General features: G+C 36.1%; 3 protein-coding genes across 3 annotated transcripts; 2 read left to right on the forward strand and 1 right to left on the reverse strand.

Annotated features, from left to right (window-relative positions):
• The first annotated feature begins 9,357 nt into the window (after positions 1-9,357).
• Positions 9,358-26,002, forward strand: LOC117340616 (glutamate decarboxylase 1-like). The gene is made up of 13 exons (XM_033902383.1): positions 9,358-9,520; positions 10,216-10,455; positions 10,907-10,997; positions 11,422-11,528; positions 13,149-13,264; positions 13,556-13,635; positions 14,035-14,206; positions 18,055-18,119; positions 19,793-19,871; positions 24,116-24,265; positions 24,533-24,637; positions 24,893-24,976; positions 25,294-26,002. Exons 1-13 carry the CDS (start codon positions 9,358-9,360, stop codon positions 25,465-25,467), a joined length of 1,626 nt encoding a protein of 541 aa, XP_033758274.1. The 3' UTR covers positions 25,468-26,002.
• A 217-nt stretch (positions 26,003-26,219) lies between these two features.
• Positions 26,220-36,540, reverse strand: LOC117314953. Its single transcript, XM_033869062.1, has 10 exons — positions 36,430-36,540; positions 31,725-31,952; positions 30,931-31,076; positions 30,669-30,801; positions 30,140-30,280; positions 29,220-29,435; positions 28,647-28,790; positions 27,919-28,056; positions 27,439-27,517; positions 26,220-27,191 (listed from the first exon to the last, which is right to left on the reverse strand). Exons 1-10 carry the CDS (start codon positions 36,494-36,496, stop codon positions 26,522-26,524), a joined length of 1,962 nt encoding a protein of 653 aa, XP_033724953.1. The 5' UTR covers positions 36,497-36,540; the 3' UTR covers positions 26,220-26,521.
• Positions 36,541-46,011: 9,471 nt separating this feature from the next.
• On the forward strand, positions 46,012-67,355 carry LOC117314960 (protein lifeguard 3-like). Its single transcript, XM_033869076.1, has 11 exons — positions 46,012-46,098; positions 48,659-48,756; positions 50,538-50,761; positions 51,966-52,030; positions 53,623-53,679; positions 56,185-56,275; positions 57,391-57,428; positions 58,601-58,688; positions 59,033-59,137; positions 59,519-59,566; positions 60,447-67,355. The coding sequence occupies exons 2-11, from the start codon at positions 48,672-48,674 to the stop codon at positions 60,591-60,593; spliced, it is 948 nt and encodes a 315-aa protein (XP_033724967.1). The 5' UTR covers positions 46,012-46,098; positions 48,659-48,671; the 3' UTR covers positions 60,594-67,355.
• The last annotated feature ends 4,734 nt before the right edge of the window (positions 67,356-72,089 follow it).

The following is a 72,089-nucleotide window of genomic DNA, read 5'->3' on the forward strand; positions in this document are numbered from 1 at the left end:
TTACACTGATATTTTAGTATAGTAATATTCAATCTTCTAAATTTAATTTTAGATCACCTACTTCATTGTACCATTTTAATTCACACTATATTAGTGTATATTCTGTCAATTTTTACCTTTTGCTATATTAGCATTGTATGTATATTCGACTCCTTGTGCTTTAATAATGTCCTTCAGCAACACTTGTGTGATATACAAGCGTTCATTTATAAATCATATTTAAGCTGTGATGATAATTATATATTTATTACATTGTTATATTATATCGTTATTTTAAATTATGCCATGCTTGTGTAAATATATTTGATGCAGGGCCATGTTGTAAACTAGACATTGTCTAAATATGTTACCCTGGTTAAATAAAAGATATTATTATTATTATTATTATTATTATTATTATAGGTGTAAATCTTTGACTTTCGATATGCATTCACCTGTAGAAACAGGAAGATACATAGGTATTCCTTGGCAAGAGGGACCGTATATTATGTCATTCCCACATTGAATATGTATTTCATTATTCATTTCAATGCGGACGTTTTGGGTGACAGGTAAATATTCATGTCGCCAAAACGAACTGTTAACAGATGCCAGTATACAGTTGATATGAATACTATTTGGTGATAGATAAAATATTCATGACGCTAAGATGATATTACCGTATACTTTTAGGTCTTGAATTGTGTGTTATCTTGTGTTCCTTTCAAACGGGTAAATACAGATGTCTGTTTTCGAGACACCACCTGATGAGCTGCAGATCAGTGTGATTCTAAACAAGTAAATGAGGAATCCAACAAATCCTTGTATTTATGAGAACGAAAACGCGAAATCTACTTGATCTGCTAGATCAACAACGTAATTTTTGCTGAGAATCCCTCTTATGCATCTTTATTTTCCCCTGGAATCCGTTAACGGGGTGGCCAATCAACGAACAAACGAAATTCAAGGGTTCTATTTTACTTATGCTGAGTCGAAGGCAAGAAATCAGAGTCTAGAATAGCAGAATAAACTGTCAGTCAACACCTCAAATAACATATCATTTATCTATAAATTTATTTATTTGTATCACTTTACACTAATTTTAGAATCCCCGATGACCACAATACTGTGCTTTACAGTGATGTAACTGTGTCGCAGCCTTCTTAGGGAATAGTGCTCGAGGTTTTGCGAAAAATAGAGGCATACCGAACTTAAAACGTTTACCGAGAAAGACCGAATCCAATATAAGACAACGAGCAGTAGCTCAGAGTAAAATATATTGTAGCGACGTTTTCAATGGGAGGAGCAAACATTGTATAAATGAATATACTATACGATGTATATGGAATATTTAATCAATCTATTAATCAATGAACAACATCACCCTTATCACAAGCGTTTTTATTTCAAAGTTACTCAATGTGAAGGGGTACCATGGCATCCTGAGATGTATTCCTAACGCCCTCTCCTCCGTGTGAATCTGTGACGTCATGAACAGCTGTTCTAACTTCATTATTCCAATAAGTTTATCGTGTTGACAGAAAACTGGTCGAAAAGAATTAATTCCGCAGCGAAATCAGTTCATTTTGGCTTTCTTTAACAGTTTTCTATGCAGATTTTGTCAGAGTGAATTGATTTATTTACAAGAACACTCGTTAGAGAGTTACCGCTAATAATTTGCTGAGGCTGCGCAGGGAAAGGACAAAAATAAAAGTAACATATTCGATTCAGCATAAAATTGTATACAAGGATTGAGTTACTTTGCTGATACAATAAATAGATAACCTTTTTTCACGAACACTTAAATTCCGCTTAGGCTGCAATTGATGCCAAACCGATGACCATTTGTAGCCACCAACAGTTGAGTTTAAAACGCTATCATTTATTGTAATTTTTCCAAATACATGTGCTTTTATTTACATAACCAAAAATGGTGCAAAGAGAAAGATACCCACTTGAAGTTTGTTTGGTAATATTGTATTAACACATAACTGTGATATAAACAGCAGAAATAAAATAGCAAATGTAACTCTAGCTTTATCTAATCAGCAAATTGCCATGAGTATAAACGAATTAAATATCTAAGTAATTCGTGGTACGATTGTTCAGATACCATTCGCCACTAAAATATATATCGATATCGGTCATTAGCCCCCCTTTGGTGGCCCGTACATGCTGTTCGACACTCCTGCGAAAAGCGAATGTTCTGTTGGGGTACTACAAACAGTTCTCGATTAGCTTTGAAAACCTGTCAAAATGTTGCTTTTTGAGTTATATGATAAAGAAAATATCTTAAATGTGTTTTCATCTCTCAGTCTCGTGTTAAAAATGATATGAAATGAAATTTCATTTACGACCCTATACCAGCGTTCTTGAAACACACACTGCTTACGTTAGAGACTACAGGCTTTCAGTACCGGCTAGTTGTTTTATATATGCAAATCTCACTGACTTCTCCCTAGTTGATGATGTAATGTTGATCTGACGATTGTTTAAAACTGATATTTGGTATGTCTAAATTTATGTCGTTGAAAGTAACAGATATTAGTACTGTGTGTTTGCTGATGCTTTACTTATCCTATATTTTTATTACCATTTGTCATGTAATAGACGACATTCTATCGCTCTTGAAAGTCACCCTGATTTCATTACAGACCACTGACTTTCAGAACAAGTTGGCCTCCTTTATGGATTTTAACTGACTCCTCCTCAATTTATGATGTAATGCTGATCTGACATTTGTTTAAGAACTGAAATTTGGCATGTCTCAATACATCGTTAAAAGATACAGATATGCACCCTATATGCGCTACTCATTCGACCACTATTTCCAGTTCTAGAGCCTCAGTATTGACAAGTGCTCATAATTCAGCGTGGACAAAATTGCTTATAGATTTGTGATTTCCACGTGCTATGCAGAGTTTGTTGTCCAACTGAACATGCGCATTGCCATATTTGTCTACGCTATCATTTCTGACGCACTTGCATTGGGACCAGCCGTGTTGTCGTAAGTAGGCATTTTGCTCTTAGCCACCATATACATTGATTTTATATACAGTGATATAGCTAACTTTGTACAACACTTTGAATACCTGGTGGTATCGCTAACTTTATACAATATTGTGTATATAAGTGATATCACTAACATATTTATACAATATTGTGTATATAAGTGATATCGCTAAAATTATACAATATTGTGTATATAAGTGATATCGCTAATACGATACAATGTTTTGTACATATAGTGATCGCTAACAATATACCATGTTTTGCATATGCAGTAATATTACTAATAGTTTACAACGTTTTGTAAACACAGTGATATCGTTTACTTTATAAAACATTTTATATACAGTGATATCGGTTACTTTATACAATACTTTGTATACACGGTGGTATCGCTAACTTTATACAATATTGTGTATATAAGTGATATCGCTAACTTTATACAATATATTTTGTATACACAGTGATATCGCTAACATTATACAATATTGTGTATATAAGTGATATCGCTAACATTATACAATATTGTGTACATAAGTGATATCGCTAATACGATACAATATTGTGTATATAAGTGATATCGCTAACATTATACAATATTGTGTATATAAGTGATATCGCTAATACGATACAATATTGTGTATATCAGTGGTATCGCTAATATTATACAATATTGTGTATATCAGTGGTATCGCTAACATTATACAATACTGTGTATATAAGTGATATCGCTAACATTATACAATATTGTGTATATAAGTGATATCGCTAACATTATACAATATTGTGTATATAAGTGATATCGCTAACATTATACAATATTGTGTATATAAGTGATATCGCTAACATTATACAATATTGTGTATATCAGTGAGATCGCTAACATCATACAATATTGTGTATATAAGTGATATCGCTAACATTATACAATATTGTGTATATAAGTGATATCGCTAACATTATACAATATTTTATATACAGTGATATCGGTTACTTTATAAAACATTTTATATACAGTGATATCGTTTACTTTATAAAACATTTTATATACAGTGATATCGTTTACTTTATAAGACATTTTATATACAGCGATATCGTTTACTTTATAAAACATTTTATGTACAGCGATATCGTTTACTTTATAAAACATTTTATATACAGCGATATCGCTTATTTTATAAAACATTTTATATACAGTGATATCGTTTATTTATGAAACATTTTATATACAGCGATATCGTTTACTTTATAAAACATTTTATATACAGTGATATCGTTTACTTTATAAAACATTTTATATACAGCGATATCGCTTATTTTATAAAACATTTTATATACAGTGATATCGTTTATTTTATAAAACATTTTATATACAGTGATATCGTTTATTTTGTAAAACATTTTATATACAGTGATATCGTTTACTTTATAAAACATTTTATATACAGTGATATCGTTTACTTTATAAAACATTTTATATACAGCGATATCGTTTACTTTATAAAGCATTTTATATACAGCGATATCGCTTATTTTATAAACATTTTATATACAATGATATCGTTTATTTTATAAAACATTTTATATACAGTGATATCGTTTACTTTAAAAAAACATTTTATATATAGTGATATCGTTTACTTTATAAAACATTTTATATACAGTGATATCGTTTACTTTATAAAACATTTTATATACAGCGATATCGTTTACTTTATAAAACATTTTATATATAGTGATATCGTTTACTTTATAAAACATTTTATATATAGTGATATCGTTTACTTTATAAAGCATTTTATACATTCAGTTTACGTCGCTAACTTGATATAATGTTTAGTTCATACAGTGATATCGCTAACTTAATATAATGTTTAGTACATACAGTGATATCGCTAACTTAATATAATGTTTAGTACATAAAGTGATATCGCTAACTTAATATAATGTTTAGTACATACAGTGATATCGCTAACTTAATATAATGTTTAGTACATACAGTGATATCGCTAACTTAATATAATGTTTAGTACATACAGTGATATCGCTAACTTAATATAATTTTTAGTACATACAGTGATATCGCTAGCATGATCAAATGTTTGTATATACAATTCGTTCGGTATTCAGAGGTGTTCGGTTTTTAGAAGGTTCGGTTTTCGGAAGTTGCACTGTACAATGATATCGCTAACTTAATTCTTAACATATGTATAAAACAACAGTCATTATATAACAAAGACAAATGTATCTAACCTACCCACAGAAAACATATTTGTTATCAACAAATGCCTATGTAACAACTGCATTACTTTACAATTTGTATTTTGCCTTAAACTAAACGCTATTGCAATTTTACGAAACTGTCATGCATACCATTTTCTCCATTTTGTATTATCGTTTTGATAAATAACGCGTTCAATCCGACAGAATATTTGTATGAAAGAATTGACCCCAATTCTGAAGTACTTGACCCTAATTCTCTGTCATGTTGATACAAAACCAAACGTCGTCAGTCCTTTGATGCCTGAAGCAGTCGCATCTTAGGGACATTAATTGATATACCATCTACATATTAATTGATATAACATCTACATATTAATTGATATAACATCTACAGATTAATTGATATAACATCTACAGATTAATTGATATACCATCTACAGATTAATTGATATAACATCTACAGATTAATTGATATAACATCTACAGATTAATTGATATACCATCAACAGATTAATTGATATAACATCTACAGATTAATTGATATAACATCTACAGATTAATTGATATAACATCTACAGATTAATTGATATAACATCTACAGATTAATTGATATACCATCTATAGATTAATTGATATAACATCTACAGATTAATTGATATAACATCTACAGATTAATTGATATAACATCTATAGATTAATTGATATAACATCTACAGATTAATTGATATAACACCTACAGATTAATTGATATAGCATCTAAAGATTATCTCATGCTATTTAACATTTTACATTTTAAATTCTAAATGACATGAAAGACTCAACTACAATGCATGCTGGTAGATACGGCCCTTTAATTTATAATAAAACGAATTTGTCACGTTGGGATCTATTAGTAATAATAGTAACATGTGCGTGATGTGTTCTTGTTATCCTATACTGAAAAGGATGTGTTGTATAATGGTTCCATTGCACCACCCAATTCAGATTATTGCATTTTGTTTCGATCTCCTTTGCTTTGCCTTCGCGACCCCTAATAAGTTACACGAGTCCTAGAAAGATGGAAAGCTGTATGAAGCAGTTTGATTTGTTTGGTCCTTTTTTTAATTTGTATCGAAAGTGGCTGATGTACAGTTTTCTTTCTTTTGCACCATCCTTAAACTATCTATAAGTAATTTCAAGTATATTTCTATACGTTAAATCAGTAGTAAAATAATAGCAATGTTAGTAACAATTGAATCCTTCTAATTAAAAACAAAAAAACAAAAACAAAAAAAACAAAAACAAAAACAAAAGCATGTTTATTAAAACAAACAAACTTGATTCATAATTAATCATTTTAAGAGGTGTAAGGTTCGAAATGAAAAAAAAACATTGGAAAGATCACTTGTTAACTAAGCCGCTTTGTGTAGGATGGAGTGGGGTATTTCTCATTATCTACTAGGGATTGCAATTGACACACGCATCCCTTCATTACCCATGTTATGGATTGGCAGATGAGTAAACTATCTGGCTAATATAATCTGTATATATCCGTCGGTCCGACACTCGTCATCCGTCATTCATCGAATCTATGTTCTTTTTGTTTATATTCGTCGGTCCAATATTGATTTGATCTTTGAAACTCTCGCATACATTTGAGTAGGACGTATTCAAATTAAAAACATCATTTCACTTCGAAATTGAGATGTTAACTTTAGGAAACATCAAAACGTCTGAATTCAAGGTTTTAAATTATAAATCGGAATCTGTCAAACTTCAATCAGGGCCCAGTTGTTCAAAAGATGATAAGGCTAATCACAGTTTAACAACAATACTAATATCCTGATCTAATAATTTCTGGTAAAACAAACTTGATAAAATTTCATGAAACTATAACACTTGTCAGTCTTTTTCTTCCTGCTCATTTTAAAGAATACAAGCACATAGGATTTGAAATAAAGGAGAAATGAGATTTTCACTAATCCTGTGATTAAGCTAATCACCTTTTGAACAACTGGGCTCTGATGATTTCGAATATAATTATAAGATTTTGAATACAACTAACATTTTATTATATATGCGTCACAAAATTGAGTAGACATCTTACACCACTTTACACCATTCAATAAATAGACAAAGTCATAACACAGTATAGATTTGAGTTTCTCTGGAGTGAAATATCAGTTAACACATTGCTAGTTTTCGCCAATCAGCGGTTAGCATGTATAATATTCCAAATACCGCGCTGGAAGCCAGTCCTTGTCTGTCGAACATTTTTGTTATTCTTCTGATGTGCAATCTTAAATAATGTTGGCAAAGAAAGGTATATTCGTCTCCACTTTCGTGTACAGTAATATAAGTGGCGCTGTCCTACCACCCAGGATACATCACCACAGGTCTGAACTGTAACGATGCCAGCTCAATGGTTCAGTACATATTGTATAGCGTCAATCTTTAAACTCATATCAAATTGTACTGTTCACGTAAGTATCGTTTTTTGAATCAATTGAGAGCGCTATGTCTACGCGGTCTATTGTTATCCTGCGTACCACGTGATCATGTTAGTATTCCTCCTCTTTCCATACTGTGTCATATGCTTAGCTCCATTTAAATCCTATTCCCTTCTAGATTTCTTTACGATTTCTTTAGCACGATTTGCCTCTAGCATCACTGACGAGTCATAAAAATATGTTTTCCATCATGAAGATTTACTTCGTTTGGTGTTCGTTTGTTAGGAAATTGTGTTATTATCGAGATTCGGATTGTGGTCTTATTCTCCGTGTCTGTAGAGTTTCTGCATGTGTTAAACAAGAGTTAGTGTGTGGTCATATTCTCCGTGTTTGGGGAGTTTCTGTGTTAAACAAGGGTTAGTGTGTGGTCATATTCTCCGTGTCTGTAGAGTTTCTGTGTTAAACAAGGGTTAGTGTGTGGTCATATTTTCCGTGTCTGTAGAGTTTCTGTGTTAAACAAGGGTTAGTGTGTGGTTATATTCTCCGTGTCTGTAGAGTTTCTGTGTTAAACAAGAATTGGTTCATTTTTGTTCTCCTTTATTAAGCTGAACATAGAGTTTCAACCCACGTCGGTGTTTGCGTGCTTTATAATAATAACAAACGTTGAATTCGTTTGAGAAATACAATATATAGTTGTTTTATAGAATATAAATTAGCCATGCACGTAACTCGTACAAAAAAGAGATACTTATGTTACTGAATATGACATCGCATTGCATATTAGCATGAACATGATACTGATCATACTTTTAAAATTTGATTTCAATTTGGTACGACAGATGTTACCCGATTTTGTTTTAAATCTATTACATACATGTAAAGCCAGATAAATCCTAACCGAACATTTGCATAAGTAAATTAAAATGTCACTTTAGAAATATAATACTACACTAAAAGTATTCATACTAAATAAAACATTGACATCAGATACAATTAACCCTTTTGCATTCACATCCTTTATTTTCGACACAATATCTCAATGCAAATGTCATCTTCAGGAATCAAATAACTGTTGCTGAATGTTAAGAGCAGGATGTGCATATATAATCATTTCAACAGCTACTATACTGACAGGAAAAAGAAACACAATCAGAGATCTCACGGTTTACTTCAGGAAATAAAAAGGTGTTATTAAGTATGTAATGATGTTGTAATCGGAAGACATCTTTGTCCGGTATTGATGGGTGAAGAGCACTCTTCATTTTAAGAGGGTCCCCTGGGATCAACCTGAAATCTGATGATAGTACAGAAGGCGTACAGTTGATGAATTTTCTCAAACGACAGATTGGTGCCCTTTCTGCCAATAACACCTTTATTGTATTCCATGATTATTTCTTATTTTTCGTAAACTGGGAAATTTCTAATAGCGTTCTTATTTCTTGTCAGAATATTTTTAGACTCTCCGTAATCAAGGACATTTCTATTAACGTCCCATTTTCCTGTCAGTATACACGTATATCATTTCCCGTCAACCGGGCATTTATGATAACGCTCTTTTCCCCTGTCAGTACACTTTTTATATTTCCCGTAATCCGGGCTATTTCTAATAACGTTGCTTTTTCTTGTCAGTATACTTTTTTATTTCACATAATCCGGGCAATGACAATGTCAATTTGATATCGGCAGGTTTTACCTTCTACTATAAATAGCACCAAGCATGGCTTTCGAGCTGTTCCAGAAGATTCGCGATAGGTGTCGCTCTGACAGCCTGGAAAGGATTCTTTCTCTTGACCACCAGCGAAATAGTACCGTATCACAACATCTGAAAGGCGATAATCCACAAACACAAATTACGGACGACAACCCGCAGCAACAGGGAGGTAACTCAGCTTTGAAAGACGGAGGAACAATATTAACTCCCTAGTGCTATTACGCCAGACTGGACGGAGTTCGAAGGATGTTTTGCTCTTGGTAAGTAGAAAGGGCTTCCACATACCAACATACCAAACAGCTGGATACAGTAGAATATTAACCATATTCTGTAAAACGAAACGTTTAAGTGAGTAGAGTAGCAACCATATTCTGTAGAAATATCTATACAAGTATCTGTTTTGGTGGAATATCAGCTATGTCTTGTATAAACATTTGAAGAGTAGAATATACAGAACAAATGTATATATATCTTATCCTAACATGAAAGAACCATGTGTTTAAACATAACTTCGTTACCTTACTACAATAATTACATACAAACCGCTCCACTACTAAACACTGACAATATCTTGGCTGCCAATCACTTCTAAACACTAACAATATCTTGGCTGCCAAACACTACTAAACACTGACAATATCTTGGCTGCCAAACACTTCTATCCTGTCACAGTAGTTTGGCATTTCCTTTCAATACGAAACTCAGTAATATTACAATTCACTTCTAAATTACACATCACAACTAAATCAAGCTATTGTCTTAATGTACCTAACTACAATAGTCGAACACGAGTATGTCTCTATCGTACAGATACAGGTAAGTCATTATATTGGAATTAGCTGTTGCTTTCCTCACCGTTTCCAGATATGATGACAGTAGACGGTAAGGCGAGGTTGAAGAGACGCTTTTTTATCGAACTATTGGATATCTTGCTCCAACACGTATCTTTGTCGGAAAGTCGCGTCAACAAGGTTCTGGATTTCCACCACCCGCACCAGCTTCACGAGATGATGAGTCATTGCATCGAGCTAGACGGGAATGGGCGAGATTTGGAACAAATTTTGAGTGATTGCAAGGAAACACTGAAATACTGCATCAGGACAGGTATCGAGTACATAAGGAACTGTCGAATTTGTATTGACATTATCGAGTATAGGGAATACAGCTTCCATTTATATCATTAAGATTAATGATTATCATTTTGTATTGTACCCTATCATTGGCAACAATGACCCAGTGACAATCAGCTAAACCCAATTTTGGGAATTCTTTTATTCAGCGTTTAGAATACACGAAAAATTTTAATTGGCATGTGACAGCAATTGCGAATGTTTCTGTTGAAATATATATCTTTTGAACGTTTTGGAAGTTACATCTTTAATTATCATTCTCTAAAATACTCTTGCGTTACGTCTTGGATTTAATGATATACTATTCTTCATGTTTTATCTGACACTGACATGCGATGCGTTATTGCATTCACTAAGATGTGACGGCAACACTTTTACAAAGACAAATACGTATTTCATTACACTGCTATGATTACTGTATAAAGGTCATCCGAGATTTCTGAACCAGCTCTCTACTGGTATGGATATGATTGGCATAGCGGGCGAGTGGCTCACTGCAGTGGCCAACACAAATATGTGAGTATTACACGAGATTAAATGTCCTGTAGAAACACCATGCCCTTTAGTTTCCTCAAGTAGTCCTAACAGGACGAACAACTGATTGGCGAAGTTTTCGTTGGAATATACTTTTATCACTTCGTGTTATCGTACGTTTTCCACTTGTTTTCTAAGTTCTTTCTTGCTGCGTCACTAACGATCCCTGAATGTTCATGATACAACAAATTTTAAAGTTTTATTTATCTTTCTATTACCTTATATATTTATCATACTTATCCTGTATACAACGTTATTCACCTTTGTATTACTTTATATATACTTGCCATACTTATCCTGTATATAACGTTATTCACCTTTTTATTACCTTATATACTGGCCATACTTATCCTGTATATAATGTTATTTGATGGTATCCTATTTACGATTCTGTTATCGCCATCAGGTTCACCTACGAAGTTGCGCCTGTATTTACACTGATGGAAGAAGTCCTCCTGCACAAAATGCTGGGTTTCGTTGGATGGAAAGATGGCGACGGAATCTTTGCACCAGGTACAGTATATGTGTATATGGAATCAATCATAATGCAACCTAAAAAGACACGACAGGTCGAAAAGATAGAACGATCATGCGAAATCCAAGCCAGTACTACTGGTATATTTTGGATATTTGGAAGCTTTTCATTATTAGAAACAACATGAGAAAGAAGGAAATTGTAACAATTACAAAGCTGGAAAATGGTACATCTATAATGAGAGAAGTTCAGACCTGAGGATATATTGTTCAGACACGAGGACAAGTTGTTCAGACACGGAGACCTGTTGTTCAGACACGAGGACAAGTTGTTCAGACACGGAGACCTGTTGTTCAGACACGAAGACAAGTTGTTCAGACACAGATACAAGTTTTCAGACACGAGTCCAAGATGTTAGACACGGGGACAGGTTGTTCAGACACGGAAACATGTTGTTCAGACACGAGCAAAAGTTGTTCAGACACGGATACATGTTCAGACACGAGGACAAGTTGTTCAGACACGAGGAAACATGGTTTAATCTTTATCCAACAAACACACAAACTATAACGTTGCCATTAATGGAAACATAAACAACTCCTTTGAATGAGATACCTCCGATGAAATGTGTGGAAGAAACTTATGCAGAACGACATACGTTATGACGTGTAAAGAAAATATATCTTACTGAATACATATAAGAGACGTTATTAGTAACATTACATTGATCCTTGTAACTATATTTATACCGGATACATATAGGAGACGTTATAAGTAACATTCTATTGATCCCTATGACTATAAAATAACACGTTTCAGTAGCATTAACGTAATGTATATAAAAGATGTTACGTTTTGTTCATGTTATACCCAGCCCACTGTTGGGTCCCTCTTGCGTTAATGAGAGACTGTGATTAGCCGATACTGGAAGGTAACAGTACAAGTGGTCTTTACCTAAAGGACATGAGCATGGTTATTTTCCCTTCGGTTATAGGTATCAGAGGTAACACTCAAAGTTGTTTTATATAATCGTTAATATGCATTATAATATTGTTAATTGTATTTGTATGGTTGAGGTATAGCAATCGTAAACCACCGCCCTTTAATAACCGACCAGCATTGTTGTTGTATAACTGGTTCTGCGTCTTTTTACAAAAGCCTATTAGTATGAATTGCATAAAATAAAGTTAATTGATACACGTTTTAACGCGAAAAAGCATAGTATTTCGGAAATATAGCCGCTTATTTACGTTATAACGCAGAAAAATGCGTAATAATGCGAAAATGCACGAAGTAACGCGAAATACAAATGTATTATCAATACTAGCTCATTCAGAAAGAGTTGCTATTGGCATTTCCAGAAGAATAAATGTAGATGTTACGTGTTTCGATTTACGTTATATACGTTTTTTCGCGTTATTACGTTATATGATTTGCGTGATTTTTTTTTGTTTTTTTTTTCGTTTTATAGTGTGTTAGTTCGCGTTAGTACGCCTTTTTCTGTGTTAAAACGCAAATAAACTGCTAAATTTCCGTAATAACGTGGTCTTTCGCATTATGACGTGTATCAATTAACTATATTTTATCTTATTGACAATAATAGGCTTTCGTATCTTTTGACTATTCAATACATATAAATAATATTATGCATTTACTAGGAGGGGCGATATCTAACCTTTACGGTATGTTGGTGGCTCGACATTCCAAGTTTCCTGATATTAAAACAAAAGGTCTTGTCGGCAAACCACAGATGATCGTATTTACGTCTACTCATGTAAGTAGTCACCAATTATCCCAGCACTTTTTCGCGTGGAAAACATTGCTAAGATGTTCTCGCTCTGATTACAAAGTTGTATATTCTTTTTGTCTAATGTTGGGTGCGTTAAATCATTATTGTCAAGTTTGTAACGCACTAAAGAGATTAGAGCGTTCCAAATGATTATATTCATAGTGCGCACACTTTTAATTGAAACCATCACAGTTGTTAAACAAAACTAATGCCTAGCTCGCTCGATTCCTTGTTAAAATCTACTTCACCATATAAAATGTTATCTTTCACCAACAGAGTCACTTCTCGATGAAGAAATCTGCCAGTTTACTTGGCCTAGGAACGGAGGCGGTCGTGTATGTTGACTGTGACAGCAAGTAAGATGTTTATTCTGGTCAGCTGCATGATGACTAAACATTTAGCTTAAAACAAGTGCTGAACTGTTAGCAAATTCATCCGTAGTTATTTTCCTTACATGCTATTGACACCTGACCAAATTTATTGTGCTTGTAAATAATTATTTTAATCCATATATCAGCGATGGTAAGAACTGATAAAAGATTGCACGTGAATGCCATTTCAATATATATAATTCAACTTTTTCAGGGAGTTTGAAGAATATTGGTGTGAGTAAAAAAAACCCATACTATCAAACATACGGGTTCTTCGTTGTCATAGCAACCAGTCCTTCCTATGTCTAACTTGACACGAAAGCATCAAATGTTATTCAGATACGATTATTAACCAACTTAAAATAGAGTATTTGTGTGTTTAAGTGGACGTATGCTACCCGAGGACCTGGAGAAGAGAATAGACATTTCTCTGACTAGAGGTGAAGTGCCCATCATGGTTAACGCTACGTGTGGTACCACTGTGTTTGGTGCGTACGATCCTATTGATGACATCGCCGCCATATGTGAGAAACGCAGTATCTGGCTTCATGTTGATGTAAGTATTTGTGGTTTGATTTTTATGAAAATTTTGTATTTCAATCTAAAAACCGTGAACTCATAGATAAAAATGCTTAAAGTGTCGGGACACCTTAATCACTCGGCCACCGCGGCCCCCTATACCGGAAACACGTGTTAAGGTAGTCACGTCGGTGGGTATCCTTACTGACAGCCTACTGATACCCGCATCCTTCTGAAGTGAGAAGATATTTCCACCAACATAGTTTCATTAGTTTGTTGTGACTGCTATGCTTGGTGGTAAGGTGGCTGCGGAGGGTGTGATTTAGATTTGTTTGTAGGGGGGGGGGGGGGGGGGGGGGGGCGCTGGGAAGTGTCAGTCTAACTGCCGTGTTTGTTTGTAGGGGGCCTGGGTCGGTCTGACTGCCTTGTTTGTTTGTAGGGGGCCTGGGTCGGTCTGACTGCCTTGTTTGTTTGTAGGCGGCCTGCGGAAGGTATGCTCGTCATGTTTGGTTGTAGGGTGCCTGAAAAGGGTATAACTGCCTTGTTTGTTTGTAGTGTGCCTTGAGAGAGTATGACTGTCATGTTGCGTTGTAGGGTGCCTGGGGAGGTTATGATTTGCCATACATGTCTGGTTGTAGGGTACCTGGAAAGAGTGGGACTGCCATGTTAAAGTGTAGGGTGCCTGGGGAGGTTATGATTTGCCATGTGTGGTTGTAGGGTGCCTGGAAAACGTGTGACTGCAATGTGTGGTTGTAGGGTGCATAAAGAGATGGTGACTGCCGTGTTTGCTTGTAGGGTGCCCGGAGAGGGTCTGACTGACATCTTAGTAAGTAGGGTGCCTAGGAATGGTGTGACTGCCATGTTTGGTTATAAGGTACCTGGAGAGAGTATGACTGCCTTATTTGGTTGTAGGGTGTCCGGATAGGGTCTGACTGACATGTTTGTTTATAGGGTGCTTAATGAGATGGTGATGGTGACTACCATGTTTGGTTTTAGGGTGTCTGGGGGAGATGGGACTGCCATGGTTGGTTGTAAGGTACCTGGAGAGAGTATGACTGCCTTGTTTGGTTGCAGGGTGCCCGGAGAGGGTATAACCGATAGGTTTGGTTGTAGGGTGTCCGGATATGGTGTAATTGCCATGTTTGTTTGAAGGGTGCCTGGAGAAGGTGTGACTGCCTTGTTTGGTTGTAGGGTGTCCGGAGAGGGTATAACCGATAGGTTTGGTTGTAGGGTGTCCGGATATGGTGTAATTGCCATGTTTGTTTGAAGGGTGCCTGGAGAAGTTGTGACTGCCTTGTTTGGTTGTAAGGTACTTGGAGAGAGTATGACAGACAGGTTTGGTTGTAGGGTGTCCGGATCGGGTATAACCGATAGGTTTGGTTGTAGGGTGCCCGGATATGGTGTAATTGCCATGTTTGTTTGAAGGGTGCCTGGAGAAGGTGTGACTGCCATGTTTAGTTGTAGGGTGCCTGGAGAAGGTGTGACTACCATGTTTGGCTGTAAGGTACCTGGAGAGGGTGTGACTGCCTTGTTTGGTTGTAGGGTGCGCGGAGAGAGTATGACTGCCTTATTTGGTTGTAGGGTGCCCGGATAGAGTCTGACTGACATGTTTGTTTATAGGGTGCTTAATGAGATGGTGATGGTGACTACCATGTTTGGCTGTAAGGTACCTGGAGAGGGTGTGACTGCCTTGTTTGGTTGTAGGGTGCCCGGAGAGAGTATGACTGCCTTGTTTGGTTGTAGGGTGTCCGGATAGGGTGTAATTGCCATGTTTGTTTGAAGGGTGCCTGGAGAAGTTGTGACTACCATGTTTGGTTGTAAGGTACCTGGAGAGAGTATGACAGACAGGTTTGGTTGTAGGGTGTCCGGATCGGTTGTGATTGTCTGGAGAAGGCGGGACTGCCATGTTAAGTTGTAGGGTGCCTGGGGAGGTTATGATCGCCATGTTTGGTTGTAGGGGGCCTGGGGAGGTTATGATCGCCATGTTTGGTTGTAGGGGGCCTGGGGAGGTTATGATCGCCATGTTTGGTTGTAGGGGGCCTGGGGAGGTTATGGTCGCCATGTTTGGTTGTAGGGGGCCTGGAGAGGGTGTGGCTGTCATGTTTGCTTGTAGGATGCCTGGTGAGACAATAACTTACTTGTTTGGTTTGGAATGCCTTAGGAAGGTCCAGCTTCCATATTTGTTTGTAGGGTGTCTGGAGAGAATCTTACCGCCATGTTGGCTGTAGGATGTCTAGGGAGGGTTTGATCGCCATGTTTGTTCGTTGGGTGTCTGGGGAGGGTCGTTCTTACAGCAATGTTTGTTTGTTGGGTACCTGGGAATGGTCAGACTTACTGAAATGTTTTGTTTGTAGGGTACCTGTGGAGGGTCAGACTTACTGAAATGTTTGTTTGTTGGGTACCTGGGAATGGTCAGACTTACTGAAATGTTTGTTTGTAGGGTACCTGGGAAGGGTCAGACTTACTGAAATGTTTGTTTGTAGGGTACCTGGGAAGGGTCAGACTTACTGAAATGTTTTGTTTGTAGGGTACCTGGGAAGGGTCAGACTTACTGAAATGTTTGTTTGTAGGGTAGCTGGGAAGGGTCAGACTTACTGAAATGTTTGTTTGTTGGGTACCTGGGAATGGTCAGACTTACTGAAATGTTTTGTTTGTAGGGTACCTGTGGAGGGTCAGACTTACTGAAATGTTTGTTTGTTGGGTACCTGGGAATGGTCAGACTTACTGAAATGTTTGTTTGTAGGGTACCTGGGAAGGGTCAGACTTACTGAAATGTTTGTTTGTAGGGTACCTGGGAAGTGAAGCCAATTTTTTTTAATAATTGAAAATGTGCATAAAATTAAGCTAAAATCATATTAAAAGAGGCCCGGATACTATTACTTATATAGTGTGTAACATTTGCCAGCGGATCGTTTAAGCTAGGGTCATTTAAGGACGTGCCAGGTTCTGGAGGTGGAGGAAAACCGGAGTACCCGGAGAAAAAACCACCGGCCTACGGTCAGTACCTGGCAACTGCCCCACGTAAGTTTCGAACTCGCAACCCAGAGGTGGAGGGCTAGTGTTAAAGTGTCGGGACACCTTAACCACTCGGCCACCGCGGCCCCCTATACCAGAAACACGTGTAAAGGTAGTCACGTCGGTGGCCATGTTTGCTTGTAGGGTGCCCGGAGAGGGTCTGACTGACATCTTAGTAAGTAGGGTGCCTAGGAATGGTGTGACTGCCATGTTTGGTTGTAGGGTGCCCGGATAGAGTGTAATTGCCATGTTTGTTTGAAGGGTGCCTGGAGAAGGTGTGACTGCCTTGTTTGGTTGTAGGGTGCCCGGAGAGGGTCTGACTGACATGTTTGTTTATAGGGTGCCTAAAGAGATGGTGATGGTGACTGCCATGTTTGATTTTAGGGTGTCTGGAGGAGATGGGACTGCCATGTTTGGTTGTAGGGTGTCCGGATTGGGTGTGATTGTCTGGAGAATGTGGGATTGCAATGTTAAGTTGTAGGGTGCCTGGGGAGGTTATGATCGCCATGTTTGGTTGTAGGGGGCCTGGAAAGGGTGTGACTGTCATGTTTGTTTGTAGGATCTCTGGTGAGAGTATAACTGACATGTTTGTAAAATGCCTTAGGAGGGTCCAGCTATCATATTTGTTTGTAGAGTGTCTGGGGAGGATCTGACTGCCATGTTTGGCTGTAGGGTGCCTAAGAGGGTTTGATCGCCATGTTTGTTTGTAGGCTGCCCGGATAGGGTGTGACTGACATGTTTGTTTATAGAGTGCCTAAAGAGATGGTTATTGCCATGTTTGGTTGTAGGGTACCCAGGGAGAGTCGTTCTTACTGCAATGTTTGTTCGTTGGGTGCCTGTGGAGAGTGTGACTGTCATATTTATTTGTAGGGTGCCTGGGGAGGGTCTGTATTGCTGTCCGAGAGACATCGACATTTGTTAGCAGGCATCTCGAGGTAAGAGTTACATTATAGAAATAAAACTAATATGTCGTTTGTTATCTTTAATACCCAAATACCCGATTGTTAGGGAAATGTAGCCCGATATTATCAATTCAAAATAATTTAGAAAACAAAAACTTAATCAATTGAATTAAAATCGTGATTATATATATCTATATAGCACTACTGAATACACTCAACGGTTCATCCGAAATCAGTTGCACACTGATATATACTAGCGGAAAAAAGAAACCCAAGTTTATTATCGATAGTTATTATTCTACGTGATTCTTTGATGATGTCTTTCATGGTGTGGGGTTCATTCATTACTGAATACATTTTGATGATCTTTGTTGTCCTATCAAAAACAGTATTTGAATACCCTACGCCATTTCCTTTATCCAAATCAGTAGCATGTGTGACCAGCTCTGGCATCAGTCGCTGCAAGATTACCGTCGATAACCGCGAGAGTGGTTTTCACGCCATGATATACCCCTGCCCATATGATAACAGACCCTCCAACGAATCTGTCTCATAGCCATGTCGTCGTCCGCCCGACATGTAAAGCATAAAGCGAGGCTCATCAGTAAACAACAAGCGTCTCAAATTGGCCAAGCGAAACCGATTAGGTGTATATGCAAGCAGTCACTTTACTCGACGGTGGCGTCGCCTCTGCGAAAGTGGCGGACCAACGTAGGGACGTCGTGACCTTAAATGAAACGTCCGCAACTGATTTCTAACCGTTCTTGGACGCAATGGCCGACCATGAGTGCCGACAACTTGATGCGCGTCTCTGTCGCCTTCTGAAATCGGTAACGGAGGTGTGAGAGACGTATGGCTCTATCTTGACGTCGGAACGTAATGTGCGGGCGTCCGCTCCTTGGACGGTCACCCAATGTCCCTGTGACTCCGAGACGCCCAACTAAACGGGATATTTTGTCTTATGTACACCATATTGCTTGGCTACATGCCGTTGCGAATGGCCTTGCATTATCAGAACAATTGCCCTCACACCTTTACTTAAACGCGGCATTTCGCTGTGCAACCGCTTCGAAAAGAAACGTTGTATAACTGTTCTACACTGTTCCAATATTCAATCTGCAATGATTTACATGTACCAGCACATATGACGCAAATGTACCCTGGATGCACGCTTTCTTGAAATATCTCCTGAATGCATGCAGCGACGAGCGGGGTCATGGTCGACTGAATTTTAAATGAAGAACATTTTCACAGTGCACGGAGTTAACTCAGTGTGAAATGTAATCAAATATAGACCACGTGTCTAAAAGTTATTTGAGAAAAGACCGAACTTGCGTTTCTTTTTTCCGGTAGTATGATATCATATTACATATTACTGATACAAGCTGTATATATCGAGTTCATAGTTGCACAGCTGTTAATATGAGTGTATAATAACACATTTTGTAATACATTCTTACCCTTTCTAAATGCTATCACAGTTTTGTGTGCAGTTCGTCAATGATTAGGTTTTGACGGCCAGATAATTGAATAGATTACCAGATACTTAGTAACCTGATTTATAGGATTATAGATCGTAACTGATTTATGTACGTAAACTATATAATAATTTACCTATAAAATATGATATTTAATAGTTTCCCTGTGATATATGATATGTAATGATTTCCCTGTCGTATATGATATCATATTGTATGATTTACCAGAGCTAACTCAATGACATGGAACCCTCACAAGATGATGGGAGTACCCCTTCAGTGTTCAGCCATTCTTCTGCGTCAGAAGGTATACATCGTGTCTAAACGCCTTATCATTTACACTGTAGATAAATACCCATCAGAGCGTAAATATATACACTTACCAATCACAGCATATATAGACACACTTACTCACCAAAGCGTAAATATATACACTTACCCATCACAGCGTAAATATATACACTTAACCATTATAACGTAGGTACAGTAACCCATCACAGCGTAGATACATTAACCCATCACAGCGTAGATACATTAACCCATCACAGCGTAGATATATCGCTTACTAACAACAGCGTAAATTCACTTACCAATCATAGCGTAAATATATACATGTATACATCACAGCGTAGATTCACTTACCCATCACAGCGTAGATTCACTTACCCATCACAGCGTAAATATATACATGTACACATCACAGCGTAGATTCACTTACCCATCACAGCGTAGATTCACTTACCCATCACAGCGTAAATATATACATGTACACATCACAGCGTAGATTCACTTACCCATCACAGCGTAGATGTATACACTTACCAATCACAGCGTAGATATATACACTTACCCATCACAGCGTAGATATATACACTTTCCAATCACAGCGTAGATATATATACACTTAACTATCACAGCGTATATATATACACTTAACTATCACAGCGTATATACATTTACCCATCACAGCGTAGATGTATACACTTACCAATCACAGCGTAGATACATTTACCAATCACAGCGTATATACACTTACCAATCACAGCGTAGATACACTTAACTATCACAGCGTAGATTCACTTACCCATAACAGCGTAGATTGATATAATATTTCCTTGCATTCATGAACCCGAAGGGGAATTCATGAACGTCCAACCCGAGGCTTGCCGATGGTTGAACATTCAGGAATTCCCCCGAGGGTTGAGATTTCTTTGTCACACTTCCTAGGTAGGGAATTATTATTTTTCTCTCACACCACTTTAAATAATTGAATATCCCATCGGCGGTTAAGTTCTATTTGTAAACAAATACACGTAGTCGGCCAGATATCCTCATTGTAAGAAGTTACAAAAAAAATTGGTTTCAAAAAATTTACAATACAGTTAAAATTGCCTTAACGACCGCCTGAATTCAACGGCCTTCTAACTTAAACGACCGTCATCCCCCCCCCCCCCCCCCCCCCCCCCCAAAGTAAATATCTATATAATCCTCTTTTATTTAGCCACTGTCTGTCGTACGAGACAAGCGACCATACTCTGGTCACTTTAGGCTATTGATCTTTCTATATTAAATGACCTTATTCAAAACCAGAAGTCGATCTATTTATTCCAACAGACACTTAAATAAGATATCAGTGATTCTATTCTGATGTTAACAACAGTACATCTTATCATTTCATAAAACTTTATGTCTCTTACGCATATTCAACAATCATTGACAGCACGGGAACTATGATGACGTCACTCAAAAAGTAGTTCTGTCAGTTATTCTGGTTCAGAAGGTTAGCGCGTGCAATCTATCATACCTATGGGGTTGACATAGAAAACTCTCATCTCTAAAACTGGAAATAAATCGGTGAACTGTGGTAGACACATTTACCCATCACATCGTAGATACATTCACCAATCAAATCGTAGATACGAGGGCTGATTGATATGTTGTGAGCCTCATATTTAATGATTTGAATTTAGCCGGACATATTGTATCATTTTTCAACATAATCCACTTCAATATCTATACAATTTTACCAGCGGTGTTTAAGGGCATCGATGCCACATTAATAGAACTACTTTTCTTGGCTGTTCAGAAAGTCTTCCACCGCATGTATGACGTCATCATCGGACTGAAAGGGGGTGCCTGAAATAGCTTTTTTCGGTTTTGGAAATAGATGAAAGTCTGATTGAGCGAAATCAGGTGAATAAGGCGGGTGATCAATCAATTTAAAGCCACAATTATAAATGGAAGCCATACCAATGACAGACTTGTGAACATGATCATTGTCCTGATAGAATTACTCACATTTAGTTAGCTTTTTGCGGCGGTTAATTTTAATATTTTAATCCAATTTTCTGGTAGAAATGCTGGCTTAAGAGATATAGAAAGCATATTACAATATACTAAATATAAATAACATACAAATTGGTTTGGGTGAACTTCAGACCATGATTTATTTGCATAATACATAATTATAACAGAGTAAAATAACAATAAGCAATATCATTATTTTTTGTAGTTAAAACTTAAACTATGGTCCTCCTACTACACTAATCACTATACACTACAAGTTAACAAATACTAAAACTACACATAAATAGATTTAATGGTGAATGATGATTTGAGGGTGGGCGGGTGGGAAATCTCAGGTTAGAGAAATCCTGCTGCTGAAGCTTTGCTAGAAAATTCTGAAGTGACCAGCATGTAGGAGGGGAACAGTCTGCTGACTGTTTCCCCTATGGGGGTTCACTCTAGCAGGGAAGTGTCCATCCCATTGGTCAAACAGATTACATATAACCAAATTTAGTCATCTGCTATTTGATCAGGGTGAGGCCTGCTTTATGTAATGTATGTGGCCCTGTTCACAGTTGGTGTCCCAGATGCCAGCTGACCCTTTATTTACACAACTGTAGCAGTTAATGTAAAGCAAGCTGGACCCCTACTAGTGAGGGATCTGGTTACTGGTGTAATGAGATCTAGACTCCCTTGTAATTTTATGCAGATAAAATTGCCCACCACTCAAAGTATTAATAACATATTAAACTAAATTAATATTCTCATTCCCGTAACTGCCTCAGAAGTGAAGCATAGTATGCGTCATTGATTGTAGCGGCAATAACCTTCCAAGCTTATGGAACAGTCTTTGCCTTCTTTGGCGGGAAGAACCAGGGTGCTTCCATTGTTTCGATGGTTGTTTGGCCTCATGGGTAAAATGATAGACCCATGTGTCATCCATATTGATAGATCTCATGTGTCATCCATATTGACAGATCTCTGAAGAAAGTTGGCAGGATCTTCCTCAGAAAGGTTAAGATTAGCACGCGATAATGTACGCCTTGTGTGCTTCTGATCAACTGTCAGAAATCTTGGTACCATCGACTTTCTCATTTCAATATCTTCGGTCAGAATGAATGTACTCTTTCCTATGAAATGCCAACCCTACTTGGTATATATCTTTATGTGACTTGTCAGTCACTCATAACAATATCATGACTTTAATTGACCATTTCTGGGGTTGCAACAGTGACAGGCCTTCCAGGACAGGGGTAATCCTCACGGTTCTGGCGGTCGCGCTTAAATTCCGCCACCCACTTTTCACTGTGCTACCTCGTCGATATAAGCTAAACAAATAAGACCAGTACTTGGGCGCACTGCCCTATATAGTCATAGAATAGCATGACTTAAAACGGAAATTCTTAAGTACCTCCTTAAATACGAGGCTCACAACATATCAATCATCCCTTGTACATTTACCAATCTAATCGTTAATGTGAAGCGGTTAATGATGAGAGCACACTATTTTTTATGTTATAACGCCATAACATAAAAAATATATTCAAGTCAATCCTTATAATTCAATATATACCCTGCTAAAATTCACTGTTTTGACGGACTTTCTTCTCTTACAAGTCATTATGCTGATCCATCCGCCAACCAAAAGCGACGTTATAAACGGCGACGTCATATTTTATGTTATGGACTAATAACACAAATTTTTCTAAGCCAATAAAAATGCTTGTTACAAACAAGATTATGATGAGAGTACACTCCAGATTTTTATATTATAAATTCATTTCATACAAATATTTTGAAGCTAATCCTTATAATCTAATCTATACCCTGAAAAAATTCACTTTATTGATGGACTCTTTTCTCTTACAAATTATTTAGCTACTCCATCCGCCAATCAAAAGCGACGTTATAAATGATGACGTCATGTTTTATGTTATGGATGTATAACATAAATGTCTAAGCCAATGAAAATGCTTGTAACAAACAAGATTAAATTATTTATCCATATATTCACTATCACAGCGTAGATTTATTTATCTATTTTGCTAGAAATACATTGTAACACCACGTAAGGTAACTTAAAAAGATCAGTAGTAGCAGAGAAGGTGTCTTAAAATGTAACGGCCTCTTATTGATGTACTTAATTTTCGTTTTCATATTCATTACACGAATGCGTAGCTTTAGAACAAAAAATACCGCTATGATGTATCACTGAGATTAGTTAAACATTACGCCTAATTAATCCTATATATTTGTTCATTTTAGGGTATCCTGCAAGGAGTAAACGCACTGGGTGCATCTTACCTCTACCAGAGTGACAAACATTATGACGTCACCTATGATACCGGTGATAAAACAATACAGTGTGGACGTCATAACGATGTGTTTAAGTTATGGCTTATGTGGAGAGCTAAGGTAACACTTATCCCGATACACTAACTTTTCCAAATGGTCTGTGTTCTACTAGAAATGATAATGATATGTGGAGAACTAAGATACACATTTTATTAGAAATACATTGTTTTAGTTAGTTTATTATAGTCAAATATCTTTTCCAAATTGATTAGTTTTTATCAATTTTGTTTTACCATAATGAATCTTTGATGTTCGAGCAATACGCAGACCTACCCAGCAACATCTACAAAACCCACAATATTCACACAAATGTTCAATGCATTTCAGGGAGACAATGGTTTTGAGAGTCAGATCAACAAAAACTTCAGGCTTTCCAGGTACCTCATGAACAAAATCCGCGAGAGACCAAACTTCAAGCTCGTCAATAACGAGGCAAGTAAAACAAATTTTACCCTGAACACAATATCATATATGTTTCTGCTTAATCCTGAAGTATGTTAGTGCTCTACTTCCGTCGCCTTACCTGCAATAGGTATACTCTTACACTACTTTTAGTATTTGCGCTTACTGAACTACTCTCTATATAAACCTTTATAATTTATCCGTATTGGATTTCATTTGAAACACATCGGAATAGAGATATATTTCGTATACTTAAGATGTATTTAACTGTGTATATTCTCACAGGTACAAGGGCCAAATGTGTGTTTCTGGTATATACCTGAGAGTATAGCCGAAGATCCCGACAGATACCAGGACGAGTTAGGGAAGGTAACTATAACAAAATCATGTACCTACATATACACCTCGATACATACGTAAGCTGCTATATCTTACAAGGTTAAAAAAAGATATAACAAATTATATTATGTGATGGGTAGCACGCACGCATTCATAAGTAATATTAACAAATTATCAAATTAAGACAGTAAAGAATTTCTGAAAAGCACGTTTAATATGTAATTGTGTAGTATCCGACAATAAGTTATTACAAGGTATATACACTAACTACTTATCTGAAAACATGGTTTAACACTAGCCAATTATATATAGTAAGGGATAAATAATCAAAATAACCAATACTACAGGTGGCTCCCCGACTGAAGGCTGCAATGATGGAGAAGGGCTCGATGATGCTAGCCTACCAACCATTACTTGACCTGCCAAACTTTTTCCGTGTGGCTATCTCGAATCCAGCACTGCAAGAATCTGACCTGGACTTCGTTATAGATGAACTTGAACTTTTGGCGAAAGGCATATGACCGCTGCGTCCTGTTCCATGTCCGTGAATCAAACTTACTGAGGAACACAATAATAGTGAGAGAACATGTGACGAATGTGAATATCTACACCTAGTTTGCAGTATCATTTTAAGCATTTATTAAATAATTTGTCGAAAAGACATAAGACTTACAATTGATGACACGTCTGAACAAAGAGCATGTATCTCATCTAAACTATACGATAATGTTGCACTGGGACTGAATAGTTATGTAAATATATGAAGGCTGGGTAGTTAACAGATACAAATATGTCTGGAGATATACAATACTGTTACATTCGTCCACGAATGTCCGTGTATCATATACTCTATTACAAATATGTTTGTGATAGAGAAAACGTATCATATAGTTATACAACAAGGTAAATATTTGAAACAATAGCATAATGTAGTGATCTCCCTTTTTAACGTAGCCACTATTAGATATTTACAGGTATATGCATTGTAAAAGCTCATTTCACACCGTAATAACAATGGAATATATGCACAATAGCATGCTTCCTTTTAGATTAGTATGCTTATTAAATACCACATTGTTTCTGTGCGCTGAAAATGTATTTTATGTTTGCTTTACAAAAGGCCAGCGTAAGAGCAATATGCTTATCTTGCTGCAGTTATAACATCATGTCTTAAACTCTCATTCACTACTTTACAAAATTGAGTTACATTTACAAAGCCGCAAATGATTCTTAGATCAGTGCATGTAAGGTACTTTATGTGTAGTCAAGGGAGATAACCTTAGCTATCTGTGTACGCTAGGTGGCGTGCTACACGCCACCTTATAATCAGTTCTTGCTTAGCGATTTTCTTTTATTAATAATTATTCATGCTTATAATTGCATGTACATGTACTTATATTGTATGTTTGGTGGATGTGTACTAAGTTGTGAACATAGGCAATGTGAATTTCAATAAATATTTGTATTTTTGAAATTATGCGTTGGGTTATCTCCCATTGACGTAGGTTTACAAAAACCGTCATCTGTACCAAATGACGCCGATTGGATCCAGCTAAATGTAACACCAACATCAGATTATTTAGGTATTCTGTTAAACCTATCATCTTCGAGGTTTGACATGACTTTATGTACACAAGCATACAGATCACTGGTGTCCATGGGTAAAATATTGTCGCTTGGCCTCCTATTTCGACCAGGTTGACTATATGTGTCGGCCAATCTGATGGCATCGTCGTTTTCCAGGTCGGAGAACCTGCGAGTGCGCTGTCTGGCTGTGGTTTCGATGTCTACGTACTCGCTGCGTGGTGCCTGGTGGTCGTCGTGACATTGGGCCTGTACCTGGTGGGTCATGTAGCTGGCGTCCATGAAGGTCCTCTCGGTTTCTGGTCCGGTGTATACCGATCGTATCTCGGGCCGATTGAACTGACGTTCCCGGTCTTTGTTGTCCTTTTCCTTTTTAGAGCCACTGGGGACTCGTTTCCATGACAAACTGCGGTACCCATCTGATCCCCGCCGGGAGTGTGTATATGGCGTTTCCCTTAACGACTCTTGGCGGAGGACTCGCTGTGTTCGCCGAAAAGGCGATTCAGACGGTTGGGAGTCACATGGAATGTCGTAAAGAAGTTCAGTTTCCTGTGTGTGAGGTACTGATTTGGTTGATTCACTTACAGACCCACCGCCATTATTGTTGACCCGCCGATGTCGAAATCCTCCCCTCGCTTTCCATTTTGACCGCTGTCTGCATCTGAAATGCAATAGAAAAATGATTTGACTGTGAACGTCATATGTTTTCAACATCAGTGTTTTGGTGCTATATTCCTGCTATATTTCGCAGAATCATGATATCTAGGTTTTATTTACGCGACCCATTTTGTTGATTTAAAAGAACATTTTTACAACAGTGTTCGCAGTATTATCCCTTTAATCATCACAAATATCTAACAAACTCAAACGAGATAGGGCATTTGAGTTGATAAAACCCCAAGGCTTACCGTCTAGCGACATAGGCTATAACACATATGGAGAAGACGAAAGCCATCCCCGACGCTACCCCGATCGCCATGTACATCACTGAAACACACAGAGTCGTATTATCATGTACATGCATCACTATTGTTTTCAGTTAATTATATAAAGTACGACTTTTGTTGAAGTTGGCTTGTAACGTTTTTTGTAAAGAAAGGGCTACTGATTGAAACCTTTATCCGTTTGAAATGATAATCAGAAATGCTTAACACACTACTTTTACAAGTAAAACCAACAAAATTCTTGTCAAAACATTTTCACAAAAAAGAATCCACCTAATACCTAGACTCAAGTTACATAAAACACCGGACAAGTTACATAAAACACCGGACAAGTTACATAAAACACCGGACAAGTTACATAAAACACCGGACAAGTTACATAAAACAACACAGGTACAAGTGTATTAACGTAATGATGGTAAGATAAAACCAAGTTATTGTTACCAGATTTGTACATCTCCTCCCTGGATTCACCGTCGGGGTACCCAGTCGAGTTATTGTTTTCCTGACTTTTAACTATGATTGAAGGGTCGTCCTTCTGGTCAAAAGGTGGATCTTTGACCGGTGAATGGTGTTCCAAATCTAGGAAAAGTACATTTGTGATCGATTGTTTAGATTTCTAATTTATTATATATTATATACATCTAGTAATTTTACCGAACCATTTACATGTTAAGATTGAAAAGACCTCCCCTTTTTCTAACATCAATGCCGTTATTAGCTATCAACGCTGTTATTAGCTATCAACGCTATTTTAATACATGCGTAACCTCTCTAGTAGGAGAGATTTGTACTCGTAGAAGTATGAATATTAAAAAATAAACATCGTTCATAAGCTATATAACGTTTGAGTATTGTATAAAGAGTTAGATCGACAGTGATCCAATGATGTTATGGGTATACTTTCTGCTTATACAGTTCATACAGAAACTCGGAGCCAAACATAATCAGATACGAGGGAAGCCATAGAGAATAATGCTGTGTAACTGACACCGTTGATCTCACCACCCTTACTCTCATTTTGAGGGTGTGACTTATTCTCCTCAGACAAAGCCTATGTAGACATTATACTTGCTATTCGTTATCATGTAGGTAATCTCTCCATTAACTGTATAGATAATCACTATAGAGACCTTCATGTAACCAAACGTTAAGAAGTGAAGGACACTCACAGAATTGACATATAAACGGCCTCCTGTTGTCACACAAGTCACCTGCAAGCTTGAGGTCGCCTTTCTTTTGTAGTAGCACACATGTGTCGCTGGTGCATTTGTCATAGCGGTCGCCATGGAAATACGTAGCCGGAATAGTTACCCCTTAGTTAAATACAATATCAAACGGTGCTGATTTAACATAGGACACATTTTAAAGTCTGAACCTCAACAAAGCTCAGTTATATACACGAATTAGATAAGTTAAATAACAGAACAGTAGGTCTATTCGTCTCCATTAAATATACGAAAAATTACCATTTGATCAGTTATCTCTATCTTGTGTTTGTAGTGATATCCAATTGCAATGTAAATAATTTTAAATTGCGATTTTATCGTAGATAGGTTATCATTTCTAGATAATACAGATATTAATCATTTTACTCTTCAAACTGGGAATCATTATTGTGATACTACGCTGAACCGAACATAACGCCTTAGATTGAAAAATGCAGAACAGCATATTTAGTAAAAGCAAACCGGCATTTTCCCTAGCCAGATGCACATTAGTTTTGATCATATCAAGGTACTTACCGTTGGTCCATTTCCAGCTTTCTTGTTTACTTAGTCCGACCCAGAACTGTCCGGGTGGAATGGTAATGATGTCGTCAATCTCGTGCATATGTGTAACGTCAACTGTTGCTATCGTGCCGTTGTTACGGAGACATTGGTTTACTGCGTCCTCCCACGTGGCAGGTTTTGTGGAGGGCCGAACACAAGATGGGTATACACCGCAGATGTGGTGGTCGTCTGGACAAACAAGACATGCTTAAAGTGATCAACTTGATAACATAATACAACAAGCATGATTCTCCTAGACACAAAAAAAACCCACATAATAACGAAGGTTAAAAATCCCAGACAATACCAAAGTGCCCTGGTTACAAACGATAAAGCTGGGTATGCTTGATGCCAAAGGTAGTGAATCTATATATCTATTGTTAAATTGAAAACCAAGATGTCACAGAAAAATTTTTAACAATAAAACAAAATTCAAGCATTTTATATTAAATTTTATATTTATGATATTTGTGTATATTTTTAAATCCCATCTAATTGAAGAAAACCTTCTCTCAAATATGATACGAGAAGTTTTGAAAAACGCAATATACTTAGTTCATCTACATGTAAATGTCTTATCGTAAATAAATTCTTATGTTTGCTTAACAAACAAGCTGAGTGGCCAAGGTTGAAAGCATTTCAGGTCATTTCCAAAAACAGTTACGGAACTTGTCGCAGGAAAGGGAGGTTTTAGTTTCCTCTGGTGAAGGCACAGGAATCAGTGATTTACCTGTTTCATTAGATAGATAGCTATCTTGATTGAAAGGCAGACCACCTGAAAATATATACCTTATTAATACCAATTAAAGTTAAACTCGAAATATAACAAACCTGTCAAATTGTTTTTCTATGTTCAAAGACTAGATAAGGTATCGTTTACGACCATTCCTTACTGTATCTGCAGAGGAAGCGCCTAATCATATGACAGTGTGAGGCGTGCCAGCTCCAGGGCTTATCCTCGTATGGTCTGTTTACGTACACACATCCACGAGCTGATAAGGGTTCGCCCTCTCCCCAAAGTACTGCACGTGAGTCTGAAATTTCATAAGTAAAATACGGGGTTATACTAGTATTTATTTAGGAAACGTGATAAAAGTATATAATGTACGTTTCAACTTTATCATTAAAAACACTATAAAATATATTTCAATGATATCACAGGTATTGATATAATAATGTTGTCTACGAACCCTACAATATTATAATAAATGTCATATGTTCCTTGTAACACGCTGGCTCCTCAGATTTACGAATAGCTCACATTTTCTAGATGCTGTCATCGGGGTCGCTGAATATGAAAATGACATGTTTCTTTGGTACGTGAATACGCTTCTACAACCGTCAGATTGTACCTCAATGTGCCCCCCACCCCCATTAAATATTTAAACATACCCATCAGAAAAATAGCCACATAAAACTTACTCATTTGGTAAAGAGAAACTCCGTAGATGCCCCCACATCTTTCGCCCTCTCGTCCGGGACACATGATATCACAGAAGTCGGCGTCGGTCACCGTGATGTTTCGGAGCTGCCACTCACAGATACAATACCAGCTCTGGGGACGATATTATACAGTCTGAATACAATATATATTACGTACACTTGTTGTTTTCCACTCTTACGTATAATTGTATGTCGATATAACAAATATTATACTTTGTAAGCTTTTTGATTAATTACTTACCTTTAAGGCAATAACTCCTTTCCACTCACATGTATTAAAACAATCTTCTGCGTTATTGGTGTGCATGGGCGCTCCACCCATAATGAATTCTGGTTTAACGCAGCCTCTATATGATATCAACTTTGACACTGGAGTGATTGATCCAGCTGGAAAAAAAGTCAATAATTACAGTATCAATGATGCCTCTGTTAGATCCGCTCATTGATTCGTAATTCACATCATTTTATGTCATTTTGGTGTTTCTTCACAACAACTAAGAGTGTCAACATCTCGACATTTTCTGGTGTGTTAATGGTAAGATGTCATCTTTTAACTTTGCATATAATACGGCACATGATAGTTAAAATGACATGAATTCTCCCTATTTGACTTTCAACATAACGTGTTGAATGATTTGGGACTCGTTCAACCAAAAATGTACTGACCACATGATTAAGTATCCATGAGAATAAACTTTGACCCATTTAGATTAGTCAATAATATAGCAGAGTCCAGATTTCCATTAACGATGAACTAACAACGACCAACATTATCATAGATTCTGTTATTCTGTTAAAGTAGGAGCGAAATACACACATGTATGTTTTAAGAGAAGCAGCAGATCTTTCCGTTTGAATTTTTTTTTTTTTCAATTTACAGTATATTTCATCGGAAATTAACTCTCAGATATTAACCTATTCTGCTCGTTGGCATATCAAATCCCAGAATGAATGAAATATACTTAATATTGCAGCATGTATGTGACTTCCATTGCATATCATATCGTTTCTACTCTTAGCTTCATTAAGTCTCACCTTGCTTTCTTTGCTTATCGTACCAATCCCAATCTTCATCGTGTCCTTTCCCGGCAACCCACGCCTTTAGGTCAGGAGTAGACTCGAGAGCATGCGCGAGGTAACGCCCTGGACTAGAGTAAAAGTCGGTGACAACTCCCAGATCTCCCCCCTGTGCTTCGCAGAATTTCTGTGCCTCCGACCACGTCCGAGCCTCGTTTACTAGCTTGTAAACCTTTCTATTAGAACCTGGAATCAATTGAATTTGTTTGAAATGTTTAATGGACAGTGTCAAGCACATAGGGGTGATGATGGCAAACGATGTATCCACCTATTGTATAGCCAAATCTCGCTACAAATTCCCAGAAGATTAACAAGAAATAGTTACATTTGCACTGCATTGTCACTATATAACCTTACCAAACACAATAAAAACGTATTAGACCTAAATTGTTATTCTTGCAATGTTTATGACGTCGTTTTGGCTGACCTCTCTATTTAAAAAGCGGATTAAAAACACCATTGATCAATATAACTTGCAGCAATTTATGTCATTCTGTTGAATAAAAGGTAAATATCCTCAACGTGGAATATATTGGTTAAAATGTTGTAATTAGATTGATGATTTTCCATGAAATACATGTTTTGCTGGGAACGGTCTCCAGCAATCAAGACGTCACAAGAACATGTTCCATTGACAACGCGACATGTGGAATGAAAGAACATTGTTACGGTTTGAATTTAAAGTTAATATAAATAGTAAATCCAGTAACATCAGTGATAATTAACATGCCTGTAAATCACAACCATGGTCCAAATGAGCAGAAGTGACAAGCCAAGAGCCTTTCCGTTGACAAATACTTTGCTAAGTCGTTTGTAATTTCCGGCAAAACAAACAAAAAGATAACATAATTAGCTCACGCGGATCACATGTATTGCATAAAAATAACCAAGCGGTTATGCTCGCAAGTGTGACCTTGAAATACAAATGGTGGTTGTGAATCATATACAAGTATACAATAAAGGGAGGCATTAAACAAATAAAAATTCTCTTATTGAACACTATAAAGAACTCTGAACATGGCAAGAAGACTTCTTTTAGGATTTTATTTTTCAACTGCCGAGTTTGAGGTAAAAGATGCATACATGTATTTCTAAAATAAAAAGTCCCTTTCAGAGTTAGATTATTGGTCTTGAAAGCATCCTTCTTACTATGATCTGATGTGTTAATAGTATTCAATAGGAGGTTTTTTTTTATCATTATTGATTGAATGCCTCCCTTTATGATGTATTTGTTGTGTTATATAATCCACAGCCTCCCTTCGCATTTCAATGTCAAAACAAAATTAAAGTTTATACGACGTTTATAAAGTCAAATCCGGTCAAACAAATGTTCCTATTAATGGCATATGAGCTGGATTATTTTTCATTTTCATTATTTGTGTGACTTATATTTGTTCGCTGCTATATCTTACATAAAGTAACTCTGCAGAAGAAAATTTTGGTGTCTACAGCACATTACCGATAAAGGGTAGTACTAAATTCCGAAACGTCACAGGCGTTCAATTGTTCGCTCGTGACCGTTCAATAGTCATTTTAGCCGTGCAATACTAAAGTAGTTCAAAATATAGCTTATAAATACATGCGTATAGTTAAGAAAAATCAAATGCATTATGTAAAAAATACTATTAATGTAGGGGTTTTTCACTTAATAGAAATTCTTTCCTGTTGTTCGTCCCCTATCAACACTGGTATTTACACTCCAAACCACGAGGATTCGCTGCTGTTGTTCTGGGTAAATATTGTTCAATTCTTTTTAACATGTCAGTTTCCAGTAGATCGAAAACCATTTCGTTCCATAGTAAAATCATTAGACATAAGTATTGTTCCATTGTTCCTTGGACGTGAAATCTTACAAGAGACAACATTATTGAGCACATCACAGTGTTCTCCGACGCATGGTTTGGCAAGCTAGCGACTGTCATACTTGACGGTAAATATATCTCTATTTTTTAGTTCTGATCACAAGCTCCAGAGAATCACCTACTGTGGCTCCGACTCAATTGATTCCATAAAGGATTATTATTGCCAGCGTCCAACAGGACAGAGAGCCATGGAAGTATGTGCCCACGTAGCCAGTATCATGCATGTATATTATTTAGGATACTACATGCACAAGTCAAAAGGTTTAAGATAAGCTTCAAATAGTGTATATTTCGCTACCAACCGTCATCTTCCAGATATCAAGAATGGTCGACTTCGACAATTAAAACTACGATGTAAACTAACATTGACATGGCAAATCACATTTTAGGACGAGGAAGCCGTATTGGATTTCAGATTATGTGATGTTATGTGTTAACCAACATAAATCTATCATGTAGCATTCTTGTTAGAAAATTGATGCAACAGTTGTAAGAACATTGAATATTTGTGGTTATCAGGCTATATGGTGGCCATTTTGAAAGTAGGAATTTCATTTTAGTTGTTTATTGTGTAAGTAGCAGTCCCTGTGTGCTGTTGAAACCAAGAATAAACATTTTATTTCAGTTCATTTTACAATATTTCAATGTAAAACATTTTTCCTCGTGTCGTTTTTCTTTTCAAACATTGCATAACAATATTTTCAATCAAATTCAATTACTTTAATTACACAAAATTCCTTATTTGTATTTTTAGGCGATTTATTTTTACTGTTTGGTGATGTTTTTTTAGCACATAATTACATTTATACGAATGACTGCAATAGGAAGTTATATTTTTGACCTATGAAAAATTTCGCTTAATATAAAACGAGCATGTTTTTACTCAAAATCCATCACATTTTACCTCCTGTATCTAAAAGTATTCAAAATTGTAACTTCTTGCTTTACATATAATATATCTAACATGTTATCATTAACATGTTTATGTTTATTTTTCTCCAAAATATGAAGAATTAATATTGTAGCATTTAAAAAAAAAAAAAAAAATAAAATCCATTTTTTAATTTTTGACACAAAAAGGGCGCTATATTCTTGCGTATGAACATGTTTGGATTCAAATGCCTATTTGTAAACGTAGGACTATGGAAGTTACCAATAACACATACATGTTATCATATTTGCTTCTTAGGCCATTCTGATACCCCACCTTTGTGGATATCTATTATTTAAATCCAACAGTATTATCCTATACAGATGGCCCTTGAAACTTAATATAAGTAATACACTGGTTTCTTTTGAGAGTTATTGTCCTACAATCATAACGAGATAATATACGCGCCACAGTATGACTAATTTGCCTGCAATCCTGTGATAATTATAGGGCAACAACTTTCCAAAGAAGGCAGTATAATAAGTATAATAAAGTATACAAGCATGTGATTGTACGCGACTGCAAACAACCATCATCTGTTATACTTATTAACACGAAAAACCCACATGATTTAAACAGAAAGAGTGACGCTGCATCAACACACTCCCAGGCACTTCAAAATCAGGTGGACCAAGTATTTAAGAGGTCATAATCTAAGGAGCTCCGCCAAGTATCTTCAGATTACACAGCTGTATAGGTTACTGGTATGCTAACATTGGGAGACTGTATTAAAAGACACGCTGTCCACAAACCCGAACGGCGGTTGTGTGAACTAGAAACATGTTCTGGTTCAGTCTAGTTTAGGCAGCTGACGACTAGATAAAGAGTAACTGAAGGGATTCTATCTTCTGTAAATCTCTGCCTTTGATACTGTACATTACTTTTGATGTATTTGCTTGACTCATTCCCTGTACAGGGTACGTCTTATTTGTTTGACTCATTCCCCGTACAGGGTACGCCTTATTTGACACATTTTAAGCTATACTCAACTACTGTTAGCCACTTATACATCGCGAATACTTTATTTTGCGAACTTCTCTCAGAATACATGGTTTCGCTGATCTAGAAATGATGAATTATTAGAATCATTGAATCTGCGAAAATCCCATATCGGTAACGGAAAGCTTGGTCGCCATCCAAAGGTGTTATTTGGTACAAATAATCTCGAAGAATTTAAATTTCTCACTGACTTTCCACGCGTATTAACGCGGAAAAAATCTCACGCGAAATGTAAGTGATTTACAGTAATTATTTTACTGTTCAAATTAATACACGAAAAATTTAAATAATATGCTATTGTTACACTCTATATTATGTTGCTATATGCATGTAGTTAATACACGTAAAATCAAAATAATTTACCATCGTTTCAGCTCTATATTATAATGAAATAGTACAGTATTAATAAAATAAATCAAAGTCGCCTGATGTTGCCATTCTTGTAAATTCATTACATGTACATGTATGCCATTTAAAAAGAATGGCTGATACAATTAACGTAATATTTGTTGTGTTATGTTTCCATTGTTTGCAATACTGATTTATTTGTACAAAACCAACCAAAAATTGATATTGTTACATTTTCCCAAGTGTGTCCTTTGGATAAATGTAAAAGTTAAGTATGCTCTTCAAATAATTCCGCAGATGTAAGCATTCCTTCCGTCATATTTAACTTACCATTCAACCAACTTCAACAATTTTCCGGCATCATTGATAAAATACCATCCTAATGTAATACTATGACCCCCTCAATCAGTTACAGCTCCATTATAACCTGGCTTTATTTTAAAGTATCTTTAATTTAAATGTTGAATTGATCGATCATGAATATAATTATCTAGTCTCTGATCATTAAAGTATAATTACTTACCTGATACTTCTATAACCGAAGACAGTTGAATAATGAAGACGTAGGTAATAATCAATAATACATCCATATCACGCTGTGTGACGCGAGCTAACGGCGGACGTACTGTGTCGGGGTTTGTAATGAGGGGAAATGTCCTCTTGTACTAGTCGCTAGCTAAACCAATTAGGGCAGAAATACGACAACTATAACCTCTCGAAGACAGCGTATACTCCGAGCAGACATGAAAGGGGGTGAGGAAAGTATTTCAGACTGAAAACATAACGAACTTATGAAAGAAGTATTTGATAGATGTTTTTTTTTTTTATTAAATATGAAAATGATCTATAAAAATAAAGAAATAGGGAAGTAGCATATGGTTAGAACGAAAGAGATGAAACGGCAACTACCCAGCAGTGTAGGATTTTGAGAAAGTAGAAATAAAGTTATTATGCAAAGTAGGTTATCAGAAATCGTCAATTGCTGACACGCATTTTCGGAATGTGTTTAACCTGGATTTTACTGCTAGTCCCAGTGTTGTATATAAGTTAGATACCTATATACCAATGTGTCTCTGAATAATATAACAGTGTGATCATACAGGTTGTATTAATTTGGATAATTGATTGGGTTCCTTTCACTACAACCCGTAATACCGACATAAGGTCAAAACTATGAGAACAGTGATGTTATGAGGCTTTGTTACCTTGCTCTGTGGACGATAAGGTGATTTGTATAGCGCTAAAACGTTTACAACAAATTCACTTAATGTCAAACAACCAATCCTGAAAGCATCCTTTGTTCCGAATTTGATCTCCACTATTTGTAAACAGATGAACATGTATATGGTTCTAAACAGTTAATAATGCATTCTCTGTCTTCTTTTTAATATAATTCAAATCCCCTATCCAAGAAAACTGTAGCTATATAATAATGAGGTTCATCATTTGTCCCACCTGAAATTAAATATTTATCTATCTAGAAATAATTATTTTCGTCTATTGTGCAATCACTTTGCCTCTACTTGATCTAAACCTCCAGCCAGTTGTAGTCTTATACCATATATAATTTCCTCTGTCTGAGCATGTTGAAAATTAGGTTAAAACATTTACCTCGATCTTTGTCACAACTTAACCAACTTGAGAAGCTCATAACTAATCCTTATAATAAGCGTGGTTTTTTCTGGTAAATTTTCCATTTCAAGAGAGTGACACCTCTGTTCCCCTAAACAAGTGTTGGTAAGCTTCCCTAAATCCCACATTTTCCACGACAGATGTCGACTACTGGCCGAGAAGTTAACACGAGGTCTCGTGAGATGAAGGTTGATGGATATCGTTGGAAGTATTATGGTCGACATCGTGATCTCGTTAAGGCGAGATATCAAGGCAGACGTATACGCCACCCTAGTGATCACTTCATGGTTTTTCCTAGATTTAGACGGACGGAGATAGAGAGTCGCTGATGAACCAAAAGACGCTTACCCTTACCTTTATTATAATTTGTACAGATAAAAAAAATACAGTGGTTAAATTACCATTAGCAACATATATAACATGGTAAAGGTCGGTATATGTCGAGCTTCAGCGAGCTTCAGTTTATTTATACATGGTCGAGCTTCAGTATATTCATGCTTGATCGAGCTTCAGTATATTTATACATGGTCGAGCTTCAGTATAGTTATACGTGGTCGAGCTTCAGTATACATGAAGTTATGCCTGGTCGAGTTTCAGTATATTGATACGTGGTCGAGCTTCAGTATATTAATACGTGGTCGAGCTTCAGTATATTCATACATGGACGAGCTTCAGTATATTTATACTCGGTTGAGCTTCAGTATATTTATACATGGTCGAGCTTCAGTATATTTATGCCTGGTCGAGCTTCAGTATACATGTAGTTATGCCTGGTCGAGCTTCAGTATATTGATACGTGGTCGAGCTTCAGTATATTAACATGTGGTCGAGCTTCAGTATATTCATACATGGACGAGCTTCAGTATATTTATGCCTGGTCGAGCTTCAGTATAGTTATGCCTGGTCGAGCCTCAGTATATTGATACGTGGTCGAGCTTCAGTATATTAACATGTGGTCGAGCTTCAGTATATGTATACTTGGTCGAGCTTCAGTATAGTTATACGTTGTCGAGCATCAGTATATTTATGCCTGGTCGAGCTTCAGTATAGTTATGCCTGGTCCAGCTTCAGTATATTCATATTTGGTTGAGCTTCAATATATTCATGCTTGGTTGAGCGTCAGTATATTTATAAATAGTCGAGCTTCAGTATATTTATGCTTGATCGAGCTTCAGTATATGTATACTTGGTCGAGCTTCAGTATATGTATACTTGGTCGAGCTTCAGTATATTTATACTATGTCGAGCTCCAGTATATGTATACATGTTCGAGCTTCAGTATATGTATACATGGTCGAGCTTCAGTATATTTATACTATGTCGAGCTTCAGTATATGTATACTTGGTCGAGCTTCAGTATATTTATACATGGTCGAGCTTCAGTATATTCATACTCGGTGGAGCTTCAGTATATTTATACATGGTCGAGCTTCAGTATATGTATGCTTGATCGAGCTTCAGTATATTAATGCTTGGTCGAGCTTCAGTATATTTATGCTTGGTCGAGCTTCAGTATAGTTATACGTTGTCGAGCTTCAGTATATTTATGTTTGGTCCAGCTTCAGTATATTCATACTTGGTTGAGCTTCAGTATATTCATACTCGGTGGAGCTTCAGTATATTTATACATGGTCGAGCTTCAGTATAGTTATACATGGTCGAGTTTCAATTTATTTATACATGGTCGAGCTTCAATATAGTTATGCTTGGTTGAGCTTCAGTATAGTTATGCTTGGGTGAGCTTCAGAATACATGGCCGAGCTTCAGTTTATTTATACATGGTCGAGCTTGAATATATTGATGCTTGGTTGAGCTTCAGTATAGTTATGCTTGATTGAGCTTCAGTATACATGGTCGAGCTTCAGTATAGTTATACATGGTCGAGCTTCAATTTATTTATACATGGTCGAGCTTCAATATATTTATGCTTGGTTGAGCTTCAGTATAGTTATGTTTGATTGAGCGTCAGTATACATGGTTGAGCTTCAGTATAGTTATGCTTGATCGAGCTTCAGTATACATGTTCGAGCTTCAGTTTATTTATACATGGTCGAGCTTCAATATATTTATGCTTGGTTGAGCTTCTGTATAGTTATGCTTGATCGAGCTTCAGTATACATGGTTGAGCTTCAGTATAGTTATGCTTGATCGAGCTTCAGTATACATGGTCGAGCTTCAGTATAGTTATACATGGTCGAGCTTCAATTTATTTATACATGGTCGAGCTTCAATATATTTATGCTTCGTTGAGCTTCAGTATAGTTGTGCTTGGGTGAACTTCAAAATACATGGTCGAGCTTCAGTATATTTATACATTGTCGAGCTTCAGTATATGTACACTTGGTCGAGCTTCAGTATATTTATACATGGTCGATCTTCAGTATATTTATATGTGGTCGAGCTTCAGTATATTTATGTCTGGTCGAGCTTCAGTATATTTATGCCTGGTCGAGCTTCAGTATACATGGTCGAGCTTCAATATATTTATATCTCTGTTATAGACAATGCCTGCTTACACCAGCCTCATTCTGGTTGGATAATATATCGTCTGGTCATATTATGGTTTAAGCTGAAACGAATTGTAAGGTTTTTTTTCATATATTTATTTGTACAATTTGATGGTACATTGTATATGCTTTGTAACAGAAAAAAAAAAGTTTCTCAAAGCTCAGAAACTTCGGTTTCCCCAAAGCAATCTTTTCCCGATCGAAGTAGGACCAAGGAAATAAATTGCTTATTGCACCACCATTAAAGTTCAGAGACATGTCTAGTCTTATATAGAAAATAAAAAAGCCAGAAATACCTATACATTAAACTTTAAATATACGTACATGTGTTATTTTTATACATTTGTGTGTATATAAGACTAGACATGTTCCTGTGGTTGAAATGCAATACTATATTGTGGCGATATTGAATTAACAGGATTAATCATTGTTGTAAAAGAACGGGGGAAAACACACATATCTGCCGAATGCCCGACCGGATTCGAACCCGGGTCTCCGACGTGAAGATTATTTTAAGCCACACAGGAGCCAAATATACATGTTCCGTCAGCTGAATAGGCTAATTGTACAGCAGATAAGAGAAAAATACTGCATTTTGTGGTAAAAGCATGAAACTTGGTGTGAACAAAGTCAATAACCACACAAAACATTTCAGATATGGACCCATCGCCAAAAGGTCCTACTTCCGGTAAAATCCAAGATGGCCGCCGCGGTATCACAAAAACAAGATTTTAGGCAAAAACAATGGTTGGATATGTTTTATATGTAATAAAATACTGTTTATCAGCAATCTATTAAGTGTGCAAACGAATCAACTTATATATTATGTTATGTTTTTTCTTTCAAAACCAGAACTTCCGGTTTCTTTTAAAATTGTCGCAATACATTTGCAGATTAAAAAAAAACTTTACATTTTACTTACATACTACTATAACAAGATTTGTACCATACATCAATAGTTGCCTACCAAACTTTTCACTGTTGTGTTTGTGGCAAGACGATGCACATGACTTGGTTTCATTTGGATTTCCAGTTCCAATAAGCTAATATGGAAAATTGTCATTCAACTTGCGGTTGAATTTTTTTTTTTTTTTTTTTTGTTCTTTTTTTTTTTTTGTAGTTAAAACAGAGGGTAAGAGTCAACTTCAACGTTATCAATTTGACTTCAAAATATATTTACTTTCATCCTGTTCTGTTTAATTTCCGTTCCATTTTACAATCTCTTTCAACATTAGTTACATTGACCATTACAGCTACAAAATGCTGTGCACGGAAGTGAGGATTTTGCACATTTACATGCTCGTCTGCAACCTTTCTTGCAGTCACAGTGTATCAGTTCTTTACAAAACGATGATTATTCCGGCAATGAAATCCAGAATGGCTGTCACATGTATTCTGTATCTATCCAAAGATTTCCGGCTTAGGAACTATCTGTCTAGGATGTAGGGAATTCGCCCACACAACACCCAACTGGAGTGGAGGGTTGCACGTTTAGCGTGTTGTATCAAAGCATCTTTTCTAGCAGGGATCGATTCAATACTTCGATCTTTGGTCGCAAACATTAATTTTCTGCACTAATGGTTAAGCGCGAAGAACCAGGGGATTGACATTGTCAACACATCTATGTTTAATTCAAAATTACCTTCTCGGATCGCTTTCACAAGAAGCAAGATGGTAATTTCAAGTTGAAACGTTAATAGCCAGTACTTTAACTGTGGTCTTTCGTTTGCAATTCTTTGACACCATTCATCTAAACAGATTGGTTGTTCTTCGAAAGATTCTGCATAGTTGTCATATGTTGAGGTCATCAGTTTATACAAAGCAATTACAGTTAGCTGGTGTGCTCTTCTCGTCCTCGTTACATCGGAAGAAAGGAATCTGCTGTACCAGAAGAGGCTATGTTCGCCTGTGCTAATGTGAATGTCCATCCCGATCCTTCCAATCAGTCACCTACTTAATTGAACAGGCCCATCTCAATATGCAGGCCGCCAAATATTACAACGAACTGGTTAACGTCATATGAATCGGGCCAAATCCACTGTATCTGTTTCGCAAGCGCATAGAGCGGTTGACCAAGTGCGATAACCGGAGTTTGTCCTGGATTTAAGGACTGCACACATTTCCGGATGATCGTAATTGAGTGTTTAATCATGGCCACAAACTTCGATTCTTCCTCAAATAACGGCAGAAGCACTGACACTTCAGGTTTACTATTCCATGACACAGCTGGTGATTCTCCTAAATCTTCAGTTGCTTTTCGTATTTTCTGAAGCCACCTGTATTCGTCTTGCAATGAAGTAGAAACGTCGGCGATATCCACCCTGAGGTCGTCTATTGTAAGTACAGCCGGAAATTCGTCTCTAAGAATAGCAGGTGGAGCATTTGAATAAGACTGAGGAAGACTTGACGTGATGTGAACAGATATGCCAGCATCGGGAACAGAGAACCTGTCGTGCCCTGGATTGTGGTTGATGTTTTCAACCGCTGGTAAAAACGTCAGTTTTCAAACTAGGACGGTAAACCAAGTCATCCTCCTGATATTTCTGACATAGGAAGTTTGTTATCTTTGTTGGCATAGATAGTACTCTGTCGTATGAAATGCATATTCTAAGTTGAAGCAAGCTGTCAATAAATGAACGACTACGAGTTTGGCAATGCATAAGAATACCAACATATACATGTAGAGGTGTTTCAGGTAATACCAGAAAAACAGATATTATCATGCATTGTGGTTCAGCAGGATAAGCTCCGTCTCGTGTGTTTTCGACATCCTCAGAGAGATTCGTTTTTGTTGTCAGCTTGATGATGGTGCTTCTCAGCTCTGTCTACTTCTTTCTTGTTATATTGTAAACTGCAATGCTTGTGTCACTTCGTTTGCTTCGTATGTAGTGAGTTTGCAAGTCCACTTCCATTATCCAAAGCATTCATGTCAATGTCACTTTCCAGGTAACCAAGTTCCTCTATCTTCATGAAATTGTCCGCCAGAGTTTTGTAACCTGCACCCGCAACCTTTCGTTTTGAAGTGGCTGGACACTGTAGTGTTTCTTCAGTTTCTTGCTGACAGATAATGCACAGCTTCAGATCCGAAGTGTAGTGGCTCTGTGTCTGAGGCAACAAACTTGAATATTTTGCGGGACATCTTCGAGAATTGCCATAAAGAATAAGGTCAAACTAATGTTCTCAATTTCAGGAATTTTTTTGAATGGGATTTATAGAAGTGTTCCATAACTCCAAAGTACCTTATTTCTATCATTAGAACATGTCAACAAGCCTAATTTTTTTTCGAACAAATTCTAGAAAAAATGTTATATTACTACATAGATTACATTAAGGCGCCTCTTCTGCAGGTAATGCAGACTTGCACTTGCTGCTCCAATTACATGACAGTAAAAGACAATTGAATTTGGAGTCCTGTCTTTCACTTCTCTCCTAATGTCTCCCTTGAGACCGCCACTCTTTTGGCCTTTGAGTTGCGCGTTCGCCTCTGGAAAGGTTAGCTATTTTACTGCGATAGGTGGCCGCCATATTATATTTGAACCGGAAGTAGTATCTGTTCATGTTCTAATAAAATTGAAAATGGTGCTAACATATTTTACATTAAACAATATCATAGAATTGAAACTATATGATCAAAGCAAATTTGTTGTTTTGATTTCAATGGTTTTAGGTATATGTGTCCGCCATCTTGGATTTTTACCGGAAGTAGGGCATTTTGGCGATGGGTCCATATCTGAAATGTTTTGTTAGGTCATAAACTATGTTCAGGCAAAGTTTCATGCTTTTACCATAAAATACAACTACAAAAAATCAAAACAAAACAAAAAACAAAAATCAACCGGAAGTTGAATGACAATTTTCCATATTAGCTTATTGGAACTGGAAATCCAAATGAAACCAAGTCATGTGCATCGTCTTGCCACAAACACAACAGTGACAAGTTTGGTAGGCAACTATTGATGTATGGTACAAATCTTGTTATAGTAGCTCTACTTGCATTGAGAAGATAAACATACTGACGCGCTTCAATGAAGTGTGAAATTGTTTCATAATTATCGTGTTAATTATACACTGGGCCATCCGTCATCCGTCATAATGCCCCCTTGGGATATATATTGGATACCTGTACAAATCACATACGTAGGTCCCGAGACAATAAGGCTTCACACAATACCCGTCACAGTTGTTGTTTCACGGTTGACTGGCCTGACCTCGTGTCATAATCGCTCAGGTAAGGCCGGTTTTCAGAAGTAATTTTTGGTATATTTTAACAGGAACCGGACGCAAAATCGGTCCGGTGTTCGGAATTCAGAGGGATCGGTATTTGGAAGTTTTTTAATACTATAATAAAGAAGGACCAATTCCGTACAATGTCAATTCGTTCGGTATTCAGAGGTGTTCGGTTTTTAGAAGGTTCGGTTTTCGGAAGTTGCACTGTATGTAAGTAAAATGTAAAGTTTTTTTTAATCTGCAAATGTATTGCGACAATTTTAAAAGAAACCGGAAGTTATGGTTTTGAAAGAAAAAACAAAACATAATATAGTATAAGTTGATTCGTTTGCACACTTAATAGATTGCTGATAAACAGTATTTTATTACATATACAACATATCCAACCATTGTTTTTGCCTAAAATCTTGTTTTTGTGATACAGTGGCGGCCATCTTGGATTTTACCGGAAGTAGGGCCTTTTGGTGATGGGTCCATATCTGAAATGTTTTGTTAGGTCATAAACTATGTTCAGGCAAAGTTTCATGCTTTTACCATAAAATGCAGTATTCCTCAGAAAATCGCTAGTTATAATTAGCTGCTGTACTACAATAGAGACCGCCTTATTTAACACCATTGATATGTTCGAGCCATACCGACCAGGTTTACACTACAAAATGTATTCCCAGTATTTTTTTGAGATTTGGGTACCCGAGACAATCAATACCACCACCGTGGGAACAGGGAAAAACACATTTCTGTCGGGTGATCCGACAGCTAGAAATCGAACCAGGGAAGCCACGGCTCCTGGGCTAAAGAAGCATATTCCGTCAGCTGAGTGACAGGAGCCCGTCTAGTCTACAAGCTACATCAACACCGTTTCTTTTGCACTGTATTGCAAGACTAGTCAGTGTCAGATTCGCCAAAATATCAATAGGAAAGTAGGCATTTTTTTTAATTTAAACATATTTTATTTGTAATTTACAATCTATTACAAAGGGATTGGGCACAAGTTTTCCAACTTATATTAAGCCCTCTCCCTATACAATTTTACATTGAGAGAAAATTTACATGATGGCAGTTTTATTTACATATTTGCAATCAAATTTTATAAGAGAGAGAGAAGGGGAGGGAGACGGAGAGAGTGACGGAGAGAAAGGGGAAGAGAGGGGGAGTGGGAGGGGGAAGAAGAGAGAGAGACAGAGAGAGATTTTATAAGATATTGATACAAATAATCTTATATATTTGGGATACATGTATATCTAAATACTTAATAAAAACAAATAGTTTTAATTAAGCATTGCTGTGAAGCATATCACACCATAAAAATTGAGAAACCCCCCCCCCCCCCCAAAAAAAAAAACCAAACAAACAAGAAGCAAACAAGCAAATAAAAAAAAGAAAAGAAAAAGAAATACATTAAATGTTGAATATAGAAGATAGATAGTCTAGTTCTACATATGTTGTTAGCTTCTAATAATTTTCTCGTAGTCCTTGTTGTCCAACAGATTTGTTCAGTGTTGTCCGACAAATTAGGATAAACTGTTGAATCAAACATCATCAATATCGATACTGGCTTTTCGGAAACGCTTTGATCCTATTTATCAGAAATATCAGCGATATTAAGCGGTATGGTAACTTTAAGTGATTCTGGGATGCAATTTCGTCGTCTCGCTAGAATACATTGTACCCCCGAATCAAGTGCGCCCTTTGTTTTCCTTTCAAATTTTCGCGGTTCGCGCATGCGTGTTGCTGTGGATAGACCAATCACGAGACGGGAAATACTAGCTAGAAATTATCTGCTTTGCTTCCGGGTTCCCCTCGATTTTTAAAGGGACTTAGATACAGTAAGTATTTATCAGTGGTGGAATCATATAAATAATACATTTGTTACATCTGTAAAAAGATCTTTTCCAAAAACACCAAACTTGACTTCATACATAACATGATAAACACGACGCGAGCACACGGTCACCACAGGCTTTACTCCAATAATATTATTAGAGGTTTACACGACAGGAAACTTTTGACAGGCTGTCATGTAACAATATCCACCAATATAATCAGGTGGAATAAGACCTCATATACGTATAGGAGTACACAGGCTTTTGAAGTTCTGACCGTAAATCACAGGTCCTAGCCTCGTCTGGCAATACATCCGATTATATATTGGATGTATTGACAGACGAGGCTAGGACCTGTGATTATTTCACATTTAGTGAGCAAGAACCCCTAATTAAAACGTCTTATCTAGTCTTAAGTTGTAAAAAAAAATAGACTAGACATGCACCTGTGTCTCGTTTGTGTTTTTTTTATCATATAGATCTAGGCAACCTATTGAACACGTGGAAATTAAATTACGTAGAAATTGGGTTGGAGAATGAATGTCCAGCTCCAACCTTCATTTCCCACTCATTTCTTACACGGTTATCCAAATCTGAAATATCTCTGACTAGGCGTAGTATTTTTTCAACAAAAATAGAATACATGCGTAGTAATTTTAAAAATCCATTCGTGTTTTAAAATGATGCAGTACATGTACAGTCATAATAGAAATAAAACACACAAAGTGACATATCCGATTCCTGCCATGGAGAAGGCTGATTTTATGAGTTCCCTTTTGCTTGTAGCTTCCATTGAAACACTGATCAGTATAATTAGTCACGGAACTGTGAACTTACAAGTCATCATGTTTGCTTAAAATCACCTATATGCATACCTGATGATATTTGAAACAATACGTAAGGGCTAAAAGTAAATCTGAATACAGGTAAATGTTCTTTACTTTACACCTGACTACGTACATTTCACATCCTTGTTGGCTATATGCATTGAAGAGAAACTAGGGAAGTTGATAAGTTCGGAGTGCAACTACATCGAGAACTCAGAATGGAATTTGCCAATTTTACGGGGAAAAGGACATTTCTTCAAACCAATTGAGGACAAATTAAAAACAGGTTGAATATATTTGTTTTGTGTTGCTCAAGAGCAAAAATAACTGGGGCAAAAATTACCAGGTATACAGTATATCTGAAAAAAATACTGACCGTAGGCCGGTCATTTTTCTCCAGGTACTGCAGCTTTCCTCCACGTCTAAAACATGGCACATTCTTAAACGACCTGGCTTTTAATAGGATGTAAAACAAAACAAACCAAACCATCTGAAAAAGAGCAATTATAGATATTTGTACAACTAGTCTGAGTTTTCTTTGGCCCTGACACTATGTCTGGTGTAGGGCCGCAGCGCACTACTATATCAAAACATGGAATTCTCTGACACCTTTTGATGTTGCAAGGATTTTGGTGCAAATACAATAAAATCAGGCGTGACCTAATACCTACCTTACATGTATGGATAAATGAGATATTAAGTTACTCCAAAACACCCATTTAGTCCCATAGTGTTCTATTCTGTCCATGTCCTTGGCTTTACACTGGTCAAAAATATAATTTTAGAATCAAAGTGATTTGCCTCCTGATACCAGAATACTTTATTTTATTACATTGCTTATTTCTACCTTAATTGACATTACTAGGTATTACTGAACAGTTTTGGAAAATCGTTCCACCAAAATTTAGATACAACAGGGAGCTGCAGGGAATAATCTAAATGAATGATTGGATGCACATTAAAAAAAACATTTGTGAAAGGGTGAAATGCAATTCAAGGCGCATATTGTGAGTCGTTATAAGCAACTTTTGGACTTGTGACATCACATCTTAGAATGTATAAAGATAGCAGCTAAGCCCCTGTGCTAATTGGTTATTGACAGGCAGGTTAAAATAGCAAGTCTTTAAGGCTTGGAAAAGAGAAGGTGGTATTAATTAGATGCAGTTTTTTAGAACTTCTATATGTTGAAGTGAATAAATTCACAGTTCAGAGATCAAAAATAATTCATGTTACACTTTTTGGGGAAAAAATGGCTATCAGCTGGTATTAATATTTGGGTCAGTTTTCCCCATCAGTCAGTCAAGACATGGCACTTTCTTAACGTCTAGATCTGACTTTAAATGGTAATTTAACTACCTGTATGAGTGTGACACTTTTTCATGACTGCACTTCTCTGATCATGAGTACAATTAAGTGTTACGATGAGGACTCTGTATATGTACAGCTTATTGATTGTTATATATCCTGTAATTATGCTATAATTATATCTCATTTTGTAATTTTGTTTGTACCTCTTCTATTCTAAAGATACGTTCATCTTCATACACTTCATCTGGTTACTGGCCATGGTATATTGTTGTAGTTTGTAAAGCAGGGATAATAGTTGGTAACTTATTGTAACTTTAACTGCTCAGATATCTTCTATTATACGAAGCATTGTTATAATTATTATCATAACTTGTCATGGTCTGACAGATACTTGTGTGCTATGATTAATTTAAACTGTTTTATTGCAGACTTGAAGGCCCAATGGCGACGCACCCCTCAGCACCTCCCCCATCCTATGATATGGTGTCAGGAACAGATCCCAATAAAAAAGGGGGTTATACATATGGTACGTTATTATCACTGACAGTCTGTTCTGCATGTTATATATTCAATTCAGGAATAAAAGTAGAGCAGGGTTGTTTTAACTGGTTTAATTTGGAATGGAGTGTTTTTGCCTCATTTTGGGAATGTATTTGTTAGAAATTTTCAGGAATTCTGGCTAAATTTTGAAATACAGTTAATTTTAAATTCACAGGTTACGAGGAATGAGTTTGGGCCTACTTGTAATGAAAGTAACGTCAAAATGTAAAGAAAAATCGTACACAAATACCATCTGTCTTTAATTAGTGGTATGAGATGTATACTTAAGGGGCATCTCAACAGCAAATCCAGTCAAAACATTGTTATTTTACAGGCCTGTAATTTGTAATTTGTAATTTGTTAAGCTGTTTGTAAATTTCAACAAAACGTAAGAAAAATGCATGTTTCAGGGGGACATAATTAACTCATTTGTATCCCATATATTACACAAACTTGCCATGTCGTTTTGCTCTGCAAGTGTCTAAAGCACAAAATAGGAGCATTGGTTTGACCAGCTTTGACGTTATTATATGTATAAACGCTGTTTTTATTTTGACCTTGAATTGCAAATGGCGGTCGTGAATGATATCACACAAATACGGCATATAAGGAGGTATTTAAAACATCAAAAATGCTCTTATTAGACAATATAAAGTATTCTTGAAGTGGCAAGAAGACTACTTTTATGAAAAAATGTTCAACCGTTGAGTTTGGGGTAAAATATGCCTATTTCTGAAAAAGGCTGCAAACTCACCAGTTTAACAAATTGACTTTAAAATTTTCTTCTTACTAAGATGAGATGTCTTAAATGTATGATATAGGAGTATTGTTATTAACTGAAATTCCCCCCTTTAAGCCATATTTGTGTAAAATTATTCACAGCCGCCATTTGCATTCCAAGGTCAAAACAAAATAAGTGTTTATACGTACATACAGTAAAATCCGGTCAAACAAATGCTCCTACCCTGTGCTATAGACACTTGTGAACATAACAGCTTGGCTATTTTTCAGGTTTGGTCATTTGCATGACTTAGAATTATTCCATGCTACATCTTACCACAAAGTTACTCTATAGAAGAAACTGGTAGCATTTATAGCATATTATTGGTGATTGTAAGAAGCTACATGTCCAAACAAACATTTTGGTATATTACATGACATTTTTTGTGCAAATCTTTAGGTATTTATTCGTGTTTGAAATTCAACATTATTCTGCTATATAGATGACCCTTAAGGATTTGGAATTCAAAAACTCTAAAAGTGAGTTACAAATGTAACTTTTTTTTTTGCATCAAAACTCACTTTTAGAGTTTTTGAAAGATTTCCAAATCCTTAAGTATACATCTCATACCATTTTGTGTATGTATAACTATCAAAGATCTAGATATGATATAGAATGGCAATCAAGTGTTGGAAATATTATTTCTGATTTTTCACATATTTTGGATTTAATTGTTCATCAGATTGAAGATTGTTGAGATTGCTTTTGGAATTTGAATAAAGTTCACACACAAAAAGTGCCATTTGTTTGTGTATCAGATGTATTAGTTTGGCATTAAGAATTTGTATCCTAATAAGTTAGTGCAATTGTGTAATAGCTAGAAAGTTTAATCTTTCAGTTGTGTAAAAGCTAATTGAATGAATAAGTTTTGTATTACATTGATACTTTTGTATCTTCTGTCTGCTGGTATGATTTTTTTTTTGCATTGTTATTTATGTTATTGTTATATTTTTGGATGACTTACTGTTAAAGACTTTTTTCGTTAGGTGGATATGGACAGGGAGGAGTGGCGCCTAATCCAGCTGGCTATCCACCAAATCAGGGTTACTACCCACCGCCAAACCAACCACAGCCAAGCACTGTAAATTGGGGGGCTCAAGATGCCGGACATTCCAACACCACCCGAGACACACCTTCAGAAGTTTCTTTTCCAATGGGAGACATGTCATCTTTTTCTGACAAAAATATTCGAATGAATTTCATCAAAAAGGTAAAATGAAATGCATTCCTTTGGAATGGAAGAGTTTCCTACACAATATTCACAGTAGTTGTGTATATTTACATAAACAAGTATTCACATAACACTGTAAGATGATATGCATAACTTTCCAATTTTTAAGCATGTCCAGGTGAAAGGTAGCAGCTTCTAGATTTTTGCGGTACAAGTGCATAATTTAGTTTTAACATACCTTTACTACGGACTGATAATACATTACTAGAAAGGAGAAGTATAAAGAAGTTTGACACTCACTTGGTCTTAGTTCAAGTATTTTGATGTGATTCTCCAAACAGAATAGAGGTTACAAGAATGTTTTATTTACACTCATTGAACACTAAGTTTTAATTTTTTTTTTTTTTGTGATTTTAATTGATTCCAAAAAAATTGAAGAGCGTTTTGTGGTTCAAAAGTGTAATAGGCCCTATATTGGTTCTTTGTTTAGTACAAGGATGGTAATTTTATTTTGTGTTAATGTTGAAGTATTACCTTAATTGATATCAATGTTGCACATGACACCCCTGTTGATCTGCTGTCGTTAGAGGTTGACAGACAACTAGTCTTTTACATTTAACTTGAGATTATCATAGCTGCCATCACTGGGCTCTGATCATGAGGGCTAAGGAATAATATGTATATGACACACCTGCTACTGCTGTTTGGACAATGATTCACACCGTGTCTAAATATTATCCAGTTCTGTGTAAGGGAGATAACTTGTATGCAGGCTAAAACTACAATAAGAAAACATCATGTATTTATTACATTATTTTTACCAATCCTTGGGTTCATTTTACATCTCAGAATAATTAGCCTATTCCTCATTTTCCATGCGCTGATTTCTTTCTGCTCATAATCCCTTACAGTATTCAACAGTGGCTAACATAATTGTTGTAAATAAAGAGTTCTATAAGACAGTAATGTCTTCTTTATTGTTGTCATGGTCTAGAGGTCACCTCAAAACCACAATGAATAGTTTTTATTGTTCTTGTCCTTGTTTTTCGAAGATGATGTACATGTTAACTCCATAATTTGATAAGATTAACCCAAAAATGTAGGAATACTTGTGGAATTCATTTGAAGGCAAATACTCAGGTAAACTATTCATATTTGATTATTTATAGTTTCCTGTGAACAGTTTCATGTGAGGATGAGAATTAAGTTATTTCCTAAGCTGAGAACATTTGACCTGTTGTAGGTGTACCTGATTCTTATGGTCCAGCTCCTCTTTACATTTGGATGCGCTGCAGTGTTTTCATTAGTGTAAGTATATTGCATTGTGTGTTGAACTTGCAGCCTTATAATAATCTGAAGCAGTACTATAGGTATTTCCCGGGCAACCAAAATTTGAGTTTAGACAAGTAAAAAATGTTTGTTCACTTGCCTGGGCAAGTAAGATTAATAGAATCTTTCACTCCCTTGGGGGTGAGACAGGGAAATATCAACTCGAGGGGAAGATTCTTAAGTTGCCAAATATGAGGCTTGCCGAGTGTTTGGCAGCTTAATTTTCTTACCCCGAGGGTTGAGATTCCCCTGTCTCACTTCCATGGGGGTGAATGATTATTTTTCTCTTACCCCTGTTTACCCTCTGTATGTGTCTAATATTAATGTTACATCAATGCAAGAAAATGTTGACGTGACATGATTGAATTGTTGATGTGATGTCATTGTACTGTTGCCGTGACATCATGGTATTGTTGACATGACGAAATGCAGTTGTTTAGAATGTGAAAAGAGCATGTGTAGCTTTTCCCTAGGGTGAGATAAGAAAATCTCATCCCCGGTAAAACTGCAGATATCCCTGTCCAGGGTAAGAAAATTGCTATCTCTAACATGATTTTCATGTTTGATTTCCTGAATTCTGTGTGATCAAGAATTTACCAGAATGACTCTAGTGAAGTAGTATGTTAAACTATATCAAAATTAACAATTAGCAGTTGAAAGTATCTATGTCTTTGTGTTTGTAAATCAAATTTTCAAGGTGGTAAAAATAAGGTTGCTGGTGGCAATCTTAAGGTAGTTCAGGTGCAACATAATATAGTTATTTGCTGAAGGATTGAGTTTTAGGTAAATTACCGTAAATATTAGTGTATAGTGCACATATTTTTTTTTCTAATTTTGAAAATAAAAAATCCACAGCGCACTATACACAGGTACAAGTCTTTGCCGGTCAGATGCATGGATGTCGTCAATATGATGCGAGATTTGTAATCGTTTCCCTTGACAGAAGGATTATGATTTAATACTTACATATATAAAGCATGTACGTAGTAAGTAAATATTGAACAAATAATCAAAGAAATAAATAGTTATTTAGATGTTTATTTCCTTGGTACTGAAGATTTATGATATGATATTTTACAGATATGCTTATACCATATTTGATATGATATACAATAATAAACAGAGCAGTGTGGGCATTCTGAAGGGATGGTCAATAGAGAAGACCAGGTACAGCATTTAGACTCTTCTGTAAAGCTTTGGGGGTTGATGTTCGTGATTCTATCCCTTAAATTGAATTATTTTTGTCTTATCTGGAGATAAAGAATGCCTTACATGTTCAGAAGGTTGACTATGGACACATTAGATGTTGGTGGAAGTTCCTTCCTGCTCTACTTTCCCAGTACTCCCCTTCTTACCTCTAGAAACATGTTCCCCTTCTTCCCCAACTCTGCATCATGGAATATGACAGAACATTACTGCATGCCCTTTTACATGCAATTGTAACCATATGAGTGGTTGACCACATAGTTATATTACATGTTAAATATTCCAGGTGTATATATTACATGTTAAATATTCCAGGTGTATATATTACATGTTAAATATTCCAGGTGTATTTTATTATTTTTCAGAGATGACATTAGACTTTGGGTCCAAGGAGATGGTCGCATATGTTACTATGTGTCATAGTAAGTACACTGCTGCTAATATTTAAGTCGTCTCCTTCATCTTTGGAAAAGAAAAAGTAATCATTCCTTTAAATCACTACTAGTCATGAATGAGTGAATGGATGTTGACTAAAGATCAGAATTGTCCTTGAGGGAAGGGAAAATTTTTTTGTAGATTTGCAACTCTGGCCCCCCATGGGGCTGGAGGGGTAGTGCCCAGTAGCTGAAATAGAGTTAAGTCCATTCAATCACTACTTTTGTAGGCATGAATATAAGTGAATAGATTTTGACTTATTTTGGTCAGAAGCATCCTTGGGGGAAGTGGAACAAATTTTGTATGGATATTGAATCTGGCCCTCCTTTGGCAAGAGGGGCAAGGCCCAATAAGAGTAATAGAAGTTATTCCTTTCAATTACTACTTGTCATAGGGACATAATGGATGGGGTTTGTAATGTTTTTTCTCACGGATAATGAATGATCCTGGGTCAAATCAATCATGGCTATGACTTATTAATGTGAAATGCATTTCTTACAATGGTTGTATGCTGACTCTCTTTTGTTTTCATCTAATTTTTAGCTCACCTGCCCGAAGGGCAAGTGAGCTTATGCCGTGGTGCGGCGTCCGTCGTCCGTCCGTCCGTCCGTCCGGCGTCAACTTTTTCATTTAAACAACTTCTTCTCAATAACCAAGAGGCCCAGGGACTTGGTATTGGGCCTGTAGCATGCTGGGGTGAAGGGCTACAAAGTTTGTTCAAATAAATGACCCTGACCTTCATTCAAGGTCACATGGGTCAAATAGGCTATAATCTTCAAATGACTTCTTCTCAATAACCAAGAGGCCCAGGGACTTGATATTGGGCCTGTAGCATGCTGGGGTGAAGGGCTACAAAGTTTGTTCAAATAAATGACCTTGACCTTCATTCAAGGTCACCTGGGTCAAATAGGCTATAATCTTCAAACGACTTCTTCTCAATAACCAAGAGGCCCGGGGACTTGATATTAGGCCTGTAGCATGCTGGGGTGAAGGGCTACAAAGTTTGTTCAAATAAATGACCTTTACCTTCATTCAAGGTCACATGGGTCAAATAGGCTATAATCTTAAAATGACTTCTTCTCAATAACCAAGAGGCCCAGGGACTTGATATTAGGCCTGTAGCATGCTGGGGTGAAGGGCTACAAAGTTTGTTCAAATAAATGACCTTGACCTTCATTCAAGGTCACATGGGTCAAATAGGCTATAATCTTCAAACAACTTCTTCTCAATAACCAAGAGGCCCAGGGACATGATATTGGGCCTGTAGCATGCTGGGGTGAAGGGCTACAAAGTTTGTTCAAATAAATGACCTTGACCTTCATTCAAGGTCACATGGGTCAAATGGGCTATAATCTTCAAACGACTTCTTCTCAATAACCAAGAGGCCCAGGGACTTGATATTAGGCCTGTAGCATGCTGGGGTGAAGGGCTACAAAGTTTGTTCAAATAAATGACCTTGACCTTCATTCAAGGTCACATGGGTCAAATAGGCTATAATCTTCAAACGACTTCTTCTCAATAACCAAGAGGCCCAGGGACTTGGTATTTGGTCTGTAGCATGCTGGGGTGAAGGGCTGCAAAGTTTGTTCAAATAAATGATTTTGACCTTCATTCAAGGTCACATGGGTCAAATAGGCTATAATCTTCAAACAACTTCTTCTCAATAACCAAGAGGCCCAGGGACTTATATTGTATCTGTAGCATGCTTGGTTGAAGGGCTACCAAGTTTGTTCAAATGAATGACCTTGACCTTCACTAAAGGTCACATTGATCAAATAGGCTATAATCTTCAAATAACTTCTTCTTAATAACCAAGAGGCCCAGGGACTTTATATTAGGCTTTTAGCATGCTGGGGTGAAGTGCTACCAAGTTTGTTCAAATGAATGACCTTGACCTACATTCAAGGTCACAGGGGTGAAATTGGCTTAATTCTGTAAACAATAATTTTGCGATAGCCAAGAGCCTCCGAGACCTGATATTAGGCCAATAGAATGCTGGAATGAAGGACTAGAAAATTTATTAATATGAATAAACCTAGTTTACTATGATATTTGAATAAAGAAGTAATCAGCATAGTATCTGTAGAAATGACCTCAATCAACTTCAAAGTTGCTGTAGAGCCAGGTGAGCGATACAGGCCCATTGGGCCTCTTGTTTTGAAACTTCACTGATGTAGTCAATAACACTGAACATGTGGACCTGCTCTAAGTTTTCAATTTAACCAGTTTTGTGACAGTTATGTCCCTGAATTGCCTATGTTTCTAGGTAGAATCTTGTGTGGACAACTCTTCCAATAGTTTTCATCCTAGTTTTCATCCTAATATTTCACAACTGATGTAATCAGCACACATGTACACTGAAGTTATGAACCTGTTCTTACTGTTTTGATTGCTGTTTACGGGCTGTTAGTCAGCCATGCTGGTGACAGTTCTAATTCAATATACTCTTGTTGTTTCATTTCAGCATATTAAAACTTGCCTTAATTTTGCAGTGCCACATTCATAGTCACATACTTTGTCCTGGTTTGTGTGCCATCTGTGCGCAGGAAGACCCCTGGGAACTACATTTGTTTGGGTATCTTTGTAAGTATTTTATACATTAACAATATTCTACACCCAAAAGTTAGACTAATATTTATAAGCATGGGGGATAACCAGATGTAGGTTACTGTAGCTACTCACATCTAATATGACGGAGGGAGGACACCGAAAGTATCAACTAAATGTCAATTATCAATATTGTTTAACTGTATATGACATTCAGAGTGTGTGTTTATAGTTGTTTCAAGATAAATGTAATCTGAACAAATGATTTAGCAATAATTGGTGTAATTCAGATAATATGCTTAGTTCAGCTAATGTTGACATTGTAAGTTTTGGCATGATGACAGTATCTGTGAGTCTGATGGGGGCATTTGATAAGGTAATTTGAAAAATGATGCAGTTAACTGATAAAATGAAACAGATAACTGACATGATGAGTGTAACTTTAGAAAAATTACAAAAATAAAAATCACATTCTGTATATTAGCTATAGATCTAGATATACATGTTGATAGATGAGCATGCTAAGAAATGTGTCTTAAACAGTTATATAGGTTTAAATGCTATCGGCAATGTAGCTATGACTGCTTACAGTTGAAAACAATACCAACACAGACCACATGTACCCCTCGTATGAGAATGGAGAAAATAGAAGGCTCTGACTTCTCTTGGTCTTATTTAGATAGCATTCCTCTTCTACTTATACCTGGTCTGTAAATTTTGCAGGCCTGACTGAATTGATGGACCTGCTGCTTTCTACTATTTTCTCCATCTTTCTTGTACACGCATATGTGTGTACGTATTGACATAATACCAAAGTTTGCAGCTGCTCTGGCTGCTTGTCAATTAGGGGGTTTGATCAAATTTCATAAATGAAAAAAAGACTATAACATAACAGACAAGTTTGAGTTCAGGGTGTTTTGGTAAAGGTCAAGTTCACTGTTACTATCTTTAATGGGGGCCTGAAGGGGTTATTTATTGCTTTAGCAAAACCCAGTTTAATTTGCTTGACAGTACATGTACATGTACATGAATGTTCAGTTTGCATTGTGTATTGTAATAATCTTGTTTACATTTTATCATTTTTGTTCCTCTAGCCCTTAATATAAACTCTTATTTTGAAATCAGATCTCTTTTTACTCAATATGTTTCAGACACTGGTATTTTCCTACATGGTTGGCACAATCAGCAGGTAAGATTACTGTAAATCAGACTCCAGCAAATAGATAGGGTACCAAGCAGATTCCTGTAATTCAGGCTCCACTTGGGTGATAGTTACCACACAGATACCTGTAAATCAGACTGCAGCAAATAGATAGGGTACCAAGCAGGTAATTCAGGCTCCACTTGGGTGATAGTTACCTCACAGATTACTGTAAATCAGACTCCAGCAAATAGATAGGGTACCAAGCAGATTCCTGTAATTCAGGCTCCACTTGGGTGATAGTTACCACACAGATTACTGTAAATCAGACTCCACTTTGGTGAGTTACCACACAGATTACTATAAATCAGACTCCACTTGGGTGATAGTTACCACACAGATTACTGTAAATCAGACCCCACTTGGGTGATAGTTACCACACAGATTACTGTAAATCAGACTCCACTTGGGTGATAGTTACCACACAGATTACTGTAAATCAGACCCCACTTGGGTGATTGTTACCACACAGATTACTGTAAATCAGACCCCACTTGGGTGATTGTTACCACACAGATTACTGTAAATCAGACTCCACTTGGGTGATAGTTACCACACAGATTACTGTAAATCAGACTCCACTTGCATTGGGTGATAGTTACCACACAGATTACTGTAAATCAGACTCCACTTGGGTGATAGTTACCTCATAGATTACTGTAAATCAGACTCCACTTGGGTGATAGTTACCACACAGATTACTGTAAATCAGACTTCAATGGAGTGGTTACCACATAGCTTTCTGTAAATCAGACTGGATAATACATCAGTTGTACCATATGTGCAGGGATCACTTGACTCTATGCAGAACTTAAGCTGAATGTTTCAGAGTCGGAAGTACATTTTAGTTGTAAAATAAATGGGTGGTTTGTAGCAACACTAACACATGACAGCTGTACTACAGATACTGCTTTGTTTGTCTTGTATAGAGTCTATGTAAACACTGAAGTGAGATATAATCGCTCATTTAACCATAGCGACACTTGAAAAATTGTATTTCAATACCATCTTTGTAAATAGAGTTTATGGATCAGGGTTATTAGATACTGTGAATAGGTTCAAATTAAGCCTGCTCAGTTACATTCTATAATTTCAACATTAATTCGCTATGTTAAGTGTATATAAATCTACAAATCCACATTTTGTTTGTTGTTTTTCAGCTTCTATGACACATACAGTGTATTGATAGCAGCAGGAATTACCGCTCTTGTCTGTCTCTCGATATCCCTGTTTGCCATTCAAACCAAGGTGAGACAGTAAATCACTCTATCTGACAGCATATAAAGCAGGTTATAGAATATTATTGGATGTATTCTGATAATAGGAAAGATATGATTTAAAAGTCTCCATATCATTGCAAAACATACAAATGTATATCGCAAGGGGAGATTGTGAATTTAGAGGTTTTCATAATGATTTAGATGTAAATTTTAATTTTTTACTGACAATAGATTATGTCTGATGCAAGACATGTAATGATTTACCGACAATAAATTTTAAGTCTGATGTAAAACAAAATGCATTGTTTTACCAGAAATGAATTATATCTGATATAAAACCAAAATAAGTTTGTTTTTACTGTGTTATCACAGATTGACTTCACCATGTGTTCTGGCTTGCTGTTTGTCCTCGTCATGGTCCTGTTCTTCTTTGGCTGGTCTGTTCTGATAGTGTATTACACTGTCGGGTTTAATTATGTGAGTTTATCACAGGAATATACATTTATATCGTTTGTTATCAGTGAATGTTTTCACTCATCAATATACTTAGTTTATCAATTTGAAAGTAAATGTATTCTATGTTTTAATTAAATTGACAATTATATCAATATTTAACATCCAAAAGGCTTACTTTAAGTAGACCTGGATACAAAATGTATGATTGCTTCACTGCTGAACTGAAAATATATATACATTAAAACAGGTGTATTTTGTGAGGAAGACCCATTTTAACAACAATTTTCATACAGGTTACTTACTGTGAAGTAAACCCTGATGGTGGTCAGATATTCTCTACAATAAGACATAATAATCCTTTGATGACCAGGGTAATTGACTTGTGGTATACACTATTTTCAGATTCTCCATTGTGTCTATGCTGGGGTAGCTGCACTTGTTTTCAGTTTGGTAAGTTCTATATATAAGTGGACATCAGATGTGTTTTGATGTGTAAGTAGGGATCTTCTTTCCACTCTGTCTAAAGAACATCTGTTGATACGAATATACATTTTGCCACACTAGCCAGAGTGATATCGTGATTCATGAACGGATCTCATAAATGTTGAAAAAAGAAAATAATAACATAAGCACACAATAAAGAGACTCTTCATGAACTTGTGGATATAATATAGAAATGGACGTAAACTATTTCATTATTTTACAATATCTAGCAATATAAACCCAAGCCTGAAAACAATTAATGAACAGTCTGATAGCACATGCTGCTTGCACCTACCTGCAGATAAGAGAAATAAATGCCATCATTTATGCTGGAACTGAGGGTTACTACTAACAGAGTTTTAGTACTTTAGTGTTGTGGTATTTTGTCAGAAACTAAAACTCAGATGATAAATGTTTTATGGATTGATGATTATTAATTAGTTCCTCAAGTAATTAGGATACATTTGCATAAGGGTTTCCTTATCAGCAGCACTTTACTGTGACCATGCATGGTAACAGGTTTATCTCATTTTCTTAGATCTGTTTTCTTATAAACACCAAATTGAATATTTTCACTATGTTTATTGCGGTTGTTGACTATTTCTTGTCTGAGAGCAAAACTAGGTAACATCTCTGTATAAGATCATAGTTATTGTAGAACCAGTGACGTCCCTGTGTAGCCACTACGTCATTTTCGGTACAAATATAAACAGTATGATTGTCATTATGAAATTAATTCCTTGTTAACTTATTATTAACTTGGTACTATCTGTTTTCATGCTTTATATATAACATAATGTGTTTTGACCATACCAGCCGATGTACATGTAGTCCTCTTTCCCTTCAGTTCCTGGTGTATGATACACAGATGATCGTTGGAGGCCGCAAGCATGAACTGAGTCCAGAGGAATACATTTATGGTGCTCTACAGCTCTACATCGATGTTGTTTATATTTTCCTGATCATCCTTTCCTTATTTGGAAAATCCAACTAGGTTTGAGATGCATGTATAATAGTCTGTCCATCACAGTGTGACATCAGAAAGGTCACACCTGTGAAAATTTCTTCTGCCGAGCATTAACAGCATTGGTCCAGGACTTTCAGCAGACCCCTGATAATGTTTTTAGTTTCCCTGCCTGAAGAACAAGTGAGATTATGCCATGGTGTGGTATCCACAATCTGTAAGTTGGCAGGCTGGCCGATGTCAACATTTCACTTTAAACAACTTTTCAAAATAACCAGGAAGCTCAGAGACCTAGATTAACTTCAAAGTTTAATTTGGAGGTGTTGATCGATACAGGCCCATTAGGTTTCTTGTTGATTTCCAATGTAAGGTTTGATTAATGTGTTTGAAGGGACAAGTTTATTGAATATGTGTTGATAACTCTTCAAATTTCAGGGAAGTATGTATTAGAGTTCTGAAATTATCAAAGGCCTACAGAAAGTCCTGTGTCCTTAAGACATTATATTGATTTCAGAAATTCTAGGTTCCAGAATTTTCTCATTTGATAACATCTAAGTTTCCAAAATATAATCAGGTTATTTAAGGTTTTGGTAATAAAATTCTATCTGACACTTGATCATTGAAAAAAATGAATAAAATGGATTGGAAACTTCTTTCATCTACTTGGAACCAGATAGTATGTTAAGTTTGTTCACTGCTCTGTGGTAAAAGCGTACAGTGCTTCCCAGTGTATTGATCTAACTATTGTAGGAGGTAAGCTGTTTATTTTTGTTTTTGAAAATGAGCTTCACTTTACTAAATAGCACTGGGAGGCTGGTATGTGATAAGCCGACACGTAGCCAACTCTGCAGTCTACTTGGTAGATAATCACATCAGATCAATTGTAATTACATAATACAAGGGTGGATTGATATGTTGTGATCCTCATATTGAACGAGCTACTCATGGGTTTTTGTTTTAGTCTTACTATTCTCAGACTATATAGGGTCGTGTACCCCAGGACTGGTCTCATTTGCTTAGTTTATATCGATGAGGTGGCACTCTAAAATAAACAAGACAGCCTACTTTTGCAAAATGTACAGGGTTAGGGTTTAAAAGGGTAAAAGAGTCTGTCATTGCCATGGCTGTCATTCAGGATTGTAGCTTTAAATTGATTGAGCATCCGCCTTATTCACCTGATTTCGCTCAATCAGACTTTCATCTATTTCCTAAAACCTGAAAACAGCTATTTGTTATGTAATTTCTCTAACTGCATATTTACACTTTACAAGGTACATTGATTTCTTTGAAGACATTTATAGGTTTGAGCCATTTAAGAGATTTTGAAGTTTGAAGTAGATTTTCAAGTGATATATAGTGGCACCCGTTTCATCAAACTTCCTTACCTTAAGGAAATAATTAGCTTAATATTTTTCATAGGAATGCATGCATTATAGAATTTAAGGGGAAGATCTTTGTTAATGAACCTTCCTTTAAATTGTGCAATGCTTTTGTATGGAAAATTTCCATTTTTCTTGAGTTAAGAGATGTTGACGAGACTCTGGAGGCCTAGTGAAGAAGCTGCTGTAAGTAGAACAGCCTAGGGATATTGATGGTGATGTGTTTGTGAAATGGAAGATCATTTCTCTAGCCAGTAATTATTGTTGCAATTACTGAGACCAAAAAAGTACCGTCTTAGATGATCTTTTCAAGGGAAAAGTGAAGTGAAAACAATAAGTCATGTCTTGGGGAGGTAATGGGAGGGTCTTAAACCTCAAAAGATTCTGTAATCACGAGACACTTGGCAAGCATTGACTTGAGATCCCTGTATGACATCTCCAGTAGGTAGACCATTGGCATGGATTATTTCAGTGACAGCATATATTTGTGTGATTGTAATACCATGATGTATTTTGTCATACCTGTCTTTGTGTGATTTTAAAAACACCAAAATTGTCATATGTCATTATTGATGTCACACTTGTTTCATGATTGATGTTAACGGATGTCAGTCTTAATTAATAAATTGATGCCAATTAAGACCTTCAATAACACTGCTTTGATCTTGCCAAGGTAATGTCATGATATCTTATTTTCTTCAGACCAAAGATGCATGATATTTCTTAAGTATCTTTTTATTCACGCTGATTTGATTTCCTCATCACCAGACATGACATTTTAGCAAAACATCTTTGCCATTATGATTAATATCAACAGTGGTATATGTAATATCTTAGACTGAAATAAGACTTTAATTAGTTCTCTCTTTATTCACTAACAGATATTGACAACATTTAAATGACACCAAAAAAACGGACCCAATTACATGTGATTTTGGCACATTAATACCAGTGGTGATTTTATGGAAATATGAAATTATATATCATTGATACCAAAGACATCAAAATTATGTACATGATTGTACTAGAGACTACATGTCGTAGGTCAGATTATATTGGAAGATCACCAAATCTAGTGTTGTGTGATTTGTTTGATAGAAATCATTATTATCACAAGTAATTTAAGTCACATAAATAACATCAATATCATAACTTAAGTGTGATGTCATCCATGACAAAGCCAATTTTAAAAAAACTTTTAAATATGTGTTAATGTGTCATTAATTACAGTGAATCGCTTTGTTCTATTTTGTTTTGTATGTTGTCAATCTGTGATACATAATTATGTGCTGTTATCAAGGACTGTATAGTGAACAGTGTAGTTTCCCAATGTGTCAATTAATGTTCATCTCTTACATCGTTAGCAGCATTCATTACTCGTTTCATTTTCCATGTTTGTTCTGTACCATAATTTGAGGAGTTTGATGTGTTGAAGAGATTTGTATCATCAAAATTAAATCGTATTAAACAATAGCCATTTAGGCTTAAATATATGAAAAGTCGACATGCTTTGAATAGATAGGGAATATTATCTAAAATGTGCAGTCATGAAATATCCTGTCGACACTTATTGTACAGTTTGGTCTTGTAGGAAATATAAAATATGTTACAACCATCATAACAAAGAAGTAGACACTACAATTTATACTAGCTTATACCTTATTCCACATTTGTAAATAATGCATGTTTCATTCTATTACACTGTAAATAAAGTATGTAACAATTTTTATTTAAACCATATCATGAAACCCACCATTTAAATCGTCTTCAGCTGTCATCGCTTTTAAAGAAACAAATTAATTATGTAAGGCAGTCTTATTGGCTAGCATGGACATGCAAAAGCCAATGAAATTTAGTTGGTACTTTTGTTTCATCAAATATGAACGGGGGACATTTGCAATTGTTTAACAAATATTTTGTAATAGCAAGTGATTTCCAAATGAATGAATTGCCTTATTATACCATATACACTGTAATGTACATCCTTATGTATATATACTATTGTTTTTGTCGTTATATCATAACCTAAGCATTACTTAATATTGACCTTGTGGAACTGTGACTGTTGTCTGGCAATACGCTCTGTAATGACAGTCATCTGTGAAGTTCATTTACAACGCATATGATTGTTTTGTTATGTGGTGGAAAGGGAAACAGAATACAAAATGAGTGATCATCATTCTTGATTTATTTATGCGTTATGGCCTCGTTCTCAAGTATGTAAATACTGAACACTCATCAATCATTGGGATGGCATCTCGTAAGTCATTTTTTAACTATTGTGAATAGTGGTACTTTTATTTTCATTTATATTTATGTTAGTATTCGTCTCATAATACCAAACGTTTGTAACAATTCGGTACTTGTGTCAGCCTATTTTACATTGGACCAAGTCGATTTAAAATTGTTAGAATAATGAAACAAGATAATTGGATTCATTCATTACATAATACATACTTTTAATATTAGGTTTTGGCAATTTCCATCATATATTTGGAGATGTGATTGTTATTCATTACGTCTGTGATAAGTCTTTTTACATTTTCTCCTCAATGTTTGCGTGCTTGAGCTAGTAAATGCTTCCAGTTAAATTTAAAGGTATTACTGGTTTTATTGTTGAGTTTGTGATGTCGGTATAAATAGTTCTCTACCAATTCAGAATGCCAACGTTCTGGTTTATGCTCTATACCGTGTTCTGCTTTGTGCTTTAAATTTACTTTTTCAGTGCATACATTTCTTGATGTATGTGTTCTAATTCTGATATATACAATTTTACTATAAAACTCAATCCAAATGACAATAAATTGATATCTAGTAACATTAAATGCAGTATACAATTTCGGTAATAAATCTTAACAGTATACTTGCAAATATAGAAAGCAAACATTTGCAAATAGTTTATAAGCATAGCAATTCAATGTGGAGTAGAACTACATGTATATTCTGATATAATAACATGTATTTTTTTTCTTGCCTTCAAAATTTGTCCATGGATATTTTAAGAAATTGTTAATATATTTACCCTTATTTCATGTATAAGTTGCATCTACCAGACTGTTAGCAACTCACCATGTTTCCTTACCTTAACTGATGTAAACGTAATGTTGTTCATCTCTTGCATGTGATTCGCGAGTCAGGGATGATTTGGTATTGTTGAGACAAGATTTATTGTTGTAGTGTTAAACATTGAACCACGGCAAAAGATACCTGGGGTAACTTTTTCTCAGAAATAATAGATCCCCGTTTTCTAGAGGAAATATTTTCTTACTCTGATGCATATCTAACGGTTATTAGTCCTCTACCGGTTTCACCGGGGGGACTGTAGGTTTTCTCCTCGTCTGTCTGTCTGTCCGTCCTTCCACTCAGTTTTCCGGTCTTTTTTCAGCCATGTTTCTATGTATGTTGGTGAAAGTTGGTATGTCTAATTTTAAAAGAAGGAACAGGCTTCATTGTGCTAAACCATCCAGCTTTATACAATACGCTTCCATACGGTTGTTGGGTCTGCTTCCTTGTTAGGTTCTAATATTCGGTATCATTTGAAATAGTTTTATCGCTAGTGTGAAACAGAGGATTTTACCCTACTGCTGTTTCACTGCGCATTTAGAGATTATAGTGACGATGGTAGCTGTACAGATTGAAACATAACTGTTATGTATAATATTATTAAAGATTGTTAAGATATACATTTGTGTATACACTCTGCTAAGAACACAATGCCCTTAAGTAAAATTTTAAATTAGAATGTATTGCTGTGCATTGCGACGTTCATATCACGGGTGTTAGTGGAATGGCTGCATATGACTGAAATTTCTTAATTTCAAGTTCTTTGATTTTTACATCATCAGATGGTGGGCTGTTCAAATCGCTGTTCGTCCCTTGTTCGTTCTTCCGTTGTCCATCTAAGCATTCCTTGTTACCTAATTTTTTTTGAGAAGGATCTTTCTTAAATTTTATAAGTTGTGCATTATCAAAAACAAGTATTAGACTGATCAAATTAACCAAATGGCTGGCCAGCCACCATCTTGGATTTTGAAAAATATTTGATTAGGTCTTGCACAACTAATTATTTCACTATATGTCATTGCTAGTTAAAATTATGTTATATGATTGATTTATTTTCATAAGAACATGGCGATATACTCAAAATATAAGAAAATACCTTCAAACCTCACATTTTCTTTTTCCCTGGTTGTGTGCTAACAAATTTTAGATTGATCTTATCTATTTCTCAGAAAGGTCTTAATGGCATTTTTTTTTGTTATCAAATGATTAAGAGGAAAGGAGGGGAATATGCTAAAAATTGAGAAAATATATAAAATCGGTGATGCAATGTTGGACACCACGATCTCCGGTTTGCATCCCCGACCTTTTTTTATTTGACGACTGTATTTTCTTAGATTATTGATTCATTCGTCTAGACGTGAGTTTGTGGGAAGGTGGTTTGTGAACGCTTTCTAATGAGTTTGTGGGAAGGGTTGACGCTTATGAGTTGGTGGTTTGTGAACGATTTCTATATACTGATCAGTTTTTATTAGACCTTGCTTTGCCTTTCAGCACTCATTAATAAAATGTTTGATTTGCTGTTTCACTGACACGGAAATGCGGCCAGATGAAATTGGTTGTAATTCTTTTGTTCTAACAATTCTTATGTGTGGGTAATGTGCACGTGGATGACAAATGGTACAAGAGCAAATAATATGAAAACTTGATACATGAATTTGTATTTATCAAAAAGTGGGAAATGTGTTTTCAATATCACGCATTTTCATTGACTGATTAGCTGGACACTCTTGGTAAATGTTTATGAAGGTACGTACCTTCTGATGTACGACGGTCCTGTAGACATAGAACCCTTATACAGGTTTAAACTCCAGTACGATAGTCTGTCCTCACAGCATGCATTTGCTCGTTTATACCGTGCGGAGCCTGTTCTAGGTTCGTTTTAGGTATGCTATCTTATTGAAATATTTCACTACTTTGATGCGGTTGAATGTTGATACACTCTACAATAACCGATGCGGTAGGTATTGTACTCCAAGGCATTCGGGTTTATTATCTGGTTAGTGATGTATATACCTTTGTGTCGTAAATTCCAAATACCATTGACATGCGTTATGTGCTTCCCAATTACTAACGGAATTCTTCCTATTGGCATTCATGCAAAATTATCGCTCCCTCGTGTTGAGTATTTATTAGAGCGTATTGAATCGAGCATGTTCAGAATTCCTGACAGAGATTTATCATAGCACCAAATGAAGTGATAAGTCATGGTATTGCTATTTATTCGACATTTTATCGTCTTTTAATCAAATCAATTGTTATCACTTTATCCGATTGTTGTCATTTCAGAAGTTATATATTTGTACCTATCTTTCATGGAAACGATTTTAATAAAATACCTTATTATTGTGTACTTTCGTCTTCGATTGATATTTGTTTACACAGTTACTAAGCTGCTTGGATATTGATGAACAATCTATTTCCAGACTGCGTAAGTAAACTAGTAGGCAGTCATACAATTAAAACAATGTTATTCTGCACAATATAGCATTGATGAAGAATAAAGCATCCGGTACCCCTCGACGGAAAACCAATAGGCGAATGTCGGTACCCCTCGACGGAAAAGCAATATGCGAATGTCGGTACCCCTCGACAGAAAAGCAATATGCGAATGACGGTTCCCCTCGACGGAAAAGCAATAGGCGAATGTCGGTACCCCTCGACAGAAAAGCAATATGCGAATGTCGTATATGTACAATGGAATTAAGGCCAAAGTAATTAAAGGCGGTTCTGTCGCTAATATTTTTAATTGTAATTCCGGTGTTAGACAAGGGGGAAATTTGTCTCCATTTTTGTTTTCAATCTTTTTAAATGATCTAGAACATTTCTTAATATCACATGACTGTAGAGGTTTATCTAATTTGGCGGGAAAACTAAAGTTTATCTCAAGTTAACGTATTTCACACCTACTCAAAATTGTGGCATCTTAAAGTTAACATTGACAAGACTAAGATAATGTTTTTTGGGAGAGGAACGGTGTCACGAAATATACAGTTCACCTATAATGGCAATAATTTAGAAATTGTGAAAATTTTAAATATCTCTGGGTTTGTTTCACTAGAAATGGTTTTACACATTTGAATATCAAACAATTATATGAAAAAGGCCTTAGGGTCATGTATGGTGCTATTTCAAAATGCAGAATTCATAATCTGTCCATCGATTGAAAAATGGATATTTTTTTGATAAAGCAATCAAACCGATTATACTATATGGCTGTGAGGTTTGGGGGTTTTGTGACAAAAAACTCTTAGAACGTCTACATATGAAATTCTGTAAACATATCCTTAAATTAAAAACATCTACACCAAACTTTATGATATATGAAGAATTGGGAAGGTTTCCATTAAGTATAAATATAAAAGTTCGTATGATTGGATTTTGGGCCAAAATGATGGTTTCAACTCATAATAAATTGAGCAACAAATTTTTCCAAATTTTAAGACATTATAATGCTCAATGGCCTAACTATATTAAAAATGTTTTTGAAGAATGTTATTTATTAGATGTTTTTGAAAACCATGAATTTACTAGTATACGCTGCTTAAAAAATACTGTTTTTCATACCCTAAGAAATTTGTTCATATGTAATTGGAAAAATGATGTTTTCAATTCTCCGAAAGGGACCAATTACAGAATTTATAAACATGATTTAAGTTTAGAAAAATATCTACTTGACCTCCCTCCTAAGCTAGCTAATTCCTATTGTAAATTTTGAACTTGTAACATTAAATTACCAATTGAATACGGAAGATGGAATAACATCCCAAGAGAAAATAGAATCTGTAGTCTGTGTAACCTGAATGAACTAGGAGACGAATTCCATTAGCTATTTAATTGTAGCGATCATCAAATGGCATTAAACAGAAAAAATATATATCTAGATACTATTATGAAAGACCAAGTACATTCAAATTTAATACACTTTTTAATTTTGTAGTAGACGATAAATTGAAATCACTTGTGAAATTAATTAAAGAAATAATAATACGACTCACCAATATTTAAGATAATCTCTTGCTTAACAAATGTATCGATGTATTATATCATATGTCCTGTACAAATTTTGTATGTATATAATTCTCTACACTTTATATGTTTATGAGAATAAAATATTGTCATTGTCATTGTACCCCTCGAAGGAAAACCAATAGGCAAATGTCGGTACCTCTCGACGGAAAAGCAATCGGCGAATGTCAGTACCTTCGAAGGAAAACCAATCGGCAAATGTCGGAACTTCTCAACAGAAAAGCAATATGCGAATGTCGGTACTCCTTGACAGAAAATCAATATGTAAATGTCGGAACTCCTCGACAGAAAAGCAATATGCAAATGTCGGTACTCCTGCTGCCCCGAATACTTAAAACTGCCTTCTCACTAAACAAGAGTGCTGGCATGTTTTTAAAACCGTAATCTATACAAATGGGAACAAAATAATCAATTTGAATCCGCTTACCGTTTCAGTTTCAAATATGACAACGGGAACCAATTTAAGTAAATTTCTACACGCAGAGAAAGTATGTATTTTCTTGCAAAAAATGGCGTTTATGCCTTTCATCATGAAGATTAACTTATACCCTCAAACGTTTAAGAATTTTTTAACGCAGCGTTACTTATGTGCTTGCATAACACTTTTTCTAGTTGATTCGCTCCATAGTTCACGAATAATATCGGGCAATGAATCGCAAAATGGAAGCAGTATTGTCTGTATTTACTGCAGATGTCAAAGGCCAGTGGTTGGACTCCAGGGGGATACACTTGTGTATTTCTTTTTAAAACAATATGTAATGTAACTGATGTAAAGCAGTCTGTATGTTCAAAATATCGCTGCCAAAGGTCAGGTTAACTAAGACCGCCATCGTTGTGGCAAATTTTGCCTAATTTTGTGTCGTATTATGTCCCCAGTTTTCCATTTACGAAGGCTAAAGGTGAGTAATTTGAAGCAATACTTCATACCCAATGAAAATATTTGATTAAAACAAACACTAATATAAACAATCAGGAGTACGAAGGTTTTAGATGGCATCTGGATTGTTTTGTATACAATGCTTTCCTTTGTCACATATCCGAAATATTAGTTTGTATGTTGGCTGACTTGTTTTTGCTTTCATATTAAGTTGATTATATTAAAGAGCCTATTAGGATAGGTAACACATACCTGGCAGAGTCCTTTATTTTCATCTATACCTTAGATCTGGTATTTCTGAACTATTTACATTTTTCGCCGTTCGCCTTTCTTGGAAAAGAAAACGAATACATTTCTTAAGTGCAATTGTAAATGTAATTGAAGAGTAGAAAAGTCAATCTCGATTTGACAAAATGTATAATGAAATGATAAAACTGGTATTTGATCGTGGTTACATTAAGTGGTAAATATATAAGTGCAAAAGCAACATCACCTATTCATACAACTTAGCTCATTTCCAAATTGTTTTAGGCCGTTTAACGGATAAGAAACAGTTTTTTATTGATATTTCAACGTCCAAAATACACGTACATTTATCAAACTTAGTCTTAAAATTCTCATGTATAACCATGGACAATGCACGTCTTAATTAAAATTTGGTAATGAATGCTTTGATTGTTCCACTATCACGATATATAACGATTATCAAAAGTTTACTCATGTCATATGGAAATGAATAATAGAAAACCAAAAGCACAGAACATCATATTATACAAAGATTTCGACGTACATACATGTATATCATGATAAACTGGATCAGAACGATAAATATTTTCTTTGTCAAGATGTATACAAGTGATGTGTGTAATGTATATGGATTTCAAAAGTGTTTCAAAATGGCTAGCGTTTATGTAAAATTATCAACTGTTCTAAATATTTTAAAATGGGAACAAATATAGCTTCATAAACACCCGTTATATAATATGAATATGATGCATTGATGGGTAAGCTAGATCAAATATCAAAGTGCACCCATTTAAATCTATGTACATGTAAGTACATGTATGTATTTAGGTCAAAGGTTTAACTTCATACCATTAACTCGATATATATGTCCATATGACGGCAACGAGTTTCATATCTCCTGCAAAATCCAGGAAACTGTCACAGGTCGCACCAAACATGTATTTAGGTCACAGATCATGAATTCGCCGATGTAAATCAAAGGGCAAATGCATGTACATACATACATGTAGATGTATATTAAGTAAAGGTATCTGAAAAAATAATCTCTACAAATTCGTATGTGCGTGTAATGTATATCCGCCTTAATGTATTGAAGGCTCAATTGATTCACTGTCCTTGTCGAATAGGAAATTTACGTGATGCTGGCATGTAATCATTTACATAAAATGTATTGAAAATACTTAATCGATTTTCTCCAGCTAGGCCTATCTTCAGGTACCAGCTTGATAGGCCTAGCGCCAACAGGTATCCGATAATTCGATAGCCTGTCTAAGAAAGTTTCCCTGATCGGATACTTTTACATCAAAAAGCATCACCATTTTGAACAGTGTTGACATACCCCATTTAACCTCCAGCAATTGCGTTTTCGTACAATGAAATTATAACTATTACCAACTACCAAGGTGCTAAATACATGCAGGTCCACGGCGAAAAATCCTACAAAGAGTAGATTGGTGTATAACTTGAAAGCTGTCCCAAGGATGAAAATGTTGGGCACCGTTGCTATGGTCATTATTTAAAATGGGAAGATTTATTCCATCCTCTTTCAACCTATAATAGTTATCGTTCTATCAAAAATGTCACTATTTTCTTTCCCGCTGTTTGTTTAGTCGACAAACCAGTCTGTCTTCACATGGCTGACAACATCACCTCTGTGTTCGTGCTCTCCTACAGTCCAACGAGTTTCCTTCATCTCGCCGTTTGTTGTGATTAACAAAATTCTCCAAAATGGGATGAAATTGGAATCGCCATTATTGTCAAAGCTGAGCAGGCGAAACACTTGGGCGGCAATGCTATTACCAATGTTTATTTCTATGTTGTCTGCAGTAACAACAAGAGTCAGTGTGGAGTTTACATGTATGACACATCGTAACCGCGATCCCGTATTGACGGCTTGCTTCAAGTCCGATTTCGATCCTAGGATTTCGTTACCAT

This window comes from Pecten maximus, chromosome 2 (assembly GCF_902652985.1).
Source record: "Pecten maximus chromosome 2, xPecMax1.1, whole genome shotgun sequence".
Lineage (NCBI taxonomy): Eukaryota > Metazoa > Mollusca > Bivalvia > Pectinida > Pectinidae > Pecten > Pecten maximus.

Bases quoted from the DNA above. Each gene is read 5' to 3' on its own strand.
- LOC117340616 (XM_033902383.1), top strand. From the start codon at position 9,358: ATGGCTTTCGAGCTGTTCCAGAAGATTCGCGATAGGTGTCGCTCTGAC. The intron at 13,636-14,034 runs GTAAGATGTTTA...TGTGTGTTTAAG, and splicing joins TATGTTGACTGTGACAGCAA to TGGACGTATGCTACCCGAGG. The intron at 24,977-25,293 runs GTAACTATAACA...CCAATACTACAG, and splicing joins ACCAGGACGAGTTAGGGAAG to GTGGCTCCCCGACTGAAGGC.
- LOC117314953 (XM_033869062.1), bottom strand. From the start codon at position 36,496: ATGGATGTATTATTGATTATTACCTACGTCTTCATTATTCAACTGTCT. The intron at 30,281-30,668 runs GTAAGTTTTATG...ATGAAATTTCAG, and splicing joins AGTTTCTCTTTACCAAATGA to ACTCACGTGCAGTACTTTGG. The intron at 28,791-29,219 runs GTAAGTACCTTG...TATTTAACTAAG, and splicing joins AAGCTGGAAATGGACCAACG to GGGTAACTATTCCGGCTACG.
- LOC117314960 (XM_033869076.1), top strand. From the start codon at position 48,672: ATGGCGACGCACCCCTCAGCACCTCCCCCATCCTATGATATGGTGTCA. The intron at 57,429-58,600 runs GTAAGATTACTG...GTTGTTTTTCAG, and splicing joins ATGGTTGGCACAATCAGCAG to CTTCTATGACACATACAGTG. The intron at 59,138-59,518 runs GTGAGTTTATCA...CACTATTTTCAG, and splicing joins ACACTGTCGGGTTTAATTAT to ATTCTCCATTGTGTCTATGC.